This window comes from Miscanthus floridulus, chromosome 1 (genome assembly GCF_019320115.1).
Source record: "Miscanthus floridulus cultivar M001 chromosome 1, ASM1932011v1, whole genome shotgun sequence".
Classification (NCBI taxonomy): domain Eukaryota; kingdom Viridiplantae; phylum Streptophyta; class Magnoliopsida; order Poales; family Poaceae; genus Miscanthus; species Miscanthus floridulus.
The window spans coordinates 86060313-86132401 of NC_089580.1; the positions used below are offsets into that span (position 1 = coordinate 86060313).

General features: G+C 43.5%; 2 protein-coding genes and 1 long non-coding RNA gene across 6 annotated transcripts; 2 read left to right on the plus strand and 1 right to left on the minus strand.

The window, feature by feature from the left end:
• The first annotated feature begins 10950 nt into the window (after positions 1-10950).
• On the plus strand, positions 10951-16368 carry LOC136537106 (probable 3-ketoacyl-CoA synthase 20). The gene is made up of 2 exons (XM_066529186.1): positions 10951-11797; positions 15170-16368. The coding sequence occupies exons 1-2, from the start codon at positions 11084-11086 to the stop codon at positions 15998-16000; spliced, it is 1545 nt and encodes a 514-aa protein (XP_066385283.1). The 5' UTR covers positions 10951-11083; the 3' UTR covers positions 16001-16368.
• An 11480-nt stretch (positions 16369-27848) lies between these two features.
• Positions 27849-30782, minus strand: LOC136488881 (uncharacterized). 4 transcript variants are annotated; one of them, XR_010767408.1, is made up of 7 exons: positions 30628-30782; positions 30459-30524; positions 30305-30362; positions 29463-29972; positions 29307-29355; positions 28165-28782; positions 27849-28085 (listed from the first exon to the last, which is right to left on the minus strand). It is a non-coding gene; the product is annotated as an uncharacterized lncRNA (long non-coding RNA). The 4 variants fall into 4 exon arrangements; XR_010767407.1 differs by having other exon boundaries at positions 29463-29983; XR_010767406.1 differs by having other exon boundaries at positions 28165-28774; positions 29463-30362.
• Positions 30783-43935: 13153 nt separating this feature from the next.
• On the plus strand, positions 43936-53039 carry LOC136459873 (protein argonaute 16-like). The gene is given in 10 exon segments (XM_066459722.1): positions 43936-44055; positions 44139-44221; positions 44315-44381; positions 44558-44620; positions 44692-44803; positions 44889-44980; positions 45064-45158; positions 45237-45268; positions 45413-45458; positions 52901-53039. Coding segments are annotated over 10 exon segments (849 nt in total).
• Positions 53040-72089: the final 19050 nt, after the last annotated feature.

A 72089-nucleotide genomic window follows, 5' to 3' on the forward strand; every position in this document is an offset into this window, starting at 1 on the left:
TCATGGCATGATGATGGTGATGGCATGGTGATGATTAAATTCTTAAGACTTGGAAAAGAAGAAAAAAAATAAAAAGCTCAAGGCAAAGGTGATATTGATAGGAGCTTTTTAGTTTAGTGATCGAGACACTTAGAGAGTGTGATCACATTTAAGATCGATAGTCATACTATTAAGAGGGGTGAAACCCGTATCGAAATGCGGTCATCAAAGTGCCACTAGATGCTCTAACTCATTGCATATGCATTTAAGATCTAGTGGAAAGCTAACAACCTTGAAAATGTTTGTGAAAATATGCTAACACACGTGCACAAGGTGATACACTTGGTGGTTAGAACATTTGAGCAAGGGTGGAGAAGTTGGTGAAATGAAGGAAGTGATAGTCACTAAGATATAGTGACCGAATGCTGGTCACACAGTGATTGGACTCTGACCCAGAGTTCGGTCAGTGCCACGCAGTGAAGGCCGCCCTCGGTCTTTTGACCGGATGCAGGCGATAGGACTCTGGCTGAACACTGTTCAGCGTCTAGTCCTACTGATATGGCAGCACACAGTGAAGATGGTGAGTGATCGGACACTGGGCGAGTCCGGTCAGGCGTGACCGGACACGTCCGGTCGTGAGTGGAACCTTACTAGAAGTGACCGAATGCTGGGGTCCTGTGTCTAGTCCTACACTGTAGTGCGTCTGGTCACAACTTAAATGTACTGATGACCGTTGAGATTAGGCGATCAGCATTTGAAGCAGGGCCACGTGGCGTGCATTGCGCAATTGGACGCTAGGGTCCTACGTCTGGTCGATCTACCCGGTGCGTCCGGTCGCCCCAACTTTTCAGTGAACTGAGAGCCAATGGCTCTATTCGTTAGGGCTCTCTATTTAAGCCCCATGGCCGGCTCAAGCTCACTCTCTTGGCCATTTGTATTGACATAGCAACCTTGTGAGCTTAGCCAAAGCCCTCCCACTCATCTCCATCATTGATTCATCATCTTTGTGAGATTGGGAGAGAATCCAAGTGCATTGCTTGAGTGATTGCATCTTGAGGCACTTGGTGTTCGTGTTTCGCTGCCGGATTCGCTTGTTGCTCTTGGTGGTTGCCGCCACCTAAATGGCGTTGTGTAGCGGAGGAGGATTGGTACGAGTTGGTGATTGTTTGTGGCCATCTCTCGGTGATTATGAGGGGACTTGTGCCTTCCCCGATGGAGCGCCGAAAGGTAACCCTAGTGGATTGCTCGTGTCATTGAGTTACCTCACTTGTGGGTAGGTTCTTGTGGTGTCCAATTGTGTGGACGAGGTTTGTGAAACACCTCTTAGCCGCCGAACCACCAAGTGTTGGTCGACACAACGGGGACGTAGCGTGCTAGCAAGCACGTGAACCTCGAGAGAAAATTGGTTGTCGATTGCCCTTTTGTATTCTCCTGGTGATTGAATTATTATTCATCTTTTGGTTGGTTCACTCCTCTATGTGGCGGTATAATCACCTTACTTATTTATATTCCCGCAAACTAGTTGTGACAAGCTCTTTAGTATAGCTAGAATTGAGAGCTTGCTTTGTAACTTAAGTTCATCTAGTGGAGCTCTTTAGAGTAGCAAGTGTGAGAGCTCTTAGTGAGTAGTGACTTAGTAAATTATGTGTCTAGTGATCATAGTAACTAGAATTGTTGGATAGGTGGCTTGCAACCCTTGTAGAGCTAGAGCAAGTTTTTTTTTTTGCTACTTGTCATACTAATCAAATTGTTCTAGTTGGTTTGTAGATTTTTAAATAGGCTATTCACACCCCTCTAACCATATTAGGACCTTTCACACACACGCTATGGCGGCCGACCCCTAAGGGCACGCGCACGGCAGCGGTGGCCCCATGGGCGCACGCGTAGCCGCGGCTAAGCGCCCTTGAAGCTCGTGACAGCGCTCTCATCTCAAGGCGCAGTGGTGGTGACCCAGCTTGAGTACCGGGTATGAGCCATCCACTAGCAGCACACACGACCGGCAGGGTGGTGGCGACCCCACCAAAAGCCGCTAGGGACGAGCCACACATGACCGGCAGCGGCAACCCGACCTTGAAGACGGGTACGAGCCGCATAGGTGCAGTCTCAATCTCAATGTCACATGCTTAATCTTAAAGTTAAAGTTCTTGATTTGGGGAGAAAATTTGGGGATTTGGATTATGGCTGCTGATTTGATTCAATCCCCTCCTTCTAAATGCTTAACTCAGTTTAATTTGGTGGAAAACACACTTAATCATACAAAATTAAACTAATCTAAGACTAATTGCTTAGATTGATTCCTAATCTAAAACTGAACGTGATAAACAGTGAACCCTAAACTATAAGTACTTAGTCTAATCATAAACTTATCCTTAGACCGCCTCTAATTAAGATCTAATTACTTACTGATAGCATAAATACGGATCTAATCCGATGCTTAAACATACACTGAAACAAATCTAAATATGCATATAAACACCATCTGAAAAACTTAGCAGAGGCTAAAACATCAAAAGAATCTTAAGGATGATGTTAGATCTATGACTGGCTCTGATAACAATTGATGAATTAAAACTTAGAATAAACATGATCTTAATCATAGTGTAAAACATGATCATGAAATTAAATCATACTAAATGTGGAATTCTTAGTCTAATGACAGACCTGAGCTAGGTGAGCTAGGTGCAGCCATTAGAACCTCTTCTGGTGTTGAAGTCGGTGTAGATGGCATGGTTCACCAGCTGAGGACTGGGATGCCCTCTAATGATGAACAGGAGGTTGCTTGGTGCTGCGGCGTCCTTCTCGACCCCTCTTGATGGACCTGGATGGGATGGACGTGGGTAGACGACCTTCATACCCTCCAGCGCCTAATTGACCGGTTATATGATTAGTCACACATGTATGGAGCCACTAGGGGTGTCTCCTCTTATTTATAGATGCGCTGTGCGCTAGGGGGCCAAATCCTAGAAGATCTACGGGTTGCCGCCGATCATGGCAGATCTAATCTGTTGGATATGTATGGCAGGTGGACCAAAAACTTAATTAATAATTAATCTGATAATTAATCTTGGGATTAGCCAAGATGACATTCCAACAGACACCGCCTACCGAAAACCTTCTCAATCTGTCGCTCAGTCCTTCCTACACCATCAAATTGCTCATTGACATGCAACACTTCATTAAAATCACCCACACATAACCACGGGAGAGAGCTATGACCATTGAGCAATTTTAGACACTCTTGGCTTATATGTTGTAGTTCTCTCTTAGATTCCCCATAGAAACCAGTAAATCTCCTTTTTCACAATGCGTTTCAGTATCAAGAACCGCCACAGCGGCATGCAGCTTGTCTAGACTCTATATCCTGATATCCACCTAATTCTTCTTCCATAGCATCGCAAGCCCTCCACCTCTGCCATAACTCCCAATTCCCAGCTAGAGATGGCAACGGGGCGAATTCAGATCGGGTGGAGCCTTCGTGGACCCAAACCCGAAACCCGAACTCAAAACCCAAAACCACCGCGAACACCGGTTTGGGTGACAATCCACACTGTGCCCGAAACCAAATCCTGTTGATCCCCGAAACCCGAAACCCACCACTATATGTCAATACAAAAAAATAATAAGGGATTTTTAGCAATATATGCATGTGATATATTACATATTCATATGTATAAACAAGAAGCAATAAACAACACACAAATTTCATGACACAACTTAGAACAAAATTAATAGCTTACATAAATAATTCATTAATAAAAGGATATGAGTTTTTTATTTGAAATGTTCTATATCGGACCTCTATTGGGCATCTGCAGGTGAAAACCGAAACCCAAAGCCGAACCCGATATGCTTCGTGTCTCCAAACCCGAAAACCGTGGATGAAAAATTGAACCCGAACCCGCTAGGCCCAAGATCCATGGATCTTCGACCCGAAACCGGCCCATTGGCATCCCTATGCCCAGCCCATGTGTGAAGACAAGCGATTTTAGGAGTCTGTCCACTCTATCCCAAAAGAAATATGTCTCCGACAAAAAGAAAACAGAACATGTCGATGTAGCTCACACAGGCTACGCACATCATGAACTGCCTCATTGTGTCTGGTGGGAGTTGCCTCGATCGCACAATTTGAGTGTTGTTGCCCTGTTCCTGCTTCTTAGGTGGTGTTTAGATCCAGGGTGTAAAGTTTTAGGGTGTCACATCGGATGTTAAATGGAGGTGTTGCATAGGGTGTTCGGATACTAATAAAAAAATAAATTACAGAATCCGTCAGTAAACCACGAGATGAATTTATTAAGTCTAATTAATACATTATTAGCACATGTGTGTACTGTTCTCTTTATTGTCAAATCATGGACTAATTAGGTTTAGAAGATTTGTCTCGTAAAGTAGTCATAATCTATATAATTAGTTATTTTTTAATCTATATTTAATACTCCATGTATATGTCTAAATATTTGATGTGATAAGATGTAATGTTTTGGGAGTAACTAAACAATGGTTTAATCGTCTCCTTTACCGTACCTCCAGAACACTCAAAGCCCCCCAAGCTAATTGGCTCACCCACGCGGTCACCAACCCACCGGAATAATGGCATAGAGCTCACCGCTGGAAGATTCAGAGGGTGTTTAGTACCCCAAATTCCTAAAAAGTAGTATAGTAGTCATCACATCGAATCTTGCGATACATGCATGGAATATTAAATGTAGATAAAAAAAACTAATTACACAGTTTGGTTGGAAATTGCGAGACGAACGTTTTGAACCTAATTAGTCCATGATTGAACACTATTTGTCGAATAAAAACGAAAGTGCTACAGTAACCTAAATTCCCAAATTCAGGGGACTAAACACACGCTCAAATCCGGAATAATGGCATAGACGACTCCACACTTTACACTTTCAATTTTCTCTTCCGGACAGGAGGGCGATTAGTGTGGTGGTGACTTTCTATTCGGCTGGTATTAAAGTCGGCTGATAAATTGACTGAAGCTGTTTCGTTGTAAGAGAAAAATACTATAGATTCTAGCTGATAAACCGGCTGATAAGTTCAGATGAATAGACCCGAAGTAGCAAAAGGAGAACATAAAGGCTCCGTTCGCGTGCCCTTAAATCCGACTTGATTCGTTTCTTTTTTCATCCGAAACAGTATTTTTCTCTCACAAATTTCTCCAGATCCATCCAGAGCGAGGAAGAACTGCCTCTCGCACCATCCGGATTGAGTAAGAGCTACCTCTCGCACCATTAAGCCCTTGTTTAGTTGGGTGAATTTGGATTTTGGGGCTACTGTAGCACGTTCGTTTTTATTTGACAAATAGTGTTCAAACATGGACTAATTAGGCTCAAAACGTTCGTCTCGTAATTTCCCACCAAACTGTGCAATTAGTTTTTCTTTTCGTCTACATTTAATGCTCCATGCACGGACCGCAAACATTCGATGTGACAGGTACTGTAGCAACTTTTTGAAAGTTGGACACCAACTAAACACGCGCTAAAGGTTTTAGAAAGCTGGCGTTTCGTTTCGTCGTCTCTCCGATCCCGTACCTAGCTAGCTCGGCAGCAATACCAAATTGCAACTAAAAATAACACATTACGGCCGGTCTCGGAAGACACAAGAGTAGACGAGGAAATACACACACATACAGTAGTATTTGAACACGTCCCTCCAAATGGTGAGACTTCATCGAAGGAAAACGAGAGGCACACACACGCACAGAGACGAGAGAGGAGAGAGAGTGTTTCAACAAATTCTGCTGTGCAATTGAAGGCCTGGTTTAGCGCATGTGGTACCCAGCCAGCAACATAGGCCGTGTGAAAATTAAGGTTCCGTTCGCGTGCCCTTAAATCTGATTTAATCTATTTTTTTTATTTAAAATAGTATTTTTCTCTTATAAATTCTTTGAAATTTATGTAAAATTCTTCGTATCTTTTTAGAATTCCTCTGAGCGAACGAAGCCTTAAAAACACCAGCCTGACCTGAAGCTCAAGACTGAACAAGACTGCTACCTGCATGCAGACTTCCGTTTGGACCGTGCATAATACTATAGAATGCAATGTCCATCAGTTCCATACAAATGTTCAGACCTCAACAGATGATCGCATTAACTATCGATGTACTTAAATACGCAATATATAATATATATAATATTTGAAGTAAAAAAAAGTACACTAACCTGCATGCATATGTCTACATCAGCTTCAGTTCAGTTAAGGCTCTCTTTAGATTCTAAAAATTTTCAACCCAAAGTGTCACATCGAATCACATACATGGAGTATTAAATGTAGACGAAAAATAAAACTAATTACACAGTTAGGTGAGAAATCACGAGACGAAACTTTTGAACCTAATTAGTCCATAATTAGATACTAATTACCAAATACAAACAAGACTGCTACAGTAGCCCAACAATACCCAAACCCAAAAAATTTTGGGAACTAAACGCGCCCTAAGCTCGTGTAGCGTGTAGGACCAAGAAAATGAGGCCCGCCCGTTGAAACGGGGTGTTGGGTTCCGGTGACTAAAAATTTAGGAAGTGTGTCGGAAGGATATTGTATGAAGTGTTTGGATACTAATAAAAAATAAATTACATAATCCGTCAGTACTTCACGAGACGATTTTTTAAGCATAATTAATCCATCATTAGCACATGTTTACTGTAGGAAGACATTGTCAAATCATGGACTAATTAGGCTTAATAGATTCATCTCGTAAATTAGTCACAAACTATGTAATTAGTTTTATAATTAGTCTATATTTAATACTCCATGCATGTGTCCAAACATTCGATGAGACATCGACTAAAATTTTGGAGGGGCAAACAAACACCCCCTAAAGCACAAAACATGCCTTAACCCTCTGCAAATTGAAGCTGCACCACAACAGCAAACAAACATTTGGGATTATTTACTGCTGGTTGATTTAGTATTGGTTTAGGGTCTGTTTGGTTCCATGGACTATGTAAGGTCGAGATGGCAGACTAGAGGAGGGGTGAATAGTCTTTTCTAAAATTAATCGCGTCGGCTAACCGATATAAATGCGGAATTAAAACAATCGGTCTAGCCAAGACTACACCCCTCTATATATGTTCACTAGCACATTGCAAAGATACTAATTATGCAACTAAGGTGCTGGGCTAGCTAGAGCTTTCCTAAACAATTCTAGGAGCAAGATCATATAAACCTATGCCACTAGTACTTTAAGCAACAAGGGAGCTCCTACACATGCTAGTAAGCAAAAGCACAAAGCCAACTAAGCTCACTAGCAAAACTCAATAACAAGGCAACCAATGCCTAATTAGAGAGCGCAAATACTTAGCTACACAAACTAAGCAATGTGACTAACAAGGTTACTAAAACTAAATTAGCCACGCAAGGGAGCTACTTCTATGCTACACAAGCAAGAAGGTAATTAGCAAGCTACACAAGCTATCTAATTATAAGAGCAACTACACAATCTTAATATGTATAAAAGTAATTGCAAGCTTATGTAATGGGGATGCAAACCAACAGGAAGAACAAAGTTGACACGATGATTTTTCTCCTGAGGTTCACGTGTTTGCCAACACGCTAGTCCCCGTTGTGTCGATCGCTCACTTGGTGGTTCGGTGGTAATTAGCATCACCCGCTAAGCCCGCACATCGGGCGCCGCAAGAACCTACCCCTTGAGTGAGGGTAGCTCAATGACACGCTTTACTAGAGTTGCTCTTCGCGGCTCCCACGGGGCGAGCACAATGCCCCTCACAAGCACTTCTCCGGAGCGCCGCACAAGCTTCTTACGCGCTTCAACGGAGACCACCACCAAGCCGTCTAGGAGGTGGCAACCTCCATGAGTAACAAGCACCACCGCCTTGCAACTCGATCACCTAGTGCCACTTGATGCAACCTCACGATGTAATCGCACTAGAATCGCTTACTCACACAATCAGATGATCGCTATCAAGTATGTGTGAGATGGAGGGCTCCTAAGCACTCTCAAGCAAGGACACAAAGTCCCCCAATATGCTCAACACCAGCCATGGCCGAAGGCCACTTCTATTTATAGCCCCAAGGGCTAAACTAGCTGTTACCCCTTAACTGGGCAAAAGTCGGGCCAACCGGACGCTCTGGTCGTGTTGACCGGACGCTGGACCTCAGCGTCCGGTCGCCCGCAGACGGCCACGTGTCCCGATTCCAACGGTCACTTGACCTGACCAGACACAGCAGCTTCAACTGACCGGACGCTGGACCTCAGCGTCCGATGGTTTCCAGTAAGCTTCCCAAGGCGTATTTCTTCGACCGGACGCGTCCGGTCGCACGTGATCGGACGCAGCTCAGCGTCCGATCACACTCCAGCTTCTGCGTCATCGTACATCAGCCTGACCGGACGCACCCTGCCAGCGTCCGGTGCTTTCAGACCCAGCGTCCGGTCAGTTGACCGATGCCAGCGTCTTCGTGATCAACTCGTTTTCACTTCTAACTTCTTCACCCTTGCTCCAATGTGCCAACAACAAGAAGTTGCATCCAGTGCAATAGAAAATAGGCATTCCATTTTCCCAAAAGTGCCGAATCCCGCCGAGCTTGCAAACACCACCTCCTTTGTAGATGTGCCAACACCACCAAGTGTACACCACCATGTGTATGTGTGTTAGCTTTTCACAATCATTTCCCAAAGGATGTTAGTCACTCAACTTGCCACGCCACTCGATCCTAGCGACGATGCAAAGTTAGATCACTCGAGTGGCACTAGATGACCGATATGCAAACAAGTTTGCTCCTCTTGATAGTACGACCATCTATCCTAAACTCGGTCATAAACTTTTCTATACACCTATGACCGGTGAAATGAAATGCCCTAGGTTATACCTTTGCCTTGCGCATTCTATTCTATCTCCTCCAATGTCGATGCCACACATGCACCAACACGATCAACAATGATATGATCTACTTCATATCATCATATAATCATATTGGTTCATCGATCTTGACTTTACTTGCTCTTCACCGTTGCCATCGTCCATCGGCGCCAAGTCTTGCTCAAGCTTCACCGCCATGCGGTCCATCACTCCAAAGCCTTCGACTTGCCCTTCACGCTTGCAACCGGTCCATCAAGCCAAGTCTTGTCTTGATCTTCTCCACCTTGATCACATGACTCAATGTCATGTCTCATGTGCATTTAAGCTCCTTCATCATCATATGTGTGAGCTTTGCAACATCTCCAAGCCATTTTCACCTTCATGGCATATGTTGCTCACACACATGTACTTGTGGACTAATCACCTATGTATCTTATATAAACATAATTAGTCCATCTAAGTTATCACTCAATTACCAAAATCAAATAAGGACCTTTCAGACTAAACTAAAATATAGACTAAAATGCTCATTTTTAGTCCCTAAAATGCTAAACACATGGACTAAAATTTGGACTAAAGGGTTTAGTCCTCTAGTTCATGAGGGGGTGATTAAACTAGACTAAAGTGTTCTAAAGATAATCCTGTCCCTCGTTACTCCCCATCCTACTCGTGGCCAGCAGCTGTGATATTTTTATCTCAACAGGGGTAATATTGTCTTTATACAACTGCATTAATGGACTTTAGTCCCTGGAACCAAACAGGGTCCGGACTAAACTTTAGTTCAGGGACTAAACTTTAGTCCGCGGACTAAGGGCCTGTTTGATTCTATGGACTAAACTAAAATATGGACTAAAATGCTCACTTTTAGTCCCTAAAATGCCAAACACATGGACTAAAATTTAGACTAAAGGGTTTAATCCTATAGTCCATGAGGGGTGACTAAACTGGACTAAAGTGTTCTAGAGATAATCCTGCCCCTCGTTACTCCACATCCCACCCATGGCCAGCAGCTGTAATATCTTCATCTCAACGGGGTAATATTGTTTTTATACAACTGCATTAATGAACTTTAGTCCCTGAAACCAAACAGAATCCGAACTAAACTTTAGTCCAGGGACTAAACTTTAGTCCGTAGACTAAACTTTAGTTCGCAGACTAAATGAATCAAACAGACCCTAAAGGAAACAAACAGGCCCTTAATACGAGAAAAATATTATTCCAACTTATAATCTACGATCATATACGATCAAACGAACAGTTGACCTACCAGCTGCGGTGATAACGTGGTCCTACAAATTATCAGCATGTTCGTTTGTTGGTTTCAGTCAGCCAAAATCAACCAGCCAACAGTGTTTTTCTCTCATAAAGGCAGTCCCAATGCTAGAAACTACGTATAGTTTCTATACCTATTAATTTTCATAGACACTATGTATAGAAACCATGGTTCCAATGGATAGTTTCTACAGAACAACTTTTTATCCAATCACATACACTCTCTCTTCGTTCGCTATCAATCACATCCCTTCGTGTATTGGTTCTCATGTAGATATGGTTTCTAACTTAGACCCAGTTTCTATGATTTTTGTTCTCTCTCTTCAATAACTACCTTGCCACATCAGCAAAATGCTTAGGTGGCAGTACAATTAACGCCCATAGAAACTATAATGGTTTCTGCATTGGGAGTGCCCTAATATACCAGCACCAGTCAACTCAAACTAGCCCAAAAACCAACCAGCAAACAAGGCGTATGTGACCCGGGAGAGAACAAGAATTGAATTCCAGTCCCCTACTTTTGCACTGAACAATGAATGAATTCACTGCCACCTACTAGGCTACTGCTCCGTAGAGTACTCACCTTCATCTCTCCCTCCTTGCAACTGCAATACCAGCGCAATACACATCACACATGGTATGGGGTAGTGGGTGCTCAAGGTACACACATGGCTTGCCAATGGCGCTGCATGCTCTCTGCTGTTCATGGCTACGTACAGTACATGCATCGCCGCAGTTATTGCGCTGGCAGCTTGGCAATGCCCCTCCCCCTCTCCCTGACTGCGGCGGCCCGGCACATCACCTACCAGCTGCTGCTTGCCATTAACCCCTCCGTCCATCATCCCTATAAATCCGCTCTCCGCTATTCCTCGCACTCCTCCAGCGACCATCCAGATCGATCGCGCGCCATTGCTTGCCACCAAGCTGCTAGTCTCCAGTCCTTCCTTGGCTTGGAGTATATACACAGCACAAGCTAGCTAGCTAGTAATCGCAACAATATATACAATGGGTAGGGAGGTGTTCGGTGGTGCGCCAACGACGACGACGACGCAGGCCAACAAGGTGGCGGCGATGAGCCGCCGCGTCATCCCGCTCCTCCTCCTTGCCGTCGTCGTCTTTCTGGCCCCGCGGCTGTCGTCGAAGCTGCCGGCCAGCCTCCTGCTCCTGAAGGAGAAGCTGGGTCTGAGCCCTGCGGCGGTGGCGGTGGCGTGCTGGGCGACCGCGGCCGCGGCGTGGGCATACGCGGTGTCCCGCCCCCGCCCGGTCTACCTGGTGGACCTGTCCGGGTACGTGGCGGGGGCGCCGCACGAGGCGTCCCGCGCCAAGACGATCGCGCACTTCGGGCGGTGCGGGCGGTTCACCGACGAGAGCATGGCGTTCCAGAAGCGGATGCTGGAGCGGTCGGGGCTCGGGGAGCGGACCCACTTCCCGGAGTCGCTCATCCGCGTGCCCGTCGACATGTGCCTCCGCACGGCGCGGGAGGAGTCGCACGCCGTCATCTTCGGCGTCGTCGACGACCTCCTCCGCCGTGCGGGCGTGGCCCCCGCCGAAGTCGGCGTGCTCATCTTCAACTCGAGCCTGCTCAGCCCGACGCCGTCGTTCACGTCGCTCATCGTCAACCGCTACGGGATGCGGCACGACGTCGTCAGCCACAACCTCAGCGGGATGGGGTGCAGCGCAGGCATCATCGCCATCGACCTCGCCAAGCGACTGCTCCAGGTACGATACGACTACTATATACCACTATACTATGACAGTCAATATGCATGCATGACAGTGTCAGTAGCTAGCTAGCATAGTACAGTACGGTCCATGCATGCATTTTTTTTTTTGAAAACATCGTGCATGCATCCACCCGATTCTTGCACGACAACCGAGGCCGGCATAAGTGTTGTGCCAATGAATCACCAGCTTGGACGTACGGCTAGGAATTAATCGGACGCAATAAACTCTCATATCCTATCATGTCAGGTTGGTGTTGTTGTACCAGCAATAACTCTCGCACTCCATTTAGATTTTCGGAATCTGGAGTATTAATTAATAATAATCATGCTCTTGAATCTCGATGAAGATTGACCTACCAAGGTCATGTTCGTTTCCTTATAATTCATTTTTTTTAACTTGTTTTTTCAACTAAAACAATGTTTTTTTTCATAATAAATTAGTTAGAACAATATTTCAGCTTTTCAGCGAGACGGACGGGGCCTAAATCATTAGCAGGCAGTACGAAATTACCATAAAGGAAAAGAAGGCTAACTATACCTACTGCATCACGTGCTTTAGTTTATCATACGTCAATTATTACTGCATGTGTATGAGACCTTCAGGCACTGCTCAAGTTATGCACAGTGATTTCGTCGCGCTTAATGAGTAGTAGTACTAATATTCTGCTTTCCAGGCTGGTTTTGCAGATAATTTATGTGTGCACATGGTTGCCAAGTACATATATTATTTAACCCTATTTTCCCAAGAATTGAACACACATGCATGCATCTTCGTATTATATACTCCCTCTGTTCCTTAATATAAGCCATATAGATTTCTAAATTTTTTTTTAAAATATAGGTACGTATCAGCTTCCACATCGATTAGTTTGGAAACCTTCCCACCGTACGTAGCACATGCCCCAACCAATCCCTTAGATTTAGAAGCAATCTGATTGGGAGAGAGAAGATAGCCTGATTTTTATTTTTTTTCCTCAGTCTCACATCATTTCTCAAGCTGTGCGTTAATATTAGTGCTAAAAACTATATGGCTTATATTAATGAACGGAGGGAGTATTTAAAAAAAAAACTAGCTATGTTCTTGATATTCACTTGAGGAATTTGAAGTCGAATCTGGAGGAATTTTACGAGAGAAATCTTCTATAAACAGTAAAATTCAATCGGGAACGGTACTTCCTCCGTACTATAGTGTTTTGGCATCCTGATGACCGATGGATCGCTGTCGGGTCCTTTACTTCTTCTGAACCCACAATTTAATAGGGTAGCTGACAACGATCATGCCAATAAAGGCAGTAACATGAGAGCAGAGACAAGAGCAACAACGCGTGTCCCTTCAGCGTTCCTCCCTTCAGTTCTTGCCCTACTCACTTGCATTATGCATGCATCTGGTGGCACAATTGGCACTTGGGAAACTAGTTCCAATTCCTGTTTATTTTCATATATTACACTGCTAGTTGCCTAGTTGGGGGTGGTCTTTCGTCTCGTTCGTTTGGGTTGTTTAGCTTATAAGTCATGGTTAAAAGTACTATTGGCTGGTTTGGTGTGAAGAAAAAATACTATTTATTGGCTGATAAACCATGACTTATAAATCAAATACGATCAACCGAACATGCTGTTTATCTTGTTACATGCTCCCCCGCCGGGTCACAAGAAATTGATGTTCTGCATTTAAAAAAGAAAAAAGAATTTGGTCGCCCACGCAGTCTCTTCAAAACATGACTTTGACCACTACTTTTTTGTAACTTATTTATAACGCACAGCAAGCGAACATTATTATGAATCTATTTGTTCACACAAATCCATTGTATCAATTCTAAATATAAAAAATTAACATACGTTGGAACTTTAGCATGATTGACATCAACAACCCAAAACGTCATTTGGTGAGTACTAGTATATGTGTAATAGTAGTACTAGCAAATTAAATGACTTGTGTCGATCTAAATAAAATAACCTCAGTTGTGTCGATTGGTTCACTCGATCGTAGTAATTCCACCGTTCTGTATGATTATTGTTTGGGGATTCATAGGGTTCGATATGGGCTATATATGTATAAAACTTTGATCGCTACTTCTTCGTTCTAATTTATAGAACGTTTTGGCATTTATAGATACACAATTTTATATTACGTATCAAGATATATCGCATGTCTAGTTGCATAGCAATTAAAGCGTAGAAAATCCAAAACGATCTATAATTCGAGACAGAGGGTGATACCTTTTTATTTATTAATAAAATCACTAAAAATTAAGAGATCACTGTATCATGAAAACTTGCGCACAGGTACTACGTACTCGTATCCAAAAGTTATCATCTGCAGCGGTCATACGTGGAGGTTTTTTATTTTTTTTATAACCACACGCGTTATAGAAACGTACGTGAAAGGTTAACATTTCACAGCGTGAAAGTTCAGAAGTGAAAATACCTATTTGCGGCTCCATGCATGTGAGTGGGGTCAATATAATTGGTACTCTCCAGAATGAGCACACGTACGTAAGATTAACGTACAGCACATACATGATACATGTGTGTTTTGTAACGGAGGGCACATATGCAGGGAGTTTTCACACAGCCATGTGCCGGTGGCGGTGCCCTGTCCTACTCCTTATTACTCCAGCATATGGCTGCACATCACGTACAGAGACCATTTTAGTTTTTACAGCTTATGGAGATTGGCCGGTCTGGGATTAGCTTGCATTGCATTGCCAGTAGAAAATGTGCTAGTAATTACAGTAACTGCCAGCGTGGTTCGGTCGTCCATGCATGCTAGTGGTGCCAGTATGTAGTACAGTAACTATACGATAATGAATGTGCCCGCCCTTAATTACGGGCCGCTAGCTAAGCTAGGAGCGTCGTCTGCACCAACGGCAGAAGGAGGCCTGGTCAAAACGGAACCATGCATTGCATGCGAATGTCAAGTCTCGAAATGGTCCCCTCTCTATCCCACGCACACCCATCGTCGTCGCAGCGACGACAGCAATAACTACTACTCCTACTGCTTCAGCATGCAGCACTGCCTGGTTCTTTCTAGCTGCTGCTGCCCCCGGGCCCAGGCCCCAGCTCTCCGTCCTGTACTACTAGGGTTCTTAATAAAAAATCGATCAGTCACCGGTGCGGTGCGGTGCAGTGCAGTGCATGCATGCATCTGTGCAATATATGACAAGCTCTGCAGCGGGAGTAATTGGTAGTCTGACAAGGGACAGGCCCTCATGTGTGCGGTTCTGCTCGACTGCGCATGATATGTACAGCAGCTCAGCTGTGCTGGGGCCATTTGACCACGGTCATTCTGGCTAATCCCCCTTCGTTACAAAATAATTACGTACAAATCTTGTTTCCCCCATATGTATGTGTGCATGCATGAATGCAGGTGCACCGGGACACGTACGCGCTGGTGGTGAGCACGGAGAACATCACCCTCAACGCCTACATGGGCAACAACCGCCCCATGCTGGTGACCAACACGCTCTTCCGCGTGGGCGGCGCCGCCATCCTGCTCTCCAACCTCCGCGCCGACCGCCGCCGCGCCAAGTACCAGCTCATCCACACCGTGCGCACCCACCGGGGCGCGCACGACCAGAGCTTCGGCTGCGTCACGCAGGAGGAGGACGACGCCGGGTGCGTCGGCGTCTCCCTCTCCAAGGAGCTCATGGTGGTGGCGGGGGAGGCCCTGCGCACCAACATCACCACGCTAGGCCCGCTCGTCCTGCCCATGTCCGAGCAGCTCCGGTTCCTCGCCACCGTCGTCCTCAACCGCGTCTTCCGCGCCAACGTGCGCGCCTACCTGCCCGACTTCAAGCTCGCCTTCGACCACTTCTGCATCCACGCGGGCGGGCGCGGCGTGCTGGACGAGCTGGAGCGCAGCCTCAAGCTCAGCGCCTGGCACATGGAGCCCTCCAGGATGACGCTCTGCCGCTTCGGCAACACCTCCAGCAGCTCGCTCTGGTACGAGCTCGCCTACTGCGAGGCCAAGGGGCGGATCCGGAAGGGGGACCGGGTCTGGCAGATCGCCTTCGGATCAGGCTTCAAGTGCAACAGCGCCGTCTGGAAGGCGCTCCGGACGGTCGACGGCGGCGAGGAGGGAAACCCGTGGACGCCGGAGGTCGACGTGCTCCCCATCCACGTGCCCAAGGTGTCGCCCATCGACGAGACCACCTACAGGTTCCCTGACGGCGCCACCTACAAGGTCTCTCTTGGTTAAAAAAAATATATATTACATGATTGATTTCTCATCATCATGTAGTAACTTAATCGATCAAGATAATTATTTTAAGAAGAAGAAGCAGCGCAGCGCACCGTTATTAATTATTATTGCCAGGCTTGATGATGGTGACAGCTGGGCCTTTTTAGCTACTAGCACGGGCGGAGCCACGTTGGGGCCATCCTGGGCTCCGGCCCCTCTTGTCATTGGTAATTTTTCAAATGATGGCTATGACTTTGTGAAACTGCATGCATATTACTTGCTGCACAATTATTTTCTTACACTTGATTCTATAGCTGAGCAACAGAGCCAACATGACAGCGTGAAAAAGTTATCTAGCTTCTGACGCCGATGTCTTAGCCAAAGAAACACAGAGAAATTTTAGGCTGATCTGCTATGGAGAGCTTGATCCGCCCCCCCCCCCCCCCCCCCCCCCCCCCCCCCGTCCTTTCAGCTCTGGCTCCGCCACGGGCTACTAGGGCTTGATTTCGTTACTGTTTGCCATGATTTGCATCATGTGTACGTAATTAACGTAATTAAGGCTCTATATGAACTCGAGCCAAGAATTATTGATTTCGTCCATCCATCTTCTTTTTGTTCTTTGGTGATTGTTGAATTGGGAGATGCATACGCACATGCACTTAAAGGACATGTGGTCCTAGCTATTGTAAGGCCATTGAACTATATAGAAGGAAATATTAATGCAATGCAAGGCAATACACAGCTTGGATTTTGTCTGTCATATTTGATTTTTGAAGTATTCACCTTAATTCTGAAGGCACACCAGAAAACTAATTCCTAAAAACACAAATAATATCCTACTGTTGATTTTGTTGACTCAATCATTGCTGGTAACAATAGCTAGGTATTAGATCTTATTTGACTAAATTATCCAACTCTCTCCTTATAAAACAATCATTTGTGCCGATTATACAACTATAGAGAATAATATAATAAAGTTCTAAGGCCCCCGTTTGGAACGTGTTTTAATTTCCACGGCGGCGGCTAAGGTAACCACAAACTCATATAATCCCACCAAACACCTCGCAGTTCTTGCCACCGCCAGATTGAACTAGCAAGCATATTTTACATAGCATGGTTCTCTCGCGCACACGGCACCATGCGATCCCAAACTAAGCCTAAATCTACATATATATATATATATATATATATATATATATATATATATATATATATATATATATATATATATATATATATATATATATAACACCCTAAGTATATCATCTCTACAATTATCGACAGTAAAACAATACGCCAAGTATGCCCTTGTAGGTGCTTCTAATTCAGCCAATTTTTTGTTATTATTATTACTGTTTAGAAAAACTAATTCAAAGTATATATTATGTGCATAATGTCACCGTGCATATTATATGCATGCATGCATATACAGGAGCAAATGGCTATTTCCATGGCTAATAGGCCAGGCAACCTTGTGCTCGTGCTGCTGGACCAAGCTCGCGCTGCCACACGTTCAGATAGTACAACTTGTACTACCAGATTTAAGGAATAAAAAAAAAATCACGCTGCGCTAGGGTCCAGGCGAGCCAGCATCCTGGCCTCTTGGGTCTAGGCCCGGGTGAGCGCACGCCCTGCCCGGTGAGCTCGATGTCAGCCCATGCGTGCACGGTGCGCCGAGCAGTGAGAAATTTTTTATTTTTATAATCCTTTTTATTTAAAACAAATTTTAATTCTATTCCTGGCTTGTCTTTAATTTCGTTGTGCCAAACTCTCTAGGGTGACAAATACACATTGCCACGCCAAACTCTCTGGCGCGACAGAGGTGCCAGCGTGGCGGGCGGTATGCCGGCTTGCTGACCGGCTGACGTGTCCCCCTACTGCGCCACCGCGTCCAGCGTGACAGCCGCCGCGCCATCCCGCCTGGCACGATAAGTGTGGATACAGAGACACGCACAACTCTTCTTCCTACACCTCCATTTCCCCCTTCCCCTCCCTTCTCAAACCTCGATTTCCCATACTCAAATTGAAGGAAGATGGAGGGACCTCTCCTACAGAATATATGCGCTAGTTGTACTTTCACATTTCAAAATCTTTTAATGTATATTGGATTATGTGGGGTATAATGTTACACCAATTTCTAAATCTCTAGGTATTTGATGTTGCCATAGTCACGAATTAGAAAACATTAGATTCATGTATGGAAACTTCAATTTTATTGCTGATAATGTATGATGCAATGTATATGGATAAGATTATAATTTTTTTTATTCCTTAGTTGCAATGTAGATTAGTGTTGGTAGTCAATAATAGTGCATTTGGGCCCAAGAGCGACCGGTGGCGGGTGCTGGCGGCGAACGGTCGTGCGGCTGGAGGACAAAAAGAGAAGGGAGAGGAAGAAGGAAGCCGTGTGTGGCTCTATATGTGCCTATCGACTAAATCTGCTCGACAGTCCACTGAGGGGTATACCCACGATGGTAGATTTATCGTAGAGGTGAGCGAGATGGTGACAAGACACGAGATTTAGACAGGTTCAGACCATCAGCTTGACGTAATACCCTAATCCGGTGTCCCATCGGTTTGTATTGGCTATTGTATATGATTGCATGTGTTTTGAGGGGGTCCCCTACCTACCTTATATAGCCCGGGGGTAGGGTTACATACTGATCAGGTCTACAACTAATCGGGTAACGAATATGATTTACCTAGAATATTACATTTGGCATATCCTAACAGATTCTATGCTATCTTCAGGATGTCGCCGAGGTGTCTTGCGGCGTGCACCGAGCTGTGTCGTGAACCGCAAGTCATCATCTTATGGGCTGGACCGTCCCTTGCGGTGTGGCCCATGTAGTCCGCCGTGGGTACATGGGGTCAGACCCCCCACATCTAGTCCCCGAGCACCTTGTATCTGCTTGGTGATGCCATCTTGATCAAGTCTGAGCAGCTTGCTGCGAAGCCGATCAACTCCACTGATGACCCGAGCGGTGAAAAGGAAGCCGACCAGGTTTAACTGGTGACTTGGGCAGTGAAAAAAACACGCCGACCAGTTCAACTGGCCTGCCGACCTGCAAGGGTGGCTGCCGACCAGTGTAACCAGCCAACGGATCTCGGACTCAGCCAAGTGAGGCTCACCAATAGGATGTAAGGAGCTCATTAGAAATTTTTGAGAAATCTTGGTCGATGAAAAGGAAGTCGACGTGATCATCAGAGCTGAGCGGAGGTAGTAAGCGACAGTCTTGACGCAGTCACAACACCATGAAGAAGAAGCAATACGTGCACCACAAGGTGCATTATACACAATGTAGTCCTTGAGTCTGCTAGAAGATGAAGAATAAATCTTGTTGTAGGATCAAAGAAAAATATGTAGTCCCTAGCGTAGTTGAGAAAGCAACCAAGTCCCCGGCGTTGCCGAAGAATCAAGGGATCAAGAAACCAGTATATTCATCGCAAGGTAAAGTGTGCACACTTAGTCCTCGAGCCTACTAAAAGATGAGAAAAAAAATCTTATAGCAGAATAAAGAAAAAATGTTGCTTGAAATTCCCAAAGATATCCATGAAACAACGTTGTTGCGCTTAACTCCACTTGGTGGCCCACGTGCTACGTGGCTTTAGTTGTAGATCCACTAGGCCCATCTAATGGCCTAAGAAAGCAAGCGCGGAGATTTCAGGAGTGAACGCGGCGCGGGGGCGCAATTTCCCCAAAACCCTAGAAGTCGAAGAGTTGGGGTCAAACCGTTATAAATCCGCCGCAGCTTCGGGGCGCACTCCCCATTTCTCCACCCGTCTCATCATCTTCCTCGTGCTTGTGCTCGCTCACCTACAACCACTCCACCATTAGAGCAGCTCTAAGCGCAAAGCAACCTTCGCTCCCCAGATCCGCTCGATGGCGTCGAAGAGAAACCGCGGGGGCTCAGAGAAGGCGGTGTGCAAGATGAATCATGACAAAGAGTGGGTGTGATCCATCAGCAATGATACGACGCTCAACAATTTGGTGGTGCACGGGGTCCTGCCCGACAGGGCGACAGTGGGATGACGCTCGGCGGCCGGTGAGAACTTTCCCACACCCCATTCTGACAAACTGGTTGTTTTTCGTGGATTACTTCTTCCATGGATTTGGCATCCCCATTCATCCTTTCCTCCATGGACTAATTGACTACTATGGTGTCAGTCTCTGTAATCTCAGCCTGAACTCTATCCTTCATGTTGCTATCTTTATCAATCTCTATGAGTCATATCTGGGAATCCTTATCCACTTTGACCAATTCTGTCATTTCTTCTGCCTCAAAATCAGGGGGAGCCAGATCTAGGGTGGTTGGCTGTGCCAATCTGCAGCTATAGGATGGGATGGTGAGTCAGTATATCGCCGTCCTGCTTGACACAAATGTGAAGTACTAGGCCTATAGATGGTTCTACATTAGGCAGGTGTAGCCGTATGTGCGATGCAACATTGATCAGGTTTAGGTGAGCAACCCCAAGTGGTCAGAGAGGCCCAATTCCAATGGAATGGAGCAAGTGAGGGAGCTCCTAAAGTTGATAAATCGCAAGAGGTTGGATGGAGTCATAGTGGTGATGAATTTCACCTTTTGGTGGATCTAGCCCTGTAAAGAGAGGGTGCATCTTGGATATGAATTCCGAGGGGAAACCGACGGGACCTACGAGGTGCCCGAGGAGATCGATCGGAATGAAGTCAAGCGGTGCATCACGATGTTGTTCAACCTCGCGGTAATGATCAGTAGAGGGCATTCAACGTCACGAGCCTTTCCCTAGTGATAAGAGTTTGCTTGCATCATATACTTGATCTTTATCTTTATGCAATGTACTCATTTGTGTTCTTGAAGATTCATGTGTAGGACCGGGTGGTGTACTTCTCGGCGGTGCAGTCCCCATCATCAGTCCAGCTCGGGGACTAGCAAGGAGAGGTCAGATGGCCCTAGCGATGGAGATAAAGATGCGTGGACTGCCTATGTTCGTGAGAAACTTTGGGGAAACGGCCAACACAAGATGAGCTATCCCCAAAGAGGAGGAAAACATCAGGCTCCTCCCATCATGAGGAGGGACCTATGAGCTTTGGGGCTACCACATAGCCCTAGAGGTGGCAAATGGTTCTATCGGACTCGTCTGACGACGATGAGGCAGCGGTTCTTCCTCCTATGAGCGCTAAGATGCTTCCGCTAGCTACACCGGTTGGAGCAAAGACGCGGGAGAGGCGCCAACCATGGGAGGACACGGTCATAGTCCCCGAGACTGCTCTGACGACCCCAACGGTGGCAGCTAGGGATGTTGATCAAGTCCCCGAGCCTGCCCAGGTGACTCTGGCTGTGGCAGCTGAGGCCAACGGCCGGAGGAATGCTAAGACGTCGACCAGCTCTACTACTGGTCAGGGTGGATCCAGATGGGCGTGCCACTTTAAGACAGCTCGGCGAGAATCAGAGTTGTAAGTTTTCCTTCTTTTGTGTTGCTTCGATAGATTGATGCTGTTGTTTGACAAATCTATTTCCTTGTCTTAGCATGGAGATGACTAAAGAGCTACATTCATCGGTTGCCGAGGACGGGTAGCATAGAGCAGAAATGGGAGTTCCTAACACCGTATAGGGACGAGAAGGATCAGATCCGATCATCCCTGCTATGGAGGAACTGCCAACTAGTAGATCAACCTCTCCCGATGGTGGCATGCATGATGAGGGTGATTCTAGAGATGCATCAGGTGGTTAAGAGGTGTGAGCCACGGCAGATGTGCCAATTAGTTCTGCTAGAGTGGGAGCGGAGACCGCGGTGCCTGCGGTCGTAAAGCATGCGACACCCATGGCATCGCAGGCGATGGAGATAGGCCCTAGAGATCCTGTCCAAGCACAGCAGCTTCTGAGGAGGTCTTGTCCGAGGATAGCTACTGTACAAGTTGAAGAAATACCATGGGAGCCCGCCTGACCTCCGTAAGTCTTCCGGATAGTTGTGCAGCGTGGCGACGAATTCGACATGCTGGAAGAGGAGGAAGCAACCACGAAGGTGAAGAGGCTGAGGGCTAACCTATCAGTGATGATAGGTTAGATTGAGGTAAGTTGATAGCTATCTTGTTGCTTCCTCCTTCTTTAGGTGTGGTTGTTGACCAATTGCTTCTACAGGGTGTGATGAAGGCGTCTGAGCAGCGCTAGCGACAATTGGACGAGATGGCTCCTATTCTCGAGGAAAACAAGAAGCTACAGTCATCGGTGAAGGACCTCAAGGTGAGGCTGACCCAAACACACCATCAAGAGGAGGACTTGGAGGTGAAGCCATGGAGAAGGAGCTCCAATTGCTAGAGGTGGAGAACTGGTCACTGGCCGAGCGGCTTAGCTGTAGTGCCGACCAGCAGAGGGGTAAGACCATCAGCATTGTCCTATGGGTGTTTGATAGCATGACTTGCTTACCCATCTTTTCTTATGTAGGTCTGGAGACAGAGCTCAGCCTTTCCCGCGAGGCCATCGCCCAACTCTAGAAGGAGGAGGCAGAGGAGAAAACCGATAGGGTCACGAGGGATCTTGAAGGTGAGGGTATCTTCTATAGAAATCATTCTCGTAATGCTAGGAACATGTATAACATGTCACACCTTGTTTTAGAATATTGGTACAATGCCCAGGTGCAGTTCAAGGTCTTTGGGGACTAGGTGAAGGACCAAGATGACAAGCTAGAGGCATTGATAGTGGGGATCAAACCTGTGCTTGACTGTGTCAGCTTCGAGTCATCTGAGGATCCACGCGGCTGCCCAGCGACCTACCCCCAACCGATCTTAGATTGGTGCTAGAGGGCCTAGGCAGACTTCAAGGCATTCACATGTAGCACAGCCCAAGGAGCCATCATCCATGCGCTCGTGGTGCTACGGTCACATTATCCTTCGATGAAACCCAAAGTGATAATGACCGGTGTGGGGGTATGGCCTCCGGTATCTATAAGACAAGACATGGGCTGCACCATCAGAGGTGGCCCAGCCCATAAGATCAAGGCATGTGGCGCATGTCACTGATCGACGTGCGCCGCAAGGCTACAAGAAGATGTGATTTATTCGATATTGTATAATACCAAATATAATACTTTTCTTGTAACTCTACCCCTCCAGAGCATATAAGGAGGGACAGGGGTCCCCTAGTGGACATCCCCATATGGATCTTAGGCTCAGCCTAAGGCATCTGATCACACGCAAGATCATACGAAGCCAATACAAACCAACAGACCACAGGAGTAGGGTATTACGTTGCGCTGGCGGCCCGAACCTGTCTAACACTTGTGTCTCTGTTGCCTTCTTGTTCTCAATTACACGCATCTCTGTCGATCAATCTACCTTTATGGGATACCCCTCGGAGGACTACCGATGATATTCTATCGATAGTTGGTATGCTAGGTAGGGGTGTGCATGTTGTTTCGATGATGAACAAGATGGTACATTTTGTAAGCTCTTTGTCCTCCTCAAAGCCTGACTAGATCTTTATGGTCAGATCGATCTCCTAGGTCATCAATGCTGACGGAGATGGAGAGATCATTGATTCGGTGCAGATCAATTCTGCATCGACCACACCCACACATGCAACAGCAGATCCAATCTTAGAACCGCTTCTGAGGTCATCTTCACCAATGATTCATCACCCGCTCCCCCGCTATTTGAGGAAGCAGATCGACAACGATGATCTAATCGCATCCATCGATTAGGTTGGCCAGAAGCTCATCGACTGCCTCTCCCTCACAGAATTGGCTCTGACCACTCTGGTTTAGCATCGACCACCCTTTGATTCCAATTTATCGATGGCTGATAAGGAAACTCCAGGGGTTACGGCCACCATCCATTAGGATGCCCTAAGGGACAAATTCGTTGACCAGATTGGAGACATCTATCCTCTCGCCGACCATTAATATAAGGACAACATCACCTGGACTACTTACTCTGACCACCTACCGTGTCACAATGATGATCGCCCCAAAGAACGGCGTCGTGACAACCGCAACCGCCGCCATGACGACAATTCGAAAAGCTCGAGGGCCGGGCAATTTCTTCAATGCTTACTAGATAACGCCATACGCTACCGACCAGACGTTCTGTCTAAAGCTAAGTCATACTTTAATATTCTTCTAAAAATTCTCCAATCCTCATATATCCCCATGATGTTTCTCCAAGCTGTTTTCTCCATGTTTGTTCTCCAAATAATTTTCTTTCATGTATACCATCTTAAAGATGACATACAACTAAGTCTAAGGCAAATCCCTGAACAGTCATGTTGACGCTCTGATGTCCCTAGAGATAGCCCTGTCTCTGGCTCCTCCCTACACATGCACGAGCGTCTGCTCTCTGCGTTATGGGTGGTTGGTAGCGGCTCCTTAGCAACGTTTTGTTCTTCCTACGCGCACATTGGCCCCACGCTCTATGTTATGGTTAACAAGCTAGCTAGGGCTGGAGACTCGGCTACACACTAACTGGTCAGACGGTTTATATAAAATATAAACACATCTTCAGAATAACACTAAGTGTTCACACCAACTGATCGCCTAGCTACATACGCTATTTCATCACTGTTGCTGATTCTTCTTCAGAGTTCATATATTCTATTTTTACATCATGTACTACCCATTCTACACATTTGTTTCACAAGGGCATGGATCGGTCAATGAGCTTATGCTCAGGGACTGGATAAGATGATCATCGTCTAGGTGGTCGGACCACCTATCGGACGGATTTCACCGCCACCCAACTGGTCGGACTGCTCGGCACTCACTCCTGCTCGGCGTTCACTTCACCGCCAACTAGTTGGTTGGACTGCTCATCGCATGGACTTCATCGTTAGCTACGCTGGGACTCCTCGGTGCTCAGATTCTTCGTGCAAGCGTCACCAGCTAAGTCGGGGACTCATCGGTGCACGGATTCTTTGTGCTAGCATCACCAGCTAAGCTGGGGACTCCCTTGGTGGTTGGATTTTGCTACGTCTCACTAGTGTGCTATCAAGCTGCTCCATGTTGTTCGGATCAGGGTGCTGATCTTGGGTAGTAATTCTGGGGCCTTCATACATGCATGTCAGATGACGTCGGCAAGCTTTCAGACTTCTTTTCTTTAACCCTGCTACAAGATTCATTCTTCATCTTCTAGCAGGCTCGGGGACTAAGTGGCTACACTTCACCTAGCGGTGAATGTAGTGCTTATTTCTTGATTTACCCTCCTTATTGATGGAGTCTAAGTGGCTACACTTCTCCTAAGTGGAAGAATTTTCAAATTTCATCTTGAGCCCCTTACATCCTTCTTATGTCTCTGTTGCCTTCTTGTTCTTGATTACACGCATCTCTTCTGATCAATCTACCATCGTGGGATACCTGTTGGAGGACTACCGACAATATTCTATCGACAACCGGTTATGCCCAAGGGACGAGTGCGGCGAAGATCATAAAGCTAGAGGACGAAGCAGAGGAAGCGGTGGTGAAGCTTGCTAGAGACATCGACCTATTCAGCGGTCTTGTCCAGTAGATTAGGAAAAAACTTATGTTGAAATGTTTTGTAAACTTGTTTAGCAGCTTTGTTGAACACTGAGTGTTGTTTCAGAGTTACGCTTAGTTCATATGTTAAATATGATTTAGTTGTTTTCTAGTTAGTTTTATACCACATCACTAGCCTTGGCTAGCCTTCAAGCTCTATAGCATAGAGTGGCTGGCACCCATGTACGCGTAAGAGAAGAAAGCATCGCCAAGGAGCCGCTTCTAAACGGTCCATAGCATAGAGCATGGCTCATGCATGCGTAGGAGGAAGCCAAGATCAAGGCTGCTTCTGGATGGCATGTGTAAAAACATGGCTGGTCGGCACGTGGAGTGGAGTGTATGTTGGCGATGATACGCATGTAGAGTTGGCGAATAGCATAATGTGGAGACGTTAAGTAATGGAGATTAGTCGGAGAGTTAATAGTTTGGAGAAACATGGCGATAAAATTTGGAGAAAAACATGGAAAAACATTCGAAGAAATATTGGAGAACGTAATTGGAGAAACATAACGGTGAAAATAATGGAGAACATAATTGGAGACCATAAGTGGAGAACTTGGCGCAAACTTTATTAAATCATCAAATATAGAGAAATACATATCTGTGTTTTAGAAGCACTTCAGGGGTAGAAACGCCTAAGGAGATCGATGTGCCAAGAATTGGGGATGTCCACGCCTTCGGAATCGCATAGTGTTGACGATAGTTAACATATATCACAAAACGTCAATATAACTTGCATAAAAGATTAAATGGATCACCAACATAGACTTAGGGGTTTTAACTGACAAATTCCACGAGTTTTGGTGAATCTGTGTTTTCAGCTGGATTTAATCAGAAAACCACCAAGGAGGACCTATTTATCAAAGAAAATCGTGTAATTCCATAGGATAAACAACGTGGGAAGACTCTAGAAGACACCAGCAGGCTTTCCACCAAAGCGGAAGTCTGAGCCACTAACATGTGGGACCAGCCAGTCCCACATGCAGGTCGCCCGTCCCTGGGACCACCAGTCAGCCTCCAGCTTCCTATGTTTGTTCTCCACTGCTTCCTAGATTGCATCTACGCCATTTATTAAAGTCGGTTTGATCCGAGGGTCCAAGATGCTTCAAAGGGCCTATATTATCTGCCTATACCCCCCTCCAGGGCATGTGATGCATTTGATCCTAAGAGCCTGAGGGCCAGAAACCCTAATCCATAGTTCCACTAGGATTAGATCTAGCAATCAAGAGAAGATTAGTCCTCGATAGGATCTAGTCTTGTATTAGAGATAGAGAGATAGAGTGAGAGGGAAGAGTTTTGAAGGAGTCCACGGCTTGTACCCTGGCAGAATCAAGTTCTTCTTGAGCTTGCTTCCACTACAAGCATTTGACCCTTATAGCACCATTTGTTTTCGCAACACCACACATTTGGTTGCAATATTTGGTTCTATGGCAACCAATGTCATAATTGGTAGCGATATATGGGCCTTATGGCCACCAAAATTGTGTGTTGTGTTAGTCATAAGCTCCGTTGCAAGAGGTAGGCGCTAATGCCACGGTGGAAAAGGTGGTTGCGAGACTGGGTGCCTATTGCCACAGCTAGTGTTGAGTTGTGATAATATTGATGTTGTGTTGGAATAGCTAGGTGTTGGTGCCACCACTGTAAAGTTGGTTGCAAGTAGTTGCACATATGACCACGATGTAATTACGTTGTCTTAATTTTAACCTGCGTTGCGATAGATCTTGCTATATTGCATTGAAAATATGATTAGTTGCAAGTAGTTGTGAATATAGCCACAATGAAACTTTGTTGTCTTAATCTTGCCCTGCGTTGCAAAAGATCTTATTATATTGCATCGGAAAAGTCATTTGTTGCATCTATTGAGGGTCTATTGCCACTAACATCGTATGTGGCTACATTTGAGTATATTCGGTTGCCACAATATTTATATTGCCACTAAAATTTGTTTGTGGGCATTGTGTATCATATACATGGGCCTAACACAAAAGGGGTTAGGTCGGCAGCCCACTAGGGTGAGTGGTCATTTTCCTCTTGCGCAACCATGGAGGCTGCCCCAAAACCCCACCCTCTAGCATGACACAGACAGACTGCATGTACCTTCTAAAAAAAGACAGGTTGCACACATGTTTACACCGCCCGCCAGCATTGCCACCCTACCCAGACTGTGCATTCGTTTTAAACTGCTAATTTGGTTCAGTTTATTCAGTTTGCAAAAATTTTGGTTTCCAACAAACAGCACCTGACCAGTTTGTTTGAAAACTGAAAACCGAGCATTTCAGTTTTGGTTTTTGTATTTCGGTTTTCGATTTAAACCAAAACAACCGAACAATGAGTACAGGATTAAAAAAAGAGTGCAGGATAAACCATTAAACCATCAGCAGTCAACAATACAGGATAAAAAATAGGGTGCAACACAGCGTCACAACCATCAGCATGCAGCCAACAGCATGCAGTCTTGCAGTACACAAGCAACAAGCCAACAGAAGTACAGAACATGCAAAGATACAGGTTCATTGACACTTCTACAGATACAGAGATTCAAGTTTTCTTCATTATTCAAATAGAGAAATATTAATCACCCAGCAGCATGCATACACCGAGTAGTGGAGCACCAGCAGTCCTGCAGTTCACCATAAAGTCATCAACATAGGTAGAGAATACAAATAGAGATGAATGTGCAAAACCTGCAATAAATTTACCTTTTACCAAGTGATCAGGACTCAGGAGAATCATCCTTGGAAATGGACAGGCCACCAAGTTCTAACATAATTGATCTTACTTAGTACAAAGTATGAATCATGAAGCACATTACAAACACCGCCGCTGCACCCTATGCCCTCTCACCCCACCAACAAAAATCTAGACTTTCCCAACGCAAAGGTCGGGGATGATAACTTCTCCCTACAGAAGCCCCCCTTTGCACCCTACAGAAGGTTCATCGATCAGAAGCTCCTACTAGACGCCGACTCCTAGAGGCACGTCAATCTGCATTTGATTTGTTTTATTGCTCATATCCCATGGTGTAGCGATTTGTTATTTGTAGTTTAAGTTATGGCTTCATGGTCATGGCAGGCAGTAGTACTTTGGACAGATTGCATTGTTCTTGATCTTTGATAGTGTGAAGAAGCATGTCAGATGAAGATAGGAGGTGGATGTGTATGTGCAGATTTACTTCTGAATGGCAAACAGGATTCAAGAACTATATTAAGACTATATTTGGAGGCACATCGAAAAAAGAAACTGCTCCATGTCCATGTACTCGATGCCGTTACATCAACACCATTGCACCAAAAAAGCAGTCAAGCACCTCTACTCTCCTACAAAAAAAGAACTGATTTCAGAGCTGAACTTTCACAAGACAGCTATGTCATTATCAAGACATTATTTTTTTCTCACATTTAACAAGAGAAGGTCTAGTCACCTATGTCAGATTCGACACAATCATGTCTACTGCATAACAGATCAGGACAAAGGGCCCACACACTAGTAACTTAATCATGATAGTAGAAATTTAGTGAAAATAGACAATGAAAGGGGAGTAAAATTCACATCTGAAAATGAAAGAGGCATATATGCAGCAACAATTTTAATATGAGAACATATATGCATGTTTATTTTAATGGATTATATCTTATTCAGTTATCTTGTTGTAATCATGAGGTATTTCACAAATGTAGAACATAACCACTTGATGTCAAATATTTCAGTAAAAAGTGATTAATAAGCAGCACTAGATATAACAATTTCACATGCAGGCCATAAGTTCTGTCATTCATCATTACAAAGCTGAAAGCACCATGCTCAATAACGAAATTACAAAATTAGAAATTAGAAAACTCACCTTCAAATCACAGGAGATTATGCACCAGTGATGCAGACTAGACTCCCTCCTGAACAGATCAGCAAATATGTATGTAAGCATCTATTTTTTTCTCAATATATTATCATGCTTGGTCATAAAAAAAACTTTGCTTCCCAGAAAAAAGCTGATGCTCACCAGGTGATGGTCGATGAAGGTGAAGTCAGGGCCAGCGACAATGACCAGTAGACGATCCGGAAACGGAGCATGAGGGGGGATAATAATGAAAGTCTATAGACTTTGCTAACTGAAGTCTTCACCAAAAAAAAGGCCAAGAGGTGTGGCCTTTTCTGATGGAACCAACAGTCAATTTGGTTTTGATGAAGAGTTTAATTCAAATTAAATTAATATGAGTAATTTGCATTAGGTATGCCTGTCTTATAGTAGCAATTTGCAATATTACAATTAAAACCTTTCTTCATTGCATGAAAGAAGTTCAAAAATTTTGACCTAGAATTTGATATTTGACAACAAAGGCAGTAATAAAAACTAAGTTAAAAGTGAAACACAAACCTAGGAAGTAAAGGTCGTGATCTGCAAGTCTCCAGATTTGTCCATATTTTTTGAATTAATCTCTACTCAAGTCTCGCCACAGTTTGGGACTGGAACCCACGCAGCGGCCAGTTCTTGAATCGCAGCGTGGGCTGACTTGAATTCAACTCACCACACACAAACATACAACTCAACCATGGTAGAGGCTCAAATAGATCCAACAACCAGTAGAATTGAAAAAACAACAAAAGGGAATCTGTACAGACTTAGTAGAAAATATAAGGGAATCTGTATAGACTTAGTAGATTGAAACAGTAAAAAAGGTTCAAATGTGAATCTGTACCAACTTAATACAATGGAAAAAGAGGTAGTATTTTCTTTTTCAATAGTGGGAAATAGTAATTGAGTCCAACAACTCACATATATCTGTTTTTCGATAAATATGAACTAACAAAATGTAGTATACCACTAAAATTGAAAATACGTACCAACGTCAACGGGAAGAGATGTCCAGCAAAATGAACTAGGCCCTTATCACAACCAGACCTGATAAAATAGATAATTAGACTCCTCTGCGGCAAGGTGTCACCCAATAACAACAGGTAAAATCAACAAAAAAGTAGAAAAATGATCCAATAAAACCTTCAGGTGCACGTTCGGTGCCAACAAGTCAACAATCTCCATGGCCATGATAGGTAGTGTGACCCCCTAGGGATGAAGGAGGGGGAGATCACGAGCTAGGATTTAGAGGGGGTGATTTGAGCAGTAAGTAAGGAGGCAGATGGGAGAAGGAATGGGGGAGGGGACGCACCAGCGAGGAGACCACGGTGCGATTTGGCGGAGCAGACTACCAGAGGCAAGGTGATCTGTGGCCTCAGATTCGAGGAACTGACGCAGTGGGGAGGGGATTTTGGCCTTTTGGGGAGGGGCGCAGGCAGGGACGCGCGGGGATGCGGGAAGAGATTATTTCCGTGAATTCACCACGAGATGCGCGGGAGAGAAGTTGACAAAAATAATAAAAAGGAAACACAGTTTAATTTCATATAACTTTATATTAGTTCACTAAAGTTATTTGTCTATTATAAATATGAAAGTCATAATAAAAACAATTTTACTTGAATTGTGAATTATCTCGTAAATGTCCCGTTCCATTGTGGGCTCAAAATATTAGTATACATCAACCTTTTTTTTTGTTGATCCAAACAAAAGACTTTTGTGACCTTAGGACAGATCCAACATTTGGCTTTTAAGCCCGCTCTAAGTATTTTTCTTATATTTTAATGAAAGAGAGAGAAAACCTAGCTCTCCATCCCAAATTATAAGACGTTTCGTCATTTTTAAAGTCATAGCTTTTATTATATATCTAGACATGATATGTAAAAGTTATGAATCTAGAAAAACCAAAACGTCTTATAATTTGGAATGGAGGAAGTATATGCTAAAAGCTAGCACTATTAGAGAGGTCGGCTTAAAGCAACTAACTAGCTCTAAACACTACGGTGCCCTTATAAGAAGAATTGGCATACAAATCATTGTTCCATTACATTTATTATGTATTATATATATGTTGTTCTATTACATTGAGTTTAATGCATGCATTTGATTTCTTCTCGGGCATGAGTATGAGTAAGGCTGGGTGGGATTGGGCAATCGATTTAAATTGAAACTTCGGTTCGGTTTTTTAGTTTTTAAAAACTTTGGTTTTTGGAAACCAGTAACCAATCAGTTTTCTGCAAACCACGAAACTGATAATTTTGGTGTCATTTTTTACTTTGACATTTTGGAATGGTTTGTTTTTGGTTTTCAGTGAAAAAATGTGCAGGTATAGGTGATATCCATTGGGTACGAATCTATTGTCATCCCTGTTCGTCGGTGATTGTACTGATGCATGCATACAGTTTGAAGATACATTTATTTAGACTAGGCTCCATAACAAATAGCTCCAAAATTCATTTAAAGTTTGATTAGTTAGACCATTGATTAATCCAAAATATATTAAGATAAGTTTTATTCTTAATAAAAATTACATCAACAACTTAGTTTTAAAAGTATTTCTTTATTGAGGAAGAGGTCAACGCTTCAAAAGTTCATAATATTATTTTGAATATTCATTTTTTATACTCATAAATAGAAAAAAACTCCATCCATTCTTGTGTTGTTAGGTCTACAAAGGCAACATTAATGTAAATATAACGATTCGTTGACGGCAATGGGAAGGGAATCGACTATTTCCTTTTTTTTTGTTTGGCTCCAGCTGGGTAATCGGGAGACAATTGTTTGGCGGTGTGATCACGTTACGCCACGAAATGAGCCAACCAAACAACACGTAAATTGTAAGACATTGGATTTAGGCAGAACCCAAATAAACTTGGATAGGCGGACTATTCCATGAACTATGCTTCACAAACTCCATCTTTTCAGGTGCTCTCATAAATCCACCTTTTCTGTTAGAGCAGAGTTGCGTAGAGTTGAACCTGTTTTTTTTAACTAAAAACGTGAAATTGAGTAGTCCCAAACACCTCCTAAGATGCATGTAGAGAATGGACGAAGAACCAAAGGTGTTATGGGAAATAAAAACTTGAGTTAGAATAAACAATTTATTCTTTAAATTTAGGTGAAGACTAATAAACATATTGGTGCGTTGGAATGGAAGGCACCGCTTTGTTTGTGTGGTCATACAGGAGAATTACAACTTGAAAACATATTTCAGTTGTAACACGTGGTAATTATCTAGTAAATTCTGAAAGAAAGTATATTATAGCCAAAAAAAAGTATTAATTATATTACATAAATAAATATGTGAATCTAATGATTGTCGTATATTATAGCTATGTATCTAGAAAAACTAAAATAATTTATAATTTAGAACCGTGGAGTACCTACCTATTTTCGTATTGTGTTTCATATTTGTTTCAATGTAGTTTAGCCTATTTTATTCTTGTTTATAACCGTTTATTTTGCAGAACTTTCAAGAACGAGCATACGAGTGGTCTATTTATGGTCATTTGAAATTCAAATTGCAAATTGTATGATGATCCCATATTTTCAGATATTTAAAAAAATTCAAATTACCACAATAAAAATTGATCATCTATCATTTTTTTTAAATAAACCGTCCAGTATATAATGACGGGCCTAAGTCCCGCACATAAAAATCCAAATTTCACACGTTCTGCCTCCTCTCCTGAACAATTCCATATCATTCACCTCTATTATCTCCTTCACACCGCCGCCACCACTGCATGCCTAGACGCTGTCGCCGCCGCCACCTCATCTCGCCAGATCCGCCCCAACTCGCTGCCCTAGAGCTGCTCCACATCCTCGCCAGGAGTTCACGAGCGGAGAGATGAGCCGGACGGCGGATCGGATGGCGGTGCGACCCCGCCCCCTTCCTGCAGCGCGTGACCCCTGCCCCCTTCCTGCGGCGCGCGACCATCGGCCCCTCCCGGCGGCGCGCTCCACTCCATCTCCCCACCCGTCGCGACTGAGGAACCAGGTGCCACGATCCATCCTGCAGTCCTTCAGATGGAAGGGCCCTGTCAAGGTAGGTACCATGCACGATGTCAAGGTAGGTCCATGCACGAGACTGAATATACCGGTATCTGGAGCATGACGATGCCTTGTTCAGAAACTTCATATGCGCATTTGAGATGGATAAACACCTCTGCATTTACGGTTTGAAAATTAGAACTGCTGCATGTGGTTGCCAGACATCTCAAGCTCTTTTGTCTTATTCACCAGATCAGAGGGTCCAAAACACAGATGGAGAAGTGGATGGCCGCCTGCGACTGCATCATCATGACTTTTTATTTTGGACTACTTGCGCGTTTGCAGTGTTTATTTGTCTCTTGCATTGACTGAATCTGAATGGCGCATGTTTTTTCTGGCATTTGTAGGCTGGTCCTGGTACAATTGCAGAGGTACTTATAAGAGGACTTCCTATATCCTGAACTACTTCATCCCTGGAATTTTGAGACATCCTCTACTATTCCTCCAAGTATCACTATCACTAATTTGGTTTACTGAACCTAAGCAAAGATATTATGAAGCTAGGTGAGCTAGTTCTACAGTTTGTAGGCCACTTGAGAGTGACTGTTTCTGTATGCTATTGCATAATGTTTTCTTTTACGTTGCCCAAAACTGTTTCTGTAAATTGGTTCTTTTCATATTTTCATTGGTGTATAAGCATCTGATGCTGCGTGCCGGACTTATGCTTAGCATATGAGTTTTATACGATAGTAGTACAGAGTTTTAGACATAAGTACTAGTATCTAGTATGTTTTCTGCTCGGTTGCACTTGCTACAGCCATAGTGACAGCACAACCTAGTGGAGTTTTAGCCTTAGTGGGTTAGGCCTTGGCTTTGAAGAAGGTAGTGGAAGATAAAATTGCAAAAGGTGATGTAAAAATAGAACCTGCCAGCAATATGAATATAGCACCTACTACCTATGTATCTAGTTCTAGACCAACAATATACACTTGTGCTCATCCCAGTTCTTTGTTTGCTGTACTAAGTATCTAGGTTTTTTATGAGTTGTATTCACATCCCAGTTCTTTGTTTGTTGCACTCCTGCAACTATAACGAAGTCTGAGGTTAGAACATTCTTTGCTCATTGCTCTGAACCTGTAATAGCTTATTGCACTGACTTTGTATAAATGATTTTTTTTTGTTTCCAGTCGCTCTCTAATGTGCATCTTAACAATTACTATGTTTTGCACCAGATTATCATAGGCGTGGCGATGCAAAACGCATTGAGCTAATAATGTTATGTACTTATGTTCCAAGTATTCTTCCTTCCTATGTCTGTATGTTCTATTATTATTTCTTCCTAGATAGTGTTGCATACTACAGTCTGTTCTATTGTTGTTAGATTAGAACATTAGAGTAGAAATTTATGTTGGTGGATTGATAATTGATGGATAACATTACATACTCTGTTTTCTGATTTTGTGATGCAAATGTCAGTGAGTTTACCTGATTCATTACTTGAACGTTCTGGTTCTTATTTTTTTTCATTTTTGTTCCCCTAGTGTTATTTTCTCTTTACAAATATCTCGTTTTGCAATGATATTATTATTTATGTGTATTCTATGCATGCATGAACCCCATCCATTAAAGAATCTACCTCCTTTTTCTCATCCTTTTTCCTGTTTAAGAAATGAAAACGGAAGGATGTAGTTACACAATGGCTATGGACTCATGTTTCAAAGCACTTAAAGTTATGCTACTAAAGATACATCTGCAAACAAGGTTCCTATATTACATTAAATCATTTTGTATCTGTTTATAAAATGCAGGGCAGCTTGGACAGCCATAAGAATTAGATAAAGGATTATGCCTGCGTGCTGGTGTTGATGGTTCATCAAGAGATAAATGAGTGAATCAAGATATAATTTTTTTTTTGTTATGGCAAACATAGTTTCAGACTTCGTAGTTTGAGAGGATGGTTATGCCTGCGTGCGTGGTGGTGACTTTGTAGTTTACTTTAACATTATTCTTATTGTATAATTATTCTAGTTGAGACATAAGATTACAATTAATGAAGGTTTGAGTTCTTATATGTGATGATGAAATCTATACTCATGGCACAATTATTTTGTAACAACAATTAAATTTCTAGCTACGAAAAGAAATTAAAAAGACGCTGGCCAAAATGCCCTTGTTGCAACAAACTACTATGTATCCACTTTTTGTTGTTGCAATATACATTATTGCCACAAACTTTGTGTTGCTGTATGACATGTCTACCATCAACAATGATTAGTTGCCTTTTCCATCTACTGCCACCAAAAATGGTTCGTTGCATTTTTCATATATTACCACCAACAATGATTCGTTGCATTTTTCATCTAGTACCACCAACAATGAGTCATTGCATTTTCCATCTATTAGCCCGAACAATGATTCATTGCATTACCTTTTGTTGCCACCAGCAAATGAATGTGGCAATTGTGACTAGCTACTAAATTTGTTACATTGCAAGATTTCTTTGATGCAATGGAGCACATCGCATGGCAATATGGTCATATTCCCACGTAACTATGGAGTGGCAATAAAGCTATTTTGCGACAAGTTCGTTCATGGCAATACTGTCATAATGCATCCACGTGTTTCGTTGCAACAGTAACTCACGCAACCATTGTGCTGGTTGCAATATTTGTGCTTGCAACCAGAACCCGGTTGCGTTAGTTTTTTATGTTCATTACAAAACCACCATATTGCAACACCACATCCAAAAGGATGCAAGAACCTATTGCACCGTTCCAAATGCAACCACTTGTCAATGACCATATATAGATGCAACTGATTTGTATTGCAACCAAAATAGTCATATTGCAACCCAATATAGGCGTCACGATAGGGCTGTATCCTAGTAGTGTTCTAAGATTTCTCTGGTAATCGACTTCTAATTCAAGTAAACATCTTGTTCATATTGTTCTTCAGGTTTGCGACTCTCTTTGAGTACTTTAATCCTTGTAGCTCTTGGGTTAAAGTAGTATTCGTAATGTAAGCGTGGTGCTTAGACTCGGTTACTTGTGGATGTACCCTACTTTTTGGATCGGTGGTAGCTCACGAGGGTGACTCCTATAGCCTCATTGAATCCTTTGTAGTCCACCTCCCGTTAGTAGGCCTAGCAGGACATTGTTACTATAGGAAACATACCTTGCCTATGTTTTCTCTAGCAGAATTGAACAATAGAAGACAAAGCTTACCAAATTTAGAATTAGAAGACCTCTATGATCTCCTCTATGCTCCTATTATCTAGCCTTAATTGTGAAGTTGGGTTAAGTTAGATTTAGTTATTTTCACACACGTTTTCTCGAGTTCGATATAAAACTGGGTTACTCTCAGTGAAGTGCTACATCGGTATATTATCCGTGCGCTTGTGGATTATTCTGTGTGCATTAATTTATACCAACAAGCATTTCTAGCACCGTTGCTGGGGAAACGGTTGCTGAGTTAACTTCAAACCTAGCTTATCCTTGTATGATTTGTTCTTCTATCTTTTCTTTTCCTTTTTACCATGGATCCAAAATCCACCCCTATCTACCAATACGCCGCACCTACAAGCGCATGCTTACAGCCATTAGAATTTGCAAAGCCTACCCTAACACCTGGCTATGAGCTATGCCCATGCTTAATTAACATGGTTTAGGATCAATCCTTTTTAGGTGAAGATGATGAAAATTCATACTCCCACCTAAATGAGTTTGAGCAAAGCTGTGCATGCTTACGCATTGCGGGCATGTCAGACAAAACATTACGATGGAAGTTTTTTCCTTTCTCTTTGAAGGGAAGAGCTAAATGTTGGTACAAGCAAACCATAGGGAGTAGACAAGGAGATTGGGAAGCCTTGTGTTCTAGCTTTTGCTTGCATTTCTTTCCAATCTCTAGAGTAGTCAGCCTTCGTTCAGAGGTTCTATCTTTTAAACAAGAAGAAAAAGAATCTCTAGGCATGGCTTGGGAACACTTTAATGCTCTCATTAATACTAACCCTCACCTTGCCATTCAAGACCCCATTCTTCTTCAACACTTTTATATGGGTCTTGATAGGAAAACCTCAAAGCATCTTGATGCGGCCTCAAGAGGCTCATTCCTCCATGTTTCTGCCAATTCAAGGAGAAGCATTCTTACTAAAATCCTAGAGAACACTCCTAAAGACGTAGAAAAGAAGCCACTAGAGGAGGAATCCAAGATAGCTAAACCGAAACCATTGCCTAACCCATCACCAACCTCAGCTGTCCCAAATCTCGAGCCACTAGAAAAGGAGGAAACTCCGATTTTGGATTTCATGCTTGAATTCGAGCATGACCATTTTGATGAATATGGAAATACCTTGAATTACCATACTATGAGGAGACCCCAGAAGCCTAGGAAATCATCATCCAATGAAGAACCCTTAGACCCTTCTGAGGAAGCTTTCCTTGAAAATACTACAAAAGAGCTAGTGTCCATAATAAGCAATGAATGGCTAGAAGAATAAGAGCTTTCCTCTGATGTGATTCATTTAGATTCACCTTCTATTTCCATTCATTGCCAAATCAACAAAGCCCCTTTTAATGCTCTTTATAATCTAGTCGTGGGTGTTAATATCATGTCTGCATCTTTTGCTCATGATTTATTTGAAAGATATGCCATTAACCCCAACAACAAAGTTATTGAAAAGTCTTTTAGGACACATTCTTCCAAGTTTGGGGATACTTTATGTCCTCCATATCTAGGTACAAGGAACCAAGGTTCATTTGAACTTTCATATCTTTGATATCATGGAGTTTGACATGTTGATAGGACAACCAATTGAAAGACTTATTGAAGAAGGACAAACGGGAAAGTTGAATATAAGACTCGAGAAAACCTTTAAACTCTCTATATCCATCACTCATTCTCCAAATGCTGAGACTGAGCCAATTCCTAAAGAAGACCGAATGGAAGAGGTTAAAGTTGCATCTCTTGATGATTTGATCGAACCCAACCTTGAAGATGATGCCTAGTTCTTCATCGAAGAAGAAGAAGAAGAAAATCCTACAGAGTCTGAACCCTTAGATGAATTACTAGAACCACCTAATCCCACCATTGAGCTTAAACCCCTGCCTTTTGGTCTTAGATATGCTTTTCTCAATAATGATTAGGATTCTCCTGTGATCATAAGTGATAAACTCTCTCAGGAAGAATCCCTCCGCTTGATAACTGTCTTAGAAAAGCATCATTCTGCTCTTGGCTACTCGCTCCAAGACCTTAAGGGAATTAGTCCTGTTCTTTGCACCCATCGCATCCCGACTGACCCAGATTCTACACCATCTAGGGAACCACAACATAGGCTTAATAGTGCGATGAGAGAGGTTGTTAAGAAAGATGTTTTGAAACTCCTGCATGCTAGGATCATCTATCCCATTCCATACAATGAGTGGGTAAGCCCAGTTCAAGTTATGCCTAAAAGGGAGGCATGACTGTTATTAAAAATGAAAAGAATGAATTAATCCCCCAAAGAACCGTCACTGGATGGTGGATGTGTATTGATTACTGAAAACTTAACAAGGCAACAAAGAAAGATCATTTTCCATTGTCCTTCATTGATGAAATGTTGGAGCGACTGACGAATCACTCTTTCTTCTATTTCCTTGATGGGTATTCTGGTTATCACCAGATACCAATCCATCTAGATGACCAAAGCAAAACCACCTTTACATGTTCATATGGAACTTATGCTTATCATAGAATGTCTTTTGGATTGTGTAATGCTCCAGCTTCTTTTCAAAGATGCATGATGTCTATATTTTCTAATATGATTGAAGAAATCATGGAAGTTTTCATGGATGACTTTTCTGTTTATGGAAAAAAAATTGATGATTGTCTTGAAAATTTAGACAAGGTTTTGCAAAGATGTGAAGAAAAGCACTTAGTCCTTAATTAGGAAAAATGTCATTTAATGGTTAGAGAAGGCATAGTGCTTGGACACTTGGTGTCTGAACGAGGGATTGAAGTAGATAGAACTAAAATTGAAGTAATTAAACAGTTACCTCCTTCCGTAAATATCAGAGGGATCCATAGTTTTCTTGGTCATGCGGGGTTTTACCGCCGCTTTATAAAAATGTTTTCACATATTACTAGACCGCTTAAAAATCTTTTGGCCAAGGATGTTCCCTTTGAATTTGATGATGCATGCTTGAAATCTTTTAGCATTCTTAAGAAAGCACTCATCTCTACACCAATCACTCAACCCCTTGATTGGTTGCTACCTTTTGAAATCATGTGTGATGCTAGTGATTATGTTGTGGGGGCAGTTTTGGATCAAACAAAAGATAAGAAGCATCATGCAATTGCTTATGCTAGCAAAACTCTAACAAGACCTCAACTTAATTATGCAACAACCAAAAAAGAACTCCTAGCTATTGTTTTTGCTATTGATAAGTTTATATCTTACTTAGTAGGAGCTAAGGTGATTATTTACACTAACCATGCTGCTTTGAAATATCTACTCACTAAAAAAGATGCTAAACCTTGACTTATAAGATGGATTTTGCTGCTCAAAGAATTTGATTAGAAATAAAAGATAAAAAGGGAGTAGAAAAATCTGTTGCCGATCACTTGTCTAGAATGCAGTTTGAGAATTCGCAGGAAATGACCATCAATGACTCTCTACGGGACGACATGCTCTTCAAGATCACAAAATCTGATCCCTAGTACGCAAATATTGTTAATTTCATGGTTGCAGGCTATGTACCACCAGGGGAGACACTATAAGGTTCCACCTCTAATGTCATGCCACATGATTGTAACACCACTAATTTGGTTGCCATAGGAGGGTCATATTGCAACCTTTCTATAAAATGATTGCAATATGTGCCTATAATGCAACAGACTAAATGTGTTGCAATATGTGTGGTTTGTCGTTGCAACAGGCATGTCCTACTGCAACCATTTAAGAATTTTGTTGCAATTAGTTGGCATTATTGCCATGACACTTTTGAGTTGCAATAGTATTGATTTTCGTTGCAATTACTTGGTGTTATTGCAACTATATTGGATTTGGTTGCTTTTGCTTGTAACTATTGCCATGGTTTTTCTGGGTTGCAATAATCTTCCATGGTGTTGCAATTGCTAGGGTGGTTATTGCAACAAGAATTCTAAATGGATGCAATAGCATGTTCCTATTGCCACGGTTTTCTGGGGTTGTAATAATCTTATGTGGCGTTGCGATTGTTAAGTACTTATTGCAACTACAATCCTAAATGGATGCAATATCATGTTATTATTGCCATGATTTTTTTGTGTTGCTATAGACTACCACTGATGCAACGGCCTAAAAGTGTTGCAATATACCAAAAATGGTTGCAATAGAAAAAATGCTCCACGCATTAGACTACCCCTGATGCAACGGCCTAAAAGTGTTGCAATATACTAAAAATGGTTGCAACAGATAAAATACTCCACACATTTCTGAATAATATATTCTATTAACAAAAAAAATGCTCCACTGAGGATTTGATCCTAGGAACTAAAGTACAAGCAAACCATCATCTACCATTGGGGTACTGAGGTGTGTTCGACATTAAGCAGACTTTATGTTACTTGTTTACATGATGAAGATGGCTAATTCACTTCATTTTTCAACATGGACGATCACCATCCATATCTTCCATGATAATTTTGGAAAACAAAAAATTGTCCAGCATGCTGATATTTGTGCATATAATAGAAAACAAACATGGGTATAACAGTTTAAGGACCAACTCTAGCTATTCATTATCACGGACAATGTGATAGTTTTCAATAAAAAATCCAGAAACACATTACTGTTGAACAAAAGATAAGTATTTAAACAAAGAAATCATCTTCTAGGCTTTCTACAATAGTGTTGTGCTAGGTAGGGAAAAAGAAAAAATAGTAAATCAGTTTCAAAGTTTTTGACACTTTTACAAGACAATTTATTTAGCCTGAATTTTAGTTTCATTAAAATTTCTATAATTTTTCTTGCACAAGAAACCTCCTAGCTGCCTTCCTAGGCTAAGCGGAGCCCTTCCTCCCGTGGATCCTGGGAAAAAAAGCTCTGGCGCATTTACCTGGGCTGAGATCGCTTCCTCCCAAAGTCCAAAAATCAAAACAGCATAAGTGCTCTCAACAAGAATCAAACCCACAACCTCAGGTTACAAAGGGCAAAGAACCTACCACTATGATAATGTTGTATATGTGATGTGCTCCAGTGTTAGATCTATTTTAAAGTTTAAAACAAGCAGTTAAGCTAAAATGAGGCAGAAAAAGCTAAAGTTGCTCATCGTAGGTCCACATTCATCCACATATGCACCTACCGCTTACATGGCATGCTGATGTGGCTTTGTGAGGCTTGTCTTGGCTGAGGCATTTCTATGACACAAATCACAGGATCATGTATCTGTTCTTCATTATAATAAGGCCAAATTACGAGGCTAGCAATAAAAAACCAAATGCGTCCAGCACATCACCCAACTATTGCGTAGCGTGGTGGTGAGGTCCTCGAGTCTTAACTTTGGAGACCCTAGTTTGATTCCCCCACCACGCATCTTTTATTTTTTTTCCCAATTTCCAGTGGGCGCGGCCGGTGGCCGGGTGACGTGGCGGGCAAGCGACCGGGTGATGTGGTGTCCTTGCCCAAGGGTTGCCATGGAAGCAATAGTGCAACAAATTGTGTTAAAAACTATTAAATACCACAAATCTAAACCAAAGAGCATGTAGCTCAGTGGTAAGTGCGGTGGTTCCTAGCTAGGAGGTTCCATGATCAAATCCTAGATTTTCATGTTTTTCTCTCTTTTTCCCGATTTTCCATTTTACTCTCTTTTTTTCCCGATTTTCGGTTTCAAATATTATATTTGCTTTTCTGTTTTCGTTTTCCCTATTTTTTTTATTTCAAAAATTCTATTTTCCCCACTTGTGTCATGACAATCACGCAACTGCTAGGCGGCGACACCTTCGACACCATGATGTGCTCTGCCTTGCCGCTCGTCTCGGCTCCGGTGCCTATGCATCGCCACCACCGGAGGTTTCGGGCGACATTGGAGAAGCGCCTATGTCTTTGAGTCTTCCTATATGGAAGTACTAATCTATTTGTTCCTTGTTCCTTTTGTTTTGTTACCTGATATTATATGCGGGCATACGAGAACATTCAAGAACTACAGCAAATTAATTACCTTGCAAGCATCTTAAATAGATGTTGGGCGTCGTCCATGTACACATTGCCCGCAACTAGGGTGCTGTCCGGCCACCATGCCATGCCCCTCGCCCATGGATGGCTGGCTTTAGATGATGTGAGGATGGTTTATTCTATGTACACAATTTCTAGCTTCTTTTCTTCCAAAAAAGAATAGATAAAACATGTTTTTTGTATAACAATTGGTAACATAACTTCATATTTTCTAATGTCATGGTAATTATAAGGTTCTATCCAATTTTGAGGTGAATACGAGTTCAAACATGTAAAGTGCTACTTAAATCTCAAAATTTGACTTGAGTTACTACGAACTATGTGAGAGATGTCTTCATTTGTGAACAATGTATGCTCCAACTTTATCAAAATACTTAATTTTTTTACAAGCTTAGTTATGAACCAAAAATATGTTGCCACATCAATTTGTAGAATTTTTTTGATCAAATTTAGATATTATTGTAATTATTATGTGCTAATTTGGAGATAAAATTTTGAATTATCTCTAGAAGACAACATAATTTTTCTCCATCTCCAATACATGGTCTATAATGGAACATATGAACCTAAAAATTATTTTTGTGAATTTTTTCGAATCTTATTGGAGGGACACGTAGTTCAACTTAGGATTACTTTTAATAAAGACATAGAAAGTCAATTAAATGATAGAAAATACCAAATCTACTTAGAAATTATTCAAACTCCTACATGACAGCTTATATGTTGCCTATTACATTTGAAAAATGTATTCATCGTATTAATATAGTTTATGTATAAGTTGCTTCACAAAGGTGCCTTAATTTCTTATTTTAAAAAAAGTTGCTTCACTAAGCTTTTCAGGCGCTGGGCTGAATTTAGTTTGCCCCCCCCGCCTCCTTCTTTGGTCCAATGATGATAGCCTAAAAATTTCTCACAGTTAATTGACGCTACTACCCATCCTCCTCCTCAAATCCCTATATTTTTAAGGGTATCTTCGTAATCTCATCCCGCACCCGCGCCCCAAATCTCATCCACGTCTCCACAATCTCATCCACCACAGACCATTTTCTCCACCACAGACTGCATCTCCTCAGTCGCCGCCACGCCCCCATCTCCTCATCCGCCGACCGCCGCACCCTCATCTCCTCCCTCCATCGACTGCCGCGGCGGACACGACTCCTCCTCCGTCAGCCAAACCAACCACGCCTCCCTCCTCCACCTCCGACCGTGCCTCCCTCTCTAGATCCATCCACGCCGTTGACCTCTCTCGCGGATGGGGAGGCGCAGCGGCCCCGCCCCTCCCCTCCCTCTGGCCCCGCCGCCACCGGCCTCCTAGGGCAGTTGCTGCTGTGCCTGGCCGTCGTTGCGGTGACCTCCCCCTCGGGTTGCCTCGCAGGATGGCGTGGTGACTGAGCGGGGATGAGTACTCCTTGATGGGGTCAAGGAGGACTATCTGGTGGGGAGATGGAGGAGGACGATGGCGGTGACCTCGACTTCCTCCTCCCTCCCCGCATCATTGTCGGACCCGACGAGAACGGCCTCAAGAAGGTCATTGAGTACCGCTTTGACAACAATGGCAACAAGGTCAAGGTCACCACCACCACCCGCGTCCCCTCACCCCCAGATGCCAGATGTGCTTCGACTGCAATGCCAAGAACCCAACCTAGGCCTCCGTCACCTATGACATCTTCCTCTACCTCTACTGCTCTGCTGTCCACTACAGCCTTGGAGTCCACATCACCTTCGTCAGGTATCTATGCTACCCTGCCTACCACTGCTAACTGCCTTCTCCCAATCCGCTGCATTTTTTATTTAAATGTGAGCTCCTTTATCTTTGTTAAAGGATGAATAGTCTAGGATTGACTTCACTTTGTGTGAAATGCATCACAAGTATCCATATTGTTTTTCCAGTAAGAATGGTCTCTGAATACTCAGTTGATGTTCTTTGATTTTTGGGAGGATTGAAGTTGTTATGTTTGATTAACTCACTATTAAATTTTAAGTAATTTCATCCAATGATGGTTAATTAGATAATATATGTTCACAGTATTGATGAGTTCTTATTCTTATGGTCTATGTATGAAAGGATGGTGTGAGTGAGTCTCAATTTAACCAAGTATTGAACATTGAGCTTAATCAAATCTTAAAGGTGACATTTAGTTTACCTAGGAATTCCTTGGCTTTCTGGCATCCTTTTCTAACAAGAGCTCCACAATACAGGCTTATTAGAGTATGGGATAGGGGGATCTTCCAAAGTTCACAGTGATCATTGCTCAAAAGAATCACCACAGAAAACTCTTCCAAGCTGATTCGCTAGACAATGTTCCACCTGGTAAGCTCCCCTATCCCACTTAATACTGCTAAAGGTACTTACCACTTAAACAACTTGAGCAACTGGCACTTTTGCTTTGCATCAGGGACTGTCGTAGACTCTGGTAATGTTCATCGAAGGCAGTATGATTTTTACATGTGTGCTCTTGCTGGACCAATTATAAGTTCTCCTAGCATAGTTTTGGATTTTGGTTGGCCATGCTTGTCAGTTGTGTTAGTTTATTAACCTAAATAACTTGACTTCATGTGTTGCTCTTACAGGGTACCTCAAGACCCACCCACTACCATGTGTTGCTCGATGAGATTGGCTCCTCGGCAGATAATCTCCAGAAGCTAGTTTTTTCACTTTCATATGTGTAAGCACATCTGTTTACATATGTCTTACTCTTTTGTGCTAGAGCTAGGAGGATGCCAACATATTTATGCTTGTGCAGGTATCAGAGGAGCACCACTACAATTTTTGTTGGTATGAATAACTACTTAATTGCAGTTTGCTTCCTCTATTTGAAGATATTAACTCTTTGTTGTGTGCTTGCCTTTGTACTATTTTCTTCTTTGTATTTTTAAGATATTACTTGTTGTTTGATTATTGTTGTTTTTCCTTCTTCAGTGGCACCTATCTGTTATGCGCACCTAGCAGCAGCTCAGATGGGGCAGTTGATGTGACCACACCAGCGTCGAGGACCTCTCCGACCACCTCAGCGATCTCTCCGACCACCTCGGTGACCTCTCCAACCACCTCGGTGACCTCTCCAACCACCTCGGTGACCTCTCCGACCACTTCACCGACCTCAACGACCTCTCCGACCACCTCACCAGCTGATACACCACTCCAATTTCCCTACTGGACCAATCACCCGTAGCCGCGCCCAAAAGATACAGCAAGAGGTGCACGCGCTACTTTGTGAATTTCAATTAAACATTGATGGTAATTTTGAGCTACCTAAGTCATGCATGTTGTTACTACTCAGGTTCTCCAAGAAGGAAGACAAGGATACATCAAGGATGGATCAGAGAGAAGAGCTACATTCGAGTCAACCCAGCATGATAGAACCATCTAGAAGAAACAGACATATCTTTTGTCTCCCAAAGGCTATGAAGGAAGGAGTTATGACCAAACATTAAAGACTACACAGAAGCTCAGAAGACGCGCAAAAACTGAAGACCACTTCGTGAATGCTCTAGGCCACTGACCTTCCACCTCCCAACCTAGCTTCTTTAGTTCACATATATCTTAGAGACTTCTCATAGTATAAATATTACCTCTAGGCTACTAGAAAAGGACTTTTGATGATTTGATAATTCCAGTGATATTGCAGCTGAGCTATCGAGTGCTTACTCAAACCCTTGTTCTTCCTGGACTTGTGAAGAGATTCCTCTAGGATCCACTAGTTCATGCTTTGCAGGTTCTAGTACGGCTGCCCCGCCTTATATGGATTAGCTCTGGTTGTGGTTCTGCAGTCGTTCAGAGATCGAGTCGAAGTCTTTGTGGTTTTGGTGCCTCTCTCCCCGTCGCCTGGTCGCATCCAACCTTGGCCAAGTATAAAGCTAGTTACTCCGCTGTTCTTCAGCAAGTTATCCTTTTTCCCACTGCCTTGTTGTAAGTTATCTTGATCGTGACCTACTGTCATGAAGATTGGGCCAACTCCCGTACTGAAATAGTTTAGTACCTATCATCTGGTATTAGAGCTTCGGATTGACACGGTAGGTCTTGCCGTCATCCACATCATTATCCTTGATTAATCTACTTCATATATTTGTGTTTATTCATATCCTATAGTCCAAAGCCACACAAAAAATATCTATAACCTTTTTGCAGTACTGTTACATGTGTTTTGTGTTCATCGAGTTGCTAGTCACCACTGTTTATATATATTGAGTTGTTTCGTTCATTACCGCTGTCAGTGTTATAAAAAAATAGATCAAAAAAAGGAAGAAGAGAAAAGAATTTGAAGGATCTGTGTTGCGGTGTATTGCCGAAAATTTTAGTTTACATATTTGAGTTGGTAGTGATCTTGTTAGCAGCAACATCGTATCTTTGAGCACATCAAACCACTCGGTTGGCAGTACCGTAGCCCTCCTTGTTAGCCACCTATAGCTCCACCAAAAACCTGAATCGGGACGTTTGATTTGTAATCCTTACGACCTCTCTACCACCCCATTGAAGCTGCCACACCAGCACTGTCACAGTCCTTGAGATCAGGAAAGAACTTGGGTACGTAAAAGGTGAGATCGAGTGTTTTTCACAAATTTACCTATTCCATTTTTTTTCTTGCAACTAGTCTAACATGGCAGGATCCAATTCGAGTATTCATGGTGGAAACCATGGAGACGGGGAGCCCCCTGTCTCATGGGCTGAAGTGCGCCACATGGCAAACTCGCTGGTGGAGGCGATGGAGAGGATGCTTGACGCTCGTCTTCCCGCAGAGGGAGGCCGAGGGCCACATCGCTGTTATGAAGAAAATCACCGGGAGGAGTCTGGTGATGAGAATTCTGGTTTTGGCCATGGATTTGATCGCTTCGGCGATGGCCATGGAGGACATGGTGGTGGTCGTCGTGCTGATTTTGATAATTAGCGTGGTGGCCGTCGTGCACATGGACATCGTGTATGATTTGAAGATGAAGAGTCTGAATACAATGATCATGAAGGATCTTATGATGATGAAAATCCTTTTGCACATGGCAGAAGGTTTGAGTGACGTCATCATCACTGACGTGCTGATTTTGAAGATAGGAATCATCATCATGGTCGTCATCATAGAGATGACCCAGACAACATTGCTCGAGTCAAATTGAGCATTCCAAAATTCACTGGGAAGGAGAATGCTGATAGTATCGTGAATGGGATAAACAGTGTAATCAAATCTTCAGGGTACATAACCTTTCAAATCAGCGCCGTGTAAATCTTGCTTCGGTGGAGTTCTCTGGATATGCTCTTACTTGGTGGAATCAAGTACAAGAGAATCAACTTGAATTGGGTCTTGGTTATATTAATACATGGGAAGAGATGAAGCGAGTGATGAAAAGGCGATTTGTGCCTTCGAGCTATCAGTGTGATCTCAGAAACTAGCTGCAAATGCTAAAGCAAGGGAAGAGAATAGTTGATGAGAACTATAAGGAGATGGAGTTGCTATTGGTACGGGCTGGGATTAGAGAAGATACAGAGTCAAAAATGGCAAGATTTTTAGGAGGACTCAATGAAGAAATTTCTAGTTTTGTTGAGATGTTTCCCTATCGTACCTTGCAAGATCTAGTTGATCAAGCTATGCGTACGAAAAGGAAAATTCAGCATGAGTCCCGTGGAAAATCATATGGCAGTCATTCTATTGCTGTCCCTTGGCACAAACAGCATTCCAGTATGTCTTTGGGTGGAGGATGATCTCAAGGAGCTGTAGCTAGATCTTCTCCATCAATTGCTAATTCAAAGATGGCGGCTTCCTTAGCATCATCGCCTGCAAATCAACAGCGGTTTGCTGCAAATTCAGCAGCCCCAACCATTGCCTCAGGTGCCGCTTCTTCTACTCGAAGCAGAGAAATTGTATGCCATAAGTGTCACGGCCGTGGGCACATTGCTGCCCAATGTCCAAGCCGTAGGACCATGTTGCTAAATGAGAAAGGCGAATGGGAATCAGAAAGTGATCCAAAAGATGATGGACCAATATTTGATGAAGAAATTGAAGAGGATGCGAGTGAAATTCAGCCTGATGAAGGAGATCATAATTATTTTATTTCTCTTCGTGTGCTTAGTATTACTGTTGAAAAGAAGAGAATGGCCAGCGGCACAATCTTTTCCATACCAGAGGCATGATTAAGGACAAGCTATGTCGCATCATCGTTGACAATGGTAGCTACAATAATATTGCAAGTCGAGAATTAGTTGAAAGATTGGGACTGAAACAACGACGCCACCCTTCTCCATACAAGATACAATGGTTAAATGATTGTGGTGCGCTACGTGTAACAAATATTGTGACTGTTTCCTTCTCCATTGGGCAGTACAATGATCATGTGGAGTGTGATGTGGTTCCAATGGAAGCATGCTAATTGCTGTTAGGAAGGCCTTGGTTATTTGATCGTGATGTTCAGATCTTTGGAAGAACCAACAAGCTATCTTTCATGTACAAAGGAGAGCGAATTTCTTTGCTTCCTTTAACATCGGAGGAAATTTTAAAGGATGATCTTAAGAAGAAATAGCGATAGAGCGAGAACCACCTACGAGTGACCCACAAAAATAGTGAGGGATAGATTCCAAAGCCAAATAAAACCCCACAGCCTCAAAGAACCAAGACACCAGGAAAAGAGGGTTTAGTTATGATGGCTAGGAAAGGGGATCTAAAAGAATTGAGTGCACCCAATGCCATGTTCGTCGTACTTCTATACAAGGACACTCTTCTTTCTACTAACAACTTACCCTCTACCCTACCAAGTGTTGCCTTTGATGTGTTATAGGAATATGAGGATGTCTTTCCGGATGAAGTGCCACCAGGACTACCACCTAAGAGAGGAATCGAACATCAAATTGATCTTGTGACCGGTGCTTCACTTCTAAACTGTGCTGCCTACCACACCAACCTAGAAGAAACCAAGGAGATTCAACGACAAGCGGAAGAATTGATGAGAAAAGGGTACGTACAAGAAAGTCTGTCACCTTGTGCTATTCCTGTCCTTTTAGTGCCTAAGAAAGATGGGTCTTGGAGGATGTGTGTGGATTGCTGAGTAATAAATAACATTACCATAAGGTATAGACACCCCATCCCTCGGCTGGATCATATGCTTGATGAACTTAGTGGTGCTATCATATTCACTAAAATTGATTTAAGTGGATACCACCAGATTCGCATGAGAGAAGGAGATGAATTGAAAACAGCCTTTAAAACAAAATTTGGGTTGTATGAATGGCTGGTAATGCCTTTTGGGTTAACCAATGCACCAAGTACATTTATGAGATTGATGAATCATGTACTTGGAGCTTTCATTGGCAAGTTTGTTGTCGTTTACTTTGATAACATCTTAATTTACAGCAAGTCTCTTGATGAACATGTTGAACATATCCAATGTGTGCTTGTTGTCCTACGTGAACATAAATTGTATGCTAACCTTGAGAAGTGCACCTTTTGCACCGACAATGTAGTCTTTCTTGGATTTGTTGTTATAGGACAAGGAGTGGAGGTAGATGAAGAAAAGATCAAGGCTATACGGGACTGGACGCCTCCATAGAACGTGAACCAAGTAAGAAGCTTCCTTGGACTTGCTGGTTTCTATCGGTAGTTCATGAAGGATTTTAGCACTATTGCTACACCAATCAATGAGCTAACAAAGAAAGAAGTGCTCTTCAAGTGGGGAGAAGCACAACAAAAGGCATTTGAAGAATTGAAGATGAAGTTAACAATAGCCCTAGTCCTTGCACTCCCAGATTTTAGTAAGTCATTTGAAATAGAATGTGATGCAAGTGGAGTTGGAATTGGAGGTGTGCTCATGCAAGGACGAAGGCCAATTGCATACTTCAGTGAAAAGCTAAGTGGTCCAACTCTAAATTATTTAGTTTATGATAAAGAATTATATGCTCTTGTTCAGAGTCTAGAAACTTGGCAACATTACCTTTTTCCTAAAGAATTTGTGATACATTCAGATCATGAATCATTGAAACACCTTAAAGGACAACTGAAACTAAACAGAAGACATGCAAAATGGTGTGAATTCATTGAATCATTTCCCTATATTGTCAAGTACAAGAAAGGAAAAGAGAATGTTGTAGCAGATGCGTTGTCTCGATGACACACTTTGCTAACCCAACTTGACACTAAGATTCTTGGATTAGAAAATATAAAAGGTTTATATACAACTGATACATATTTTGCTGAACCATATTCCAAGTGTCGAGATGGCAAATGATGGAAAAACTTTCATGTGCATAATGAGTTTTTGTTTCGAGCTAACAAACTATGTATTCTAGATTGCTCTGTTCAAATTTTACTTGTGTAGGAAGCCCACGCAGGAGGACTCATGGGCCATTTTGGTGCCAAGAAGATAGAACAAGTCCTTATCGACCACTTCTTTTGGCCAAAAAATGAGAAGAGATGTGGAGAGACATGTTCTTCGCTGCGAATCATGCCACAAAGCTAAGTCTCATGTGAATCCTCATGGATTATACACTCCTCTGCCTATCCCTACTATGCCTTGGGAAGATATCTCTATGGATTTTGTTCTTGGTTTACCTCGAACCAAGCGGGGAAGGGATTCCATCTTTGTTGTGGTTGATCGTTTTAGCAAAATGGCACATTTTATCCCATGCCACAAGAGCGATGATGCTTCACATATTGCTGAATTGTTTTTCAAAGAAATTGTACGACTACATGGAGTGCCACGAACCATTGTTTTTGATCGTGACACCAAATTTTTGAGTTACTTTTGGAAAACTTTGTGGGGAAAACTTGGAACATGGTTGCTGTTCTCTACGACGTGTCATCCACAAACGAATGGACAAACTGAAGTTGTGAACCATACTCTATCAATGCTACTGCGAGCTATCCTCAAGAAGAACTTGAAACTTTGGGAAGAAAGTTTGCCACATGTCAAGTTTGCATACAACAGGGTAGTACACTCGACCAGTAAATTTTGTCCATTTGAAATTGTATATGGGTTTAAACCCACTGCTCCGATAGATCTTTTGCCTTTACCTATGCAGGAACGTGTAAACTTCGATGCAAGCAAGTGAGCCGAGTTTGTCAAGAACCTTCATGATAGAGCTCGAACAAACATTGAAAAGATGACAAGGATGTATGAGAAGCATGCCAATAAAGGTCGAAGGAAGGTGTTATTTGAACCAGGAGACTTGGTTTGGGTGCATCTATGCAAGGACATATTTCCTGAACAACGCAAAAGCAAGTTGCAAGCCCAAGCTGATGGTCCTTTCAAAGTGCTACATAAAATCAACGACAACGCTTATGAAATTGATCTGCCTAGTACTTATGGTGTGAGTACCAATTTTAATGTGGCCGATCTATCTCCATTCTTTGGATTGGAAGAGTCGAGGATGACTCTTTTTCAAGGGGGAGGATGATGTGACCATGCCAGCGTCGAGGACCTCTCTGACCACCTTGGTGATCTCTCCAACCACCTCAGTGACCTCTCCAACCACCTCGGTGATCTCTCCGACCACCTCGGTGACCTCTCCGACCACCTCGGTGACCACTCCAACCACTTCACCGACCTCGGTGACCTCTCCGACCACCTCACCAGCTGATACACCACTCCAGGTCCCTACTGGACCAATCACCCATAGCCACGCCCGAAAGATACAACAAGAGGTGCACGCGCTACTTTGTGAATTTCAATTAAACATTGATGGTAATTTCGAGCTACCTAAGTCATGCATGTTGTTACTACTCAGGTTCTCTGAGAAGGAAGACAAGGATACATCAAGGATGGATCAGAGAGAAAAGCTACGTTCGAGTCAACCCAACATGATAGAACCATCCAGAAGAAACAGTCATATCTTTTGTCTCCCAAAGGCTATGAAGGAAGGAGTTATGACCAAACATTAAAGACTGCACAGAAGCCCAGAAGACGCGCGAAAACTGAAGACCACTTCATGAATGCTCTAGGCCATTGACCTTCCACCTCCCAACCTAGCTTCTTTAGTTCACATCTATCATAGAGACTTCTCATAGTATAAATATTACCTCTAGGCTACTAGAAAAGGACTTTTGATGATTTGATAATTCCAGTGATATTGCAGCCGAGCTGTCGAGTGCTTACTCAAACCCTTGTTCTTCCTTGTTCTTCCTGGACTTGTGAAGACATTCCTTAGGGATCCACTAGTTTGTGCTTTGTGGGTTCCAGTACGGCTACCCCACCTTGTGTGGATTAGCTCCGGTTGTGGTTCTGCGGTCGTTTAGAGATCGAGTCGAAGTCTTTGTGGTTTCGGTGCCTCTCTCCCCGTCGCCTGGTTGCATCCAACCTTGGCCAGGTATAAAGCTAGTTACTCCGCTGTTCTTCAGCAAGTTATCCTTTTTTTCCCACTGCCTTGTTGCAAGTTATCTTGATCGTGACCTACTATCGTGAAGATCAGGACAACTCCCATACTGAAATAGTTCAGTACCTATCAGCAGTTCATGAAATTCAAAGAGTTCGCTGATACCTCATCAGGAAGTGGGGTCAATTTGTCATCATCAGTAGCAATCCTAGAATTGTCACGGCTTCATGCTGATGTGTGCAGTTCCATGTTCTTCTGTTGAGGTGATCTTGGTTGACCATTGTGTGGTAGGGCTAACTCTTTGTGAAGGAACCTAATATGATGGGTACATAGCAGGGTAACCTTAATTACGTCATCCTAGAATTTTGTATGTACATATAGCTTTAAGACTGAAAGATACAGTATCATATACCTAATAAAATGCTAGCTGATCAAAGTTTTGTTCTTGCAGACACAACATATGCTTGATCAGATTCTTCCATCCCTTGGAAATTGGCCCTGAGCCAACCCTATAGATTGGGTATGCCATATGTACACCCTGTAGAAGTGCAGGTTGCTTCAATTCTTGTCATTCGCTAGACCTTTGCCTCTTAAAACTCGCTGAAGTTACCGATGAAGTTATTCAAAAATTCATTCATTTGGATGTTCTATTCAGGAACTAAGGGACATTGCAGCAACTAAGGTAGTGAAAGGGAAGCCTTTCTTCCTGGAGGTTGACGTCAAAGGACCTGGTCTAAAACTTGATAACATGGGAAAAGCTATTCTTACAGTGAGTGTATACAACTTTAGCTACTTACTATGACAATCCATAGAGCATGTAGCCAAATGATATTGTTTCTTTATCATTTACATCACTGAAGATAAATTAATGATGTAATGTTTGGCCTTCATGCAATCTGTTCTTTCTGAAATATAATGTTTGCATCATTTTGAATGTATAACCAAAATAATCTATTTTGTATTCTAAATATAAATGCATTGGCATTCTCTGACCAACTCTAGAAATCTGACTAAATTAGGGTGTAGCCCATTCTACAAATTGTCTTGTCTGAACAAACATAAAGTTTTGTCTAACTGAATGTTTAAAAACTTACCCTATCTATGCTTCTGTGTACCATGCTGAAAACTAAAACTATATACTTACCTACTAAACTTGTGCAGTAGAAAAGGAAAATCTCTGTCAGCACAACCCAAACTTAATTTGAGGTCACATAATATACCAATGTTACTGATTTTTTCATTTTTTCAGGACCAAGATTGAGTTCGAGTGGAGTGCACAAGTGATGGGACGGTCAACGTCAATCCAACCATTATTACAAGTGTTAGACTTAGTTCATTACATTTTGATGCGTTGAAACTAGCTAGTGTGTGTCGGATACCTTATGTGTTTTAGTTGTTGTGCATGTGTTATGGACTAAGTTTGACATTGGATGTGGTTTCATTAATGAGTTGTACGAACAAAGCATATTTTGGATTAATGATTGTCTAAATGCTTCTTTCATCATATATTGTTCGGCATGCAATTATTGTTTGAAGCAAACAAAGCGTTGCAATATGGACTATCGACAAAATAATTTGGCATTGTAATATATGATATAGTAACAAACAAACAGTGTTGCAAAAAACATCATACTAATAGAATAGTGGGCGTTGCAATAGTCTCCAAACTGTAGCAACACAATAGTTAGCGTGGCAATAGAGGGTCCAACAATAGCAACCAGTATTGATCATTGCAATAGAGAGGCAACCTCTAGCAACCAAACATTTACCATGGCAATAGACAGAGGCACCTATAGCAACCACAATGTTTAGTGTTGCAATAGAGAGCCTACCTCTAGCAACCAAATATTTATCGTGGCAATAGACGGTTCCACCTATAGCAACCAGTATTGATCGTTGCAATAGAGAGGCTACCTCTAGCAACCAAATGTTTATTGTGGCAATAGACGGTTCCACCTATAGCAACCACCGAGATAGCATGGCAATAGAGGGTCCATCTATTGCAATGCTATTGATGCGTGGCAATAAGGTCTATTGCAACACCCAATATCATTGCTAGTGCACCTATTGCCACACTTTGGGTACGTGGCAATAGGTATTTCTAGCAACAACAGGTGTGTTGCAATAGTAACTATTGCAACACCCACGATGGTTGCCTATACTATGGGTTGCAACACTACATGGCATTGCAACAACACTCCTTGGTGTTGCAATAGGGGAAAACCTATTGCAACACCAAAATGAGTCATTGGGCAAACCTTTTGCCACGGTTACTATGGCAACGCCTGCCAACGAAAAAAGTGTTGCAATTTTGTCTATCGCAACCATTTTTGGTATATTGCAATGCTTTTAGGCCGTTGCATCAGGGGTAAAACCTTGTAGTGAGAACAAAAGGAAGCTCATCTATGAAAGTCATCTCCACATATGGGATAAACGGTACCTCTTTAGAGTCTGCTCTGATGGCCTACTCAGAAGGTGTGTACCGATGGAAGAAGGCATTAGGATCATAGAACAATGCCACTCATCACCATATGGAGGACACTGATTCAAAGATCTGGCAAAGTGGATTCTTTTGGCCAACCATGTATGAAGGCATGAAGGACTTCATCCAGAGATGTGGAGCATGTCAGAGGCATAGGAATATCAATTCAAGAGATGCCATGCCACTTACCAACAACCTCTAGATTGAACTTTTCGATGTCTAGGGAATTGACTACATGGGACCATTTCTAAAGTCAAAGAACTATGAATATATCTTGGTGGTAATTGACTATGTCTCCAAGTGGGTTGAAGCCATGCCATGCAGAGCTACTGAGGATAAGAACTCCAAAAAGATGTTTGAAGAGACAATATTTCCACGTTTTGGAGTTCCAAGAATGGTGATTAGTGATGGAGGCACTCACTTCACTGACAAGAACTTTCACAACTACTTGTCGAGACATGGGATCTATCACAATGTCACTACTCCATACCACCCTTAGACAAGTGGCCAAGCAGAAACATCGAATAAACAAATCAAGAACATTCTACAGAAGACGGTCAATGAGATGGGGACTACATGGAAGGATAGACTACCTGATGCATTATGGGCTTATAGAACGGTCTATAAAACACCACTTGGGATGTCACCATATCAACTTGTCTATGGAAAGACCTGTCATCTACCTGTTGACCTAGAATTCAAAGCTCACTGAGCTATCAAGCGATGGAACATGGACTTTGAAGCTGTAGGAACCAAGAGGAAGATGCAACTCTCTGAGCTTGATGAATGGCGTGAAAAAACATATCACAATGCCAAGATATACAAAGAGAGAACAAAGAGATGGCATGACAAGAGGATTAAGAAGGAGTTCACCCCCGTTGATAAGGTATTACTTTTTAATTCTAGGGTTAAATTATTTGGGCACAGAAAACTTTGAAGCAAAAGGGAAGGACCATTCAAAGTTATAAGCACTTCGTCGCATGGAGCGGTAACACTTCAAAATGACGAAGGAATGTTATTCAAGGTAAATGGACACCATCTCAAGATCTTTCTAGAACCTAAAAACCACCTGAGGATTTGGATGAGGTAGATTTTCTAATTTTACCATAGATTTACACCACTGCCATCCTCTTTATGTTTCGTAACGGATAAATATTGTTTTCTGGGTTAGATAAGGATTAGAAACTGCCGCGAGAAAAATCTCTGTGGGAGGACACCATGTGGGACCAGCCGATGCCACCTCCAAACTGACCAGCCCCACTATCAGCCGCCTCACGTCTGATCAATTCTATCTCTCATGAGTGACAGGCAATCACTCGACTTCTATCGGAGTCCTGTTGCATAGCAAACTACACAATCATGTCACACTAGTAAGACTCATAGGATAAATATATATATATATATATATATGCAAGTGGGTTTCATTCAACTCCTTAAAACTTTATGCACAAACATAATGTAAAGTCCAGAAAAGTAGGGGTTATGCACCGAGGCTTGCCTAGGTAAAATATAACCAAAAGTGAGCATTCCATCTTCATGACATGATCCCTGGCACCATCTTTTTAGCTACACCAGTTGATACCATTGATCCACTATCGTTCCTATTATGATATGTATTGATGCAAATGTAGAGATGGCGCAATCAATCAAAAGGCAACAACAATTCATAAAATACGAGTGCATAAACCAAGCTAACAAGCTACTCCTATGACTAATATATTAGCTAAGTATTGACCTCACGAAACAAGCATCATTTTCATCGACAAGTACTAATTCTTAGCATATCAAGTCTCTTTTTGATTTATTAATGATTTAATATACTCAAAATTAGGGCACATTAACTACTCTAGTAAACTAATTATTATTGGGCTACAAAAATTACAGTGAGCAGCTAAAATATTAGGAATTTACTGTAAAATTTTTAGAGCCAACACTATCACCATTTTCTCACAAACATTCCCACAAGTTCCCATTTTAACAATATTAAACATTTTAAAATAATTAGAGCAACCCTGGAAACATTTTAAAACTAGATGAACCAATTACACTAATAGATAGATCATGATTTTAGGAACTTAACAAAATTGGTTTGGCATTTTTGTGATTTTTCTACACTTTATTTTTAATTTTTGGAGAGCACTGAATTAACAAAACAAAAACAACACAAAAAGGAAAGGCCTAAGCGGCCAGGCTCGACCCGTAGGCGCGCGCGGCCTACTGGCCAGGTGTGACCCAGCGGCGGCGGTAACAGCACGGGCAGCCCAGGCAGGCAGGCGATGTCCCAGCAGCCGAAAGCGGCCGGCCCACGCGCAGCCCAACTTGAGAGGTGCCGACTCAATTGTGAAGAGGCCCTAAGCTTTTAACAATTCTACCCACGGTACATCAGGCACTACACAGTACTATTCATCTAAGTCTAGTGTTTCGCATCTGGACCCAAGGAAAAGTTCTATTACAATTCTCACCCTTCTCCCTCCTTTGGTGAAGCAGAGGAGTAGAGGATGGCGACCCTAGCCGATTCCTGCTGGAGGGATAGCGGCCAGGCGGCACAGGAGCAGCAGCGGACTCAACCATGCTCGCGGGCGCTGGTGGCCTAGCCAGAGACGGGGCATGGCACAGCGGCCATGCATGGCCGCAGTAGGGGCATCCCGACGTGGAAGATGGTGGGTGCTGCGGGGTGCGGCAGCTGGCGAGTGTAGGCTCCTCGACACCGGGCGGACATGCTATGCCCTCGGCTAGGCCCTGCTGGTGCCGGGGTAGGGCACAGTGGCATGGCCACATGCGTGCAGCACGACGATGGCCCGAGCAGGGGCCACGGCGGCTCCCAGCGACACGGGCTACCATGATGGGGTGGCGAGGTCATGGCCTCAATGAAGCAGAGGAGGCACAGTGCGGCAGAGGAGGCTCGGTCGGCTAGGGCGCAACGGTGGTAGTGGGGCATGATGATGGCGCTCTCGAGCATGGTGGTTTCGCAGCGGTGGAGGAGCAGGGATGGAGTCATGTGGGGGCACCATTGGGCCGTAGGCATGCAGAGGCAATGAGAGCGCGGCCATGCCAGTGTGTGGTGGCGGTGGTGCAGGCATACCGGGGCAAGGGGCGTGAACGCCAAGGTGTCAAGCGCAGTGGTAGGTGATTAAGAAAGGGTCTGTTGCACCTTGGGTGGCTCGGTGGTGCTGTAAAGAACACACACTACTCGATAGGGGTGCTACAAAGATGTGCTGCACCGCTGCTGGGCTGCTGGTTCTGTAAAGCACATGCTCGGCTGGCGCACCCATTAAAATTTGGACAAGACACTAGCGAGGGAGAGAAGGAGTGAAGGACAGTGGCACAGGCAAACAGCCATGCCGAGGTGTAGGGCGCGCACGGGCAGTTTGAAAAGCGGCAGCGGAAAACTGGGGGCACAACGAGTCACCGTGTGGGACCGACACACCACAATGCGATGAGAGGAACAATAACACAAGATCAATGGCCACAGTGTGATGGGATAGCGAAGGCAGCCAGCTCCTTCGTGGTTAGGTGGGTCATGCAGTGGGTGGAGCACCACGTCGGCCAGACAGCTAGCAGGCAGTGCATGCGGCGACCGTAGGCTGAGCCGTTCGACGGTGGGTAGTGATGCACACAAATATTAAAGAGATGCAAAAACCATGGATTAGCTCACTAAGATCCAACCAAAATGCACTACCCTAGAGTTGACACTACCATCTCCCCAATGAAGCAACCCATACGACCAGAAGATGACCAGTGAGAAGGAAAGAGAGGAGCCAAGATAGACTGGTCGCGCAGAAACATCGGTTCACGGACAGAGCGCCACTAACATGGTTAACATGTTCAAAGCATAATTGGGAAATTTTATGAGAGCATCGTGACTTCCAGACCAACAACAACCTACATCATGTTCAAGTACACATCTTGGTGCAACTAGTCGTGCAAAAACATAGATATATTGCCTAACCAGTTTTGTTGGAATTTAAACGCCAAAATGGCATTGTCTACAATTCTTTTCCAAAACAAGCCCTAAACAACTTTTTACCACAAGATTGTTTAAAAATTGTTAAGCATCAAGACAAGTTGACTAGTGACACTTATTTATTTGTTTTATTCATGGAAGCAAGTCACACAAGATTCGTCTATAATTCCATGTGTGCTTTAAACTTTTAAACCGAAAAACTTGTTTTACTAATTACTCTTAGGCATTAACCTAGGTGCTAAGCAAGCTCATAACACCCAAGGTGTTACAACCAACCCCCGTAAAAAGAATCTTATCCCGAGATTCAAAGCAAGAATTAGAAGAGGGGAAATACGATTACATTTCGTAGATCAGAAATTACATGAAAGATTACATGACCTCGAATACTATACACGGGGATTTAGAGATATATGGTTAAGAGCAACCTAGTACAACCAAGGCTTAATCCAGAAGTCAAGATAGATGAGGACAATGGAGAAACAACAAGATAATGATTATCCAAAACATGGCATATGACCAACACATCCAGAAATAGGAGACTGAGAAGTCAAACATCGTGAACCCTAAGACTGAACTAACCAATGGTAGACTTAAACTTCTTTGAAAACCAAATCCTTTCTTCTTCTCAGATTACACAATCACCTCGGACTAATGAACCTAATTCTTCAAATGATGACTGAATCTCGTAGCTCTGCTTCAGATTCGAGGAAAGGGGAATGGAGAAGAAGAACAAGGACCAAGGGCATCTTATAGTGGTGAATGGAGGTGGGGCGCAATGCACTGAAAGTGGAGATGGCATGGATGGGAGACACTGATGGTTCATGCCATGGGGATAAGGTCAGCCATGGTGCACTTCCTATGTGAGCAGTAGAGGGGTGAAAATAAAGGAAAGGAGAGAGGGTTTGCTCGATGAGGGAGGCATGCGGGTGGCCGTGTCCCCAAAAGAAGAAGAGAAGAGGGGAAGGGGGTCTAGTATGGGGATGAGAGCATGGGGTCGAGAGCTAACCGGATGCCGAGAAAGGAGAAACGCATAGTGCACAAGGAAGGCAAGTGTGGCAAGATGTCATGGCTACGCGAGATCAGGGTGCTAATGGCCCCGACACCAACAACATCCGCAAGGCATGTAGCGAAATAACCCGACATGCATAGCGTGATCTATCAGGACGTAGGGCTTGGGACTTGACATCCACTCAGACCTTTCCAAGCACTACCTACTACCCGAGGCTAACTTTTCCCTAGTGTTCTTCTTTCCTTCCCTTCCTTGTCCACAATATGCACCAACCCTTGTATGAACTGAGACCACAACATACAAGCTTCCTCCAAAACCACATTCTCTTGTGTACCTTGATAGAACACTATGTCATCAACCCTTTGTGGATTTCTCATTTGAACACCTGAATATTTTCAAGAAGAATATTTGTAGCAAAAGTGGTATGGCTGTGTAACTTAGTAAAGGTACTTAGTCAACAACCTCGATACCAGCGCATGCCGAGTAGCGTCACCATGTGGCAGCTATTCCACAGGGGCCCTCGATTTCATCATGGCACCATAAGCTATTAACTAGGCAACTACTACCAACTTACATGCAATGAAGGTGGTGGGGTCATAGACCACAGAATGAGAGGAGTATTGCAAGGAAAGATTCAAACAACAAGGGTTCCCTTCACAACAAGGTACAAGTAATTCAAATCCAATGGCAGATTTGATTTAAAGAGAGTTAAGTGTTCTGCTAGGACATCCATAATTAGTCGATATAGTATCCTATGTTATTCAATCATGGCTGGTCTGTTGGCATCTGAATGGAAACTTCTCTTGTAACCCACTTAACATCACCCATGAAGACCCTAAACACATCTAACAAGACTTAAGGGTAGATGGACACAATAAACACTGTGAAATAAACAAAATGCACACTCCAATGGTCTTATATGGGTACAACATACTAGGCATTCACTCTCCCATTCTCAACACGTCATTCACCTTCCCTATAGTTGAACTACCTCAACACTACGGACGAAAAACAATGGCAAGAGTACAATGCTAGAGAACAGCAATGAAAAGCACTACCAACTATGATACACCTTCCTAAGGCAACTAATCTACTATGTCGGACCACCCATCTTCATTCCTAGGCTCGATGGATTCTTCTACTGCCCTAGCTATGGATTTGCCTCCTCCCTTGGTAGTGGCTGAGTGAGAGGAATCAAGGGTTCTACTTCTAACACTTCTGAGGGTGGAGGTGCTGGCGGTACTACAACATCGATTCTCCTTCTTTCTGGTGGGTGGACAGGGATCCCCTCCATGATCAAGGGATCCTGCAGTTTAGCCGCCAATGTCCTTCTCTTGGCCTTAGTGACAAGGTAGGACTCTCCCAACTGATGGACATGTCGATCTTCAGCCTCCTTTAGAGCTTCCGACATGGTAGTCTCCCGACTCTCTAGTGGCTACCTGCATAGGCATGCGCTTTGGTGAGCTACACCTGGAGCATCCTAGGAGAAGATCTTGGCTTCCTTCGGTGCAGCTAGGAGGCACTTCCTTAGCCCTAAGGCTTGCCAGTCATACTACTCATCTAGAGCAAGCAAATATGTGGTCAAGTGCACCACGGTAGGACTATCCTCTTACGCATCCTGCCCTTGCAAAGCCTCCATGCTGAGCCCTCCATGGCCGTTGATTCTTTTCCAAAGGTGGAAAGAACCTCATGGGGGTATGAGTAGTGGGCTCTTCATAGATCTAGCAAAGGTACCAGTAAGGCTTTGCAGGCCACAACCTAGGTAGGTGTCGATGATGCGAAACCTAGTTGCGGTCACCTTCTAGGCTTCAGTGATGTCGGGGAACTCTTCACTCTTCCCAATGTAGATGGTAACCTCACACCACTCAGTGCCCATGCTTTTCATACTCACAGCCCTCATACTCGGGATGATCTTTGACTCTGAGCTTTTGTAGAGTGGCATGCAGGATTTTAGGAAAACCCTCAATGTTCAGGCAGTAACTACTAACCCAGGCTCCTGCCATCCCTAGCGGTGGTTGCAAGGAAGGGCTGAGCGAAAAGCTTGCTCAAACGAAAAATCTAGGCGAACTAAAGTGCACCGAGTGGTAGTATCAATGGCTAAGACAGACCTTGCTTATAAAAACAGAGAGTTCAGTGGTCCTAGTGCGGTCCACCAAGGTTCCTACATGGGATCACTATGAAGGAATCGACCAAATTTTTGTGCAGTTCGAGGTGAGCGATGTTTGAGGCCATTACTAACTAGTACAACTGTAGGGCAAGTGTCCTACATGAGCATAGAAAAGAGTACGGGGAGACATGGATCACGACCGATGTGAACCATAGCCAAACGCAGAGCACGAAGCCACAGTGCAGAAATAAACTCTGGAACAAGGACGAGTCAGTCGTGCATAATACAACACGCGTGACACCTATGGATGGTGCATCCGCAAGCAATATGGGCACTACAATGCACAAACAGGTGCATGAATGCACATCCTATACATCCTTCCACTGTTGCCAACATATAGGGCAACCGTTCTCAGATTCTTGGCACATCATTCTCTCCCTATAGCTAGTTGATATTATCGGACTATGCTCGGGGTCAGTGTACCTGCAGCAAACTTGATTAAGCCTATCTAAGTCAGCAGAGTGCCATCTATCCTGGATACATAACTATAGTAATAGGGCTACTTATATAACTTCGCATACAAACATCCAAACTTTTTTGAAAAGAATTAGTTGTCAAGTTTTATTTTAGAAATAGGTTCTGAAGCTTTATTTCCTCATTTATGCTCTAATACCACCTAGTGGCAGAACCAGCCTAATCTAATGCCTCCCAGGAGTACTTGTCTTCCATTAGACACTAAGTACTCAAGGGAGCACACCAAATTACGCAGTTCCGTCGAGCACACCCCAGGGGAGAACCCGAAAATCCACATTTTTGCCATCGGGATCATAAATGGGAGAATAAAGCTTACATCAATCTTAACCTATTTCTTACATCACTTTAAATACATTCAGAGTATAATATTTATTATTATGACAGCGGAATGTAATCATATTATTCAGAGTTATGAACAATTTAATTTAATAGTGGAATATAAACATGAGTTTAGAATTACAACAGGAGATAAATACCTATTCATGAAATGATGAAGCATTGATATATAAACTTTGACAATAGATTATAAAACTTCCATTATAAAAATATTTAGTGAGAGTTATAAATAAAAACTATGATCGTAGCGTAAAGGAATCCTCTCTGAGCCCACCAAGGAGGAATCCACACACAAGGGTCAGCTCTAGCATCCACCTAGTCACCAGCAATAGGGGGAAATAAAACCCTGAGTACTCAATTGTACTCAGCAAGACTTACCCGATAGGAGGAAAGAAAAGACTTCAAAGGATATGCAAGGCTATCTGGCTTGTGGGTTTAGAGCATCTGCAGGAGCATTACTAAAAGTGCATCCTTATATTCAATTTTATTAGCAGTCAACATTGGTTCATTAACTAACCATTCTATGTAAGCACATGTGCTACTTTCAAGCAGGTGGTAAGCAATCAGAATCATTTTACCATCCTTCATCTTCTAGTTTTTACTACGGTGCCAGATTGTAGACAAGTCAGTACCGGATCGCCCAGGCGATTCACGAATCAATGTGCCCAACTGGATACCCTGAAACACATGCCCCCGCTTATGCCCTAGGCACAAGCAAGACCAACCCACTACCCTCCTATCAAGGGGTTTAGGTCCCCATCCAAACTTTGACTCCAAGCCCTCGCCCCTGAGTCCCAGACTCAGTGCGGTGCTTGGACCTCCACCCAAAAACCACCCTGAAAGTTGGTCCGGAAAGAGCCAAAACCCATGACAAGAGAGTAACAAGTCTTCTCATGCCCATACACAAGTATGTGTTTAGGATAATAAGTCTGTGACCTGCCTAGAGTCCAATGCAACAGCCGGTCCTTAACCGACACAGACAAGGAAAATAGTGTAACCAAGCTATTCCCTGTTGGCCGCTGGACACAACCTCTTACACCCACCAATACCCAAACCATATCCCTGCCTGGTCTCCATTTATCATTCATATATATATTCCAAGTGATAATAATATAGTAACAATAATAATATATTTCCTATCTCTCGTGAGTGACAGGCAATCACTCGACTTCTACTTGAAGTCCTGTAGCATAGCAAACTATACGATCATATCATACTAGTAAGACTCATAGGATAAGATATATATATATATATATGCAAGTGGGTTTCATTCAACTCCTTAAAACTTCATGCACAAACATAATGTAAAGTGCAGAAAAGTAGGGGTTATGCACCGGGGCTTGCCTGGGTAAAAATAATCAAAAGTTAGCATTCCATCTTCATGACATGATCGCTGGTACCATCTTTTCAGCTACTCTAGTTGATACCATCGATCCACCGTCGTTCCTATTATGATATGTATTGATGCAAATGCAGAGATGGCGCAATCAATCAAAAGGCAACAACAATTCATAAAATACGAGTGCATAAACCAAGTTGACAAGCTACTCCTATGACTACTATATTAGCTAAGTATTGACCTCACTAAATAAGCATCATTTTCATCGAAAAGTACTAATTCTTACCAAATCAAGTCTCTTTTTGATTTATTAATGATTTAATATACTCGAAACTAGGGCACATTAACTACTCTAGTAAACTAATTATTATTGGGCTACAAAAATTACACTGAGCAGGTAATAATATTAAGAATTTACTGTAAAATTTTTGGAGCCAACACTATCACCATTTTCTCACAAACATTGGCACAATTCCCATTTTAATAATATTAAGCATTTTAAAATAATTAGAGCAACCCAGGAAACATTTTAAAACTAAATGAACCAATTACACTAATAAATAGATCATGATTTTAGGAACTTAACAAAATTGGTTTAGCATTTTTGTGTTTTTTCTACACTTTATTTTCAATTTTTGGAGAGCACTGAATTAACAAAACAAAAACAACACAAAAAGGAAAGGCCTGAGTGGCCAGGCTCGGCCCGCAGGCGTGCACGCGGCCTACTGGCCAGGCGCGGCCCAACGGCGACGGTAACAGCACGGGTGACCCAGGCGGGCAGGCGACGGCCCAGCAACCGAAAGCGGCCGGCCCACGTGAGGCCCAACTCGAGAGGCGCTGGCTCAATAGCGAAGAGGCCCCTGAGCTTTTTACAATTCAACCCATAGTACATCAGGCACTATGCAGTACTATTCATGTAAGTCTAGTGTTTTGCATCTGGACCCAAGGAAAAGTTCTATTACAATTCTCACCCTTCTCCCTCCTTTGGTGAAACAGAGGAGAAGAGGACGGTGGCTCCGGTCGATTCCTGCCAGAGGGATGGCGGCCAGGCGAGACGGGAGCAGCAGAAGACTCGTCCGTGCTCATGGGTGCCACTGGCCTGGCCAGAGATGGGGCATGGCATGGCGACCACGCACGGCCACAGCAGGGGCTGCCCGACGTGGACAATGGAAGGGGTACTATGGGGTGTGACGGCTGGCGAGTGTAGGCTCCTCAGCATCAGGCGGACATGGCATGCTCCCAGATAGGCCCTGCTCGTGCCGGGGCAAGGCGCAGCGACCTGGCCACGTGCGTGCAGTGTGGCGATGGCCCAACAGGGGCCACGGTGGCTTTCGGCGATGTGGGCTACCGTGATGGGGTGGTGAGGTCACAGCCTCAGCGAAGCAGAAGAGGCACAGCTGGGGCGCAACGGTGGTAGCGGGCCACGACAACAATGCTCCTGGGCGTGGTGGCTGCATAGCGACAGAGGAGCAAGGATGGAGTCATGCATGGGCTCCATTGGGCTGCATGCGTGCAGAGGCAATGAGAGCGTGGCCGCGCTGGTGTGTGGTGGCGGCATACCGGGGCAAGGAGCGTAGATGCTAGGGTGCCGAGCGCAATGATAAGCGAGGAAGAAAGGGTCTGCTGCAGCTTGGATGGCTCAGTGGTGCTGTAAAGAGCGCACACACTGCTCGGTAGGGGTGCTGCAAAGATGCGCTGCACCGCTGCTGGGCTGCTGGTGCTGTAAAGCACATGCTTGGCTGGCGCTCCCATTAAAATTTGGACAAGATGCTAGTGAGGGAGAGAAGGAGTGAAGGATAGTGGCGTAGGCAAACAACCATGCCAGGGTGCAGGGCGCACGCGAGCAGCGTGAAAAGCGGTAGCAGAACAGCAGGCACACACCGAGTCGCCGCGTGGGACCGACACACCATGACCCGATGAGAGGAACAGTAACACGGGATCAATGGCCAAAGTGTGATGGGACAGCAAAGACAGCCAGCTACTTCGTGGTTAGGTGGGTCGTGCGATGGGCGGAGCACCACGTCGGCCTAGACGGCTGGCAGGTAGGGCACGCAGGCGACCATTGGCCTGAGCCATTCGACGATGGGTAGTGATGCACTCGAATATTAAAGAGACGCAAAAACCATGGATTAGCTCGCTAAGATCCAACCAAAATGCACTACCCTAGAGTTGACACTACCATCTACCCAACGAGCAACCCATACGACCAGAAGATAACCAGCGAGAAGGAAAGAGAGGCTGCCAAGGTAGACTGGTCGCGTAGAACGTCAGTTCATGGACAGAGCGCCACTAACATGGTTAACATGTTCAAAACATAATTGGGAAATTTTACTGAGAGCATCGTGACTTCCAGACCAACCACAACCTACATCGTGTTCAAGTACACATCTTGATGCAACCAGTCAGTGCAAAAACATAGATATATTGCCTAACCAGTTTTGTTGGAATTTAAATGCCAAAATGGCATTGTCTACAATTCTTTTCCAAAACAAGCCCTAAACAACTTTTGTCCACAAGATTATTTAAAAATTGTTAAGCACTGAGACAAGTTGACTAGTGACACTTATTTATTTGTTTTATTCATGAAAGCGAGTCACACAAGATTCGTTTATAATTCCATATGTGCTTTAAACTTTTAAACCCAAAAACTTATTTTACTAATTACTCTTAGGCATTAACCTAGGTGCTAAGCAAGCTCGTAACACCCTAGGTGTTACTTGTAGCTCTTGGGTCAAAGTAGTATTCGTAGTGTAAGAGTGGTGCTCAGACTTGGTTACTCGTGGATGTACCCTACTTTCTGGATTGGTGGTAGCTCATGAGGGTGACTCTATTAGCCTCATTGAATCCTTTGTAGTCCACCTCCTGTTAGTAGGCCTAGCAGGATATTGTTGCTATATGAAACATACTATGCATGTGTTTTCTCTAGTAATATCCTAGAAATGAACAGTAGAAGACAAAGCTTACTGAAGTTAGAACTAGAAGACCTCTACAATCTCCTCTACGCTCCTATTATCTAGCCTTGATTGTGAAGTTAGGTTAAGTTAGATTTCATTATTTTCACACATGTTTCCTCAAGCTCAATATAAAACTAGGTTACTCTCGGTGAAGTGCAACATCGGTATATTATCCATGCACTTGTGGATTATTCTATGTGCATTAATTTATACCAACATATAACCTGTAGGACCCTAGTCGGGTGATGTCTTTGATGATGAAGGGACCCTCCCAATGTGATGAAAGTTTATAGAGTCCCTCGGTTTTCTGCTTCCTTCGGAGTACCAGATCGTCAACTGCAAATGATCGCTCCTGGATGTTATGTTGTAGTACCTCCATAGGCCTTCTAGATACTTGGTCATGCACACGCATGTGACCAAGCATTCTTCCTCAAGGCGATCCATGTCTTCTTGTAGGGCCAAAGCTGACTGTTCTTCACTAAAATTCTCAACTCTTGGTGCCCAGAAGGCAATATCAGCTGGCAAGACAGCCTCCGAGTGAAATGATCCACGATTTCCTCAAAAGGAAATCCAGACTACATCATAATGTGATAGTCTAGGAAGACCAAGCTATCACATTATCATTATTCAGTTGGTACCATAGTTCATACATCATAGAATTACAAGTTTACAAGGTATTACAATACTTGGTAACACACCCAAGTACAACATATACTAGCAAAGAAGCACATAGGACAATATCAGAGTTGATGTAGTGCCTCAGCGGGTGAAGGCTCCTCCTTCATGGGCAATCATCAGAGTAGGCGTAGAGCATCAGCGGGCATAGACTTCATCTCCTTAACCAAACTAGAGTGTAGGAACAAGACCACCTAATCCTTCTAATCTCTGTTGTCGTCGTCATATATGTCATCCAAACCTACCAAATATTTTTCAATACGATTTGTACTGGCCACTGGCTCCCACCCTATGCTTTGCGTTGCTTTGTGGAAAGTGGAATGCAAGGGTAGAGCAAAAGACCTATTTATGGTTGCAGTTTTCCTATGCAAATTCATCAATATTTTATAATAGTTCATCAAGTTTTAACCCATCTCATCCACACGTTCACCCATCACACACATCTCACAACACTCTCACTATCTAGGTGGCAAGGACGACTCCCTCTCATGCCTTGCCTTAACAGCTAATAGCCAAAATCCAATAAACCCAGGGGGGAGAAGAAGAAAGGACTACTCTCACTAATCAAGGGAAGCGTAGGTCATAGGAATGTCCATATCCACAGACGTGGCTATACGTATAGATCGATCAACTCTGCTGAGCGTGTACACCTAGAACCACAAGATCACCATCATCGGTGCGTGCACCACCTAGGCTGATATCGGACTGCCCTCCAAACTAGTGCGATACCACCCTGCCACTCAGCCCTAAGTCACCCCGGAGTCCACCAACATACTAAGATTGTGAGACATAGTACCAGGCCCTCAAGGTCACTATGCTGTCTTAGGAGGGTGTGAGCCATACGCTCATACCTACCTACACTATCACCTACATCCTAGGCAGTAGTGGCACTGCCCTAGCTAGTCAACATCCGTCCCCTACCCATCTGGGAGCGAGCGGTGTGTACAAAGGGTCCTATGATACAGTTCTCTCAACATACCAGTCCTTAGGGGGACCAGATAGGACATCTTCTCAAGTGGGGTTAACCGACACCCCATGCCTTGACGACACCTCCTCCCTAGGGGCTCACCCTCACATGTACCCACCACAAGTACCTCTCATAGAGGATGCTTAGGTAACACTCTCCCAGCAAGACTTGTCCTAAGGACTCGTCGTAAAATCCTGTTCGGTCAACTTAACCCTCACCACACACCCAAGACGCACACCAAGATCTCCCCAAGTTATTACCACATTATTGGCACCAAGTGCCTTAGCCACTCACAAACAATCCTCCACCAAACATCACATCATAGATATAATGCGTAGTAGAAGTAAGAAGTAAGTAGTAAGCGAGTGTCTAGCCTATCAGCGGGTGTGCAGGGGTAAAGGTTGCGTCAAGGTAATGGCTTCAAGCAATTCTACCATGCAACCTATCATAGTTCAATTGCATAAAACAAAGCACTAGCAGCTATATTATTGCATGTCTAATAGGATTCTACAAGGTTGGGTGGGACATGGCACCTATTGACTGATCATCTCTGAGATCCTCAGTGTAGCCATTTCCCTCCAAGTGCTGCTATCGTTCATGTGTCCTTCCTCCCATGAGTTCCGGTCCGATCATCGTCATCCTTGATGTAACTACTATGATAGAGCGACAAACAAGGCAAAAAACAATCAATCCCTAACCAAAATCCAACAACTCCCAAAAGGCAGCAAGAACCAGAAGATTGAATAACACCAAAAGAACACTGAAGGAAAAAGGACTTAGCCTTGTGGAGGATGTCCGATCCTAGGGCTTGAAAGAGATAGGAGTGGTGTCTGCTAAGCACAAGCTCAAGTCATGGCCTAGCCAATACTTCCTGGGCTGATCATGTCGACCTGTACGACTTCAAGAATAATGGCCTAGACCCTAGCCCAACTTAAGCAATCACCATGGCAAACAAGGCTAGCCCTCATAGAGCGATTCTGTTTTCCTCAGTCTTAAAAGGGACAAGGGAGAAAGTCAGCTAGGCACGTCCATGTCACATCCTTAGTATAGATATCACTCTAATGGTCGATCATTGACTCTCATGGTTCCAAGAATACAACATAGACCTAAGCTTCACCAACTAGAAGTGATAGTCTGGTCTTTGATCCAATCATCATGGCTAAGGATGGGATTGAACAAAGCAGGCTAAGGAGGAAGGGAAATAGTTCTAGCCTCTCTTTTAATCTGTACGCCATTGTAGTTGATGAGAATCAAAGAGAGGGTGGAACAGGAAGAGAAAAGAGAGGAGCACTGGTCTTCTTCTTCCAATCCACATGCCATGGCAAAAGATGGAGCATCAGAAGGAAATGACACACACAAAAACATGAACACCTGAGCCCACTCGTAGGGTACCTCAACCTACGTGCACTAAATGGCACCAAAATACCCCTTGGGTCTTAGCGGTGTGGTTGTCACCGTGAGAACCTAAAGAGTGCTAAGGTCTAAAATAGGTACAAGCATACAAGAGGCTTGAGCACGAAAGAGCCAAAAGAGGGACAATATGGATTCACCTTCCTTTGATCTGCTCGCCATAGCAATCAATGGGAATCGAAGGATGGAATCAAGAGAGCAATAAATGAACACCAAAAGATGCAAACAAGTGAAAAGGGATCTTTGGTTCCATGGTACTTTGGTCCACATGTCATGGCAATTGACAGGAATAGAAGAAGTTGGAACAAGAGGGCTCAATCCACATCTTACTAAATCGATGAGGATTGAAAGAGGGAACAAGAGAAGGTAGAAGAACGGTATCCGCATCCTTTCAACCAACTCATCATGGCAACATATGGAGGTTAAAAGAAAAGAGAAAAGTCTCATGGTCCCTCAATCCACACCAATTCATATGGCACCATGACCTATGTGCAATTAGATCAGCACTTTGCTATTCCTCATGTTCATAGCAGTGCAGTTGTCACCACAAGAACCAAAGATATGCTACAGTCAATGTGGCACAAACATACGGGGTGGTTAGGATGAGCAAAAGAACAAGGGAGAACAAAAGATCAAAAGAGGTAGAGCTCGATGGTCAAGGCGAGGCAACTCACAGCCATGAGCTTTACCTGCACGAGTTGGCTTCCGTAAGTTCCATGATGGTCACCCCCTAGTTTGCCTCCTATAGACCAGGTCATGATGGGCTCATCATGTGTGGGTAGGAAGTGCACCGATGTCGAGCCCGTGGTGGCCTCGTCCTAGGGCCGTAGGAGGGGCCAACCATCATGACACTACAAAGTCAACTAAAAATGAGGGTTTGGGTTAAGCTCAGCATCATGGCCATGGCGGGATGAACCCATGACCAAAACGTTTGAATGAGGTATAGTCCCTCAACCAGCTCAAAGGCTCAGTCCATAGACAAACAATACAAACACACAACAAACCACAACACAAACAGCAACCGGAGGAGTGGCACATATCCATAGCAAGAGATAGACACCATAGCATAAGAGATAGACTAGCATGAAGGCACAACATAGGCATGGATAGATAGATCATGTATGACAAGTACATGATGAAAAGAAAAGCAAGAGCATTGCCGACGTCGAGGATGGCATCGATGGGGTTTAAGGGTTTGACCTTGGAGGCAGAGGGCTGTTGCGGCGTGGCATGGTGAGGTACGGCTAGCTACTAGCTACAGCTGGCTGTGGTTGGCTACGGCTAGCCAGTGGCATGCTCGACGTGGTAGCGGATGGCCGGGACGTGGCTGCTATTGCTGGACACAGCTTTGGTGGCGAGGAAGGTGACCAGCAGGGTGGCGTCGACATCTAGCTTCCAAGCAATGGTGTAGTAGGGTAGTGGCCTCCCTACATAGTGAAGAACAACGACATGAAGGTCGGTTTCAGACAAGAATGCTAGTGAGGTAGAGAAAGGTGGAAGCTTTGGTCTTGGGGAGGCTCACCAGCGGTGGAGAA

Coding starts and splice junctions, on each gene's coding strand:
- LOC136537106 (XM_066529186.1), top strand. CDS start 11,084: ATGGGTAGGGAGGTGTTCGGTGGTGCGCCAACGACGACGACGACGCAG. Junction 11,798..15,169: donor TCGCCAAGCGACTGCTCCAG/GTACGATACGAC, acceptor GCATGAATGCAG/GTGCACCGGGACACGTACGC.